Genomic DNA, 72089 nt, shown 5'->3' on the forward strand with positions numbered 1-72089 from the left:
GCAATGAGTGGAGCAGAAGTGATACCGGTTTCATAATCAGACAGACCAGGGATGAAATCCTGGCCTTATACGGAGACCGCTGGAACTCATTTTCTTCATCTGTACGTTAGGAATAATAATGCCTGCCTTGAAGGGTTCCTTGCTGTGAGATTTAACTGAGTGGCTGCATTGTGAAACATCTAGAAGAGAGGTAGGTGGATAGTGAGAGCTTAAGAAATGTTTGTTCTCTCCCAGATTCTAATGGCCCCCAAATCCAACCCAGAGCTGTAGGCTCCTGCAGTTATCACTGTGCTGGTTGTGTCTTGCACAGGAGTGTCTGCCCAAGCGAGCAAATACAACCAAGGTGGGTGCTCTGAGATCGGGCAGCATTGACCTGGAAGAGGGTATTTTTTCCCCTCTCTAATCTATCAGGGTTGTCCTGTGCTAGACTCAAGGTTAAAAGATTTCTTGAAGCAGGTTAGAACTCCGATACCAGAGTTCTAGGCAGAAGAAGGTCAGTAACAGGAGTTAAAGAGAGTAAAATCACTCTCTCTCTCACACACACACACACACACACGCACACTCACACACCACACACAAACACATAATGCACAGACACAGCTTCCAGAATGGTATTTCTAAACATGGTTCTAATTATATCCTACCCTACTCCATACATTTTTGGTATATTTTTGACTCTCCACCATTAAGAAAATATAATACTAAAACTAGTAAGTGAAAGTTGAAAGTTTGATAAGGAATAGGATGTTTACTTACTTTCAAAATATTTAAAAGCACTTATTAATTAAATAGGAAAATTATAACTTTACAATAAAAGACAAAACAAAAGGAGAATACTGCCTTGTGTTACCAATAATGGGAAAATTTATGCCATGGGCTTCCCGATGTGATGCACTGAGAAGGATGTTACATCACTTACATCATCCTGACCCATGAAAGTTGTCTAACCCAACGTTAATAACATGCAACTGCAAAAAAACCAACTTGGGGGACGCCCTGCAGGATAGAAGGACTATACTCTTCCCAAATGTCAAGGTCATGAGAGACAAATGGAAGTTGAAGAGCAGTTCCAGACAAAAGGAGACGAAAGAGATGTGAAATCTGTGTGCCGTGTGTGATCCTGCACATTATGGGGGAAGAAATGAAATTTGAATAAGATCTATATCAGATAATAGTATTGTATCACTGTCAAATTTCCTGATTTTGATCATTGTACTAGATGTGTAAAAATCAGTAGCTTTGTTTTTAGGTAAAGGGTAAAGGGGCATAACATCTGCAAATTATTCTCACATGGTTCAGAAAAAAAAAAGAGACTGTGATAAAGAAAAATATGTCAGTCTGGGTGACAGATGTCCTGGAGTTCTCTTTATTCTTCTTACAATTCTTCCATAAATTCGAAATTATTACAAAAGGAAAATTTACAAAATAAAACAAAGTTCAAACCCTGAACCATGACATCCAAGGATTTCTTAGATCTAGCCTCAAACTGTCTTAACAATCTTATGTTCCTCTCGTTCTTCGTCATACAACTCACCTTGCGCTACTTGAGTTTTCCCAAACATAACCTGTATTTTCCACCTTGGTACTTAATGCTCGCTCAGATCTGCCAGCATTAACCTTCATTTTTTTCCTCAACCTTTTGAAATCCTATTGAACTTTTTGACCCCCCCAAAAATTTACCCAATCTGAAGAAGAAACCCTCATTTACCCACTTTAGCCCCTAAATCCAGCCAGTCTCCTGGGTTAATTCATCATTTTGGGTTAGGTCAACCTTCTGAGCTGTGGGCTAGTTGCTGATGCCACCTAGTAAGTAACCACAACCGGAACTCAGAGTATTGGTATAGGCTGCCACCTGGTGGTCTTTAGGGAAAAAATTATTTGAAGAATTCATCTGTGAGTACAGAGGTTTGCGGGAAGGGAAACGTCAGGACACACAGATTCTGCTTAAAGTCTCATTTAATTCATCTGTGGGTTATCAAATCCACTCTACAGAAGTGGATTTTGAAGGCTAGAGTTAATAGACATTCATTGTTTTTCCCAGATTTACTCAACAAATGGTAACTAGTATTATTAGAAACAGAAACTATTATACTGGAAAGAACCTTAAAGATCATTTATTTGTATTTGATCATTTTGTAGTGAAGAATCCTGAAATCCAGGAGAGATTCAGAGCAAAGCCTAAAGTACTGGCTTTTGGACTCCTCACTCTTTTAGCAAATGTAGGTCAAAAGAAACAAGTTCCTCCTGAGCGCAGCAAAAATGATAGTATGGGATTGTAGAACACTTTGGTTTAAATCTCATTCACACCCACCCTCTCATTTACTCCTACCTTCTAAGGTGGGCCTTGCCAGCTGCTAGGTCTGAGCTGGTAAGGGCAGGAGGGGCTCCAGAGGAGGGAACTGCTCCTCCAGGGAAGGAGGAGGGCAGTTGTGACGGGACCAGGTGCCTGCGAAAGATGAGATGTTTCCTGTAAGAGGTCGGTTAGAGCAACTCGCCTTTCAAAACTGGGGAGGTTACGCTCCAGTTTTACTTTCTCTTGTGTGTGAATCACTTCCTTTCAGATTCTTTCTGTGCTTCTCCCTGGTTCGTCTTCTCTTCTTTCTTCTCCTCACTTCTTCCTCTTTCTTTCTCTCTAACCCTAACAGAGAGAACTCTCTTTGGAGCCGAGACTCCTGCCCAGACCAAGGGCTGGGCTGGATGCTACACGATCTCCCTCTCTGCAGCAGTCCCTCTGATCAGAGGTTGACAGTTGTCCCACTTCCTCTGATTAACTGACACAACGCGGATGAAGCATTTTGACATCTTTCCAGCAATCCTGGTGTGTTGTTCTACCTCCATCACTGGTGCTGCCCCCCACCCTCCCGTGCCTGCCTGTCCACTCTGCCCACCGGGTCTCTGGTTCACTGTGTCTGGGGAGAGCAGTCTTGCTTTGGAGGAATGGCCTCAGGGCTTTGGAGCTTCCCTTCTGTAGAGATGAGCAAAGGACGTAGGCTTAGAAAAGAGTCCCCCGCTTCCTCCAATCTGTTTAACTCTTGCACCGTCTTCACTGGAACCCAAGTTCTTGTGTTCTGCCTCTAAACCCTAACTCCACACTCAAACCCTACATATTTTCCCTTATACTAAATCTACAGCAGCCTCCAAATTCTACCTGCTGTTGTGGCTTTTCATGCCTATCCTTTTAAGGTTTTAGAGTGCTGGACCTAAAGACCCCAGCTTAAAACGCTTCCCAAATCCGTGAGGTCACTCGCCTGCTGGCACTTGCTCCATAGTTTCTCGAAGGTTCAACCCACTTTAAATGCTCTTTCACCCAAACATTTTGATTGCATTTCAGTCATCCCCCTTGTTCTTTTCCTACCACCAGTTTTACCATTGCTATAAGTGTTGACTTTGTACCAGGTTCCTGGTAGAGAGAGGAACCCTCCTAGAAGCCCTCTTTTCTTCTGGGTAGGGAGACCAAGCTGAAAATTATTCCACATTTCTCATTCCTGAAGTCCACAGGGCCCCCAAAGTCCTCTGACTCCCATCCTGTGAAATCCCCAGATCCCTTCTCCTCCACTCACATCCGTGGACCCCAGGCTCTGTCCTCCTCAAAGGGGTTATAAAACACTGAGCTCACTACGTGAATCACACTTGAGACCCCAGTGAGACCTTTAAATTAAACAACGTGCTTCTAAATTAAACAGGCTTGATCAGATGAAAGCTAGGACATAGGCTTACCAGATAGTCAAACAATCTGTGTTCAAATCATCTGAGTATGACAAAAGACAGGAACGTCATTATTTAATCTAGAGAAGGCAGAACTGAAATGGATGTAGTGGAGGACAACTTCCCCATAAGTAATTTTCTTGGGATGTTCCTCCAAAAATACAAAACAAAACAAAAAGACTAAGACATTTGGGAAATAGAAACTCCTAAGAGAGTCACAATTCATATCAGCTTATTAAAAGCTTCGAGAAGTTGTACCTTAAAGAATCAGGTTTTTCTTTTGTTAACCATGTATTTTCCCAAATTATTTGATCACATAAGAGAGTAAGCCCTCTAGGAGATAGCATTTCACATTGTCTCTCTTTGTATCCCCCTGGATCTAGCTTATCTCTGGAACTTAGAAGGTACCCAATTAAATACAATTTAAATAGAATTATCATTTCAGATCTCTACAGGAACACCTTCTGCAGAGGGCTGTGACATATTGCTCTTTAGTTCTGCTGGACTTCCAACTAGGGAAGAGATAGCAAAACAGAACTAAGAACTTTCCTGCAATTAAGTTGAGTGATTCAGGGGAACGGGTGCGATAGAAAAGTTAGCAAATCCCATTTCTTGGAATCCTGTACTCACAGAGCACAGAAGCAGAGAAAAGGACAAGATGATCTTGGAGGACATTTTCTGGTGTGGAGACAGTTCAGAAAACTTTCAACTCCTTGACGAGTTGAACCCTCACCTTCTCCCCTAGGGTTCCATCCACGCCCACTCCCCAATTTTGAGCCTTTGGCACAGGAAGGAGACAAACTCACTCAAACTCCCACATTGGTAATTTGAAGAGACAGACTCAGTAGAAAATGGCTGTTTGCAAACCCGAGGGTGTGAAAAAGGGAAAGCTGAGAACTGAGATGGAAGCATGTCGCTTGCATCTGGGTCTGGGCAGGGAGGCCCAGCTGCTCGGCCCAGAGCAGCGGCTGTGAACAGCAGCTTCTCCATCCTGGGACAGCCTCGCCAGGCAGCTGTCCTGGCTCTGCCCCAGGTCTGGCTGGCAGCCTGCCAACTAGCTCTCCGTTCTATAGCTTCAGAACTCATGCCCAGCCCCAGCTCATCTGTTTGATGACACCTCAGTGCCTACTTATCAGTGTTATCAGGTTACATGTCTGGAGGATAATATGCAAAAGCAATTTTTACTTAGCTTTGCAAAGGCCAACAGGTTTGTTTTTTTTTTCCCTAACGCATTCTCTCTTATCTTCCTAGTGATTTCTTACCAAAGATCCGTCACTTAATATTTTCCTTTTCTGTAATAAACCACACATGGGTACTTGAAAGAAGAGAAAAACAGTGTATGTACATATTATAGGTTTCTAGACCCAAGAGAATCTTAGAAAATATTCCTCTATTTGTCAGAAGAGGAAACTGATAGCCAGGGAAGATAAGTAATTGTCATATAGCTAGTGTTAAAGCCAGATGGCTTTTTTACTCCCAGTTCAGTGTTTTTACTAAATTTCATAAAGCACGGAGGGAGGCCACCCTAAGATGACAATCTGGCCATGTGATAAAGTGTTGAACTGATGAATCGCATGGGCAGCAGAGAGCTAACTCAACATCTCAGATGGTTTAAGGGTTTTTATTTTTAACCAAGAAAAAAAAAAAAGAACAAAATCTCCTAAAAACCTCCTGAAATCCTGAACTGCATCTAGCAGAAAAAGGACAGTTGGTCAAAGTTTCAGGAAGCCTGTGGAATATATGCTCAGAGAACTTTACAGTGTCAGCTGAGGCTCTTAATGTTATTAAAGGACAGAGGAAGAGTAACTAAGAGAGAAATAGTCTACAACTGAGGAAGAAGACAAACAGAAGAATATTCTGGCCTTCTTTATCCTCCTGGGAATCATATAGCCTTCATCCTCATCTTTTTTTTTTTTTTATAAATTTATTTATTTATTTAGGCTGTGTTGGGTCTTCATTTCTGTGTGAGGGCTTTCTCTAGTTGCGGCGAGTGGGGGCCACTCTTCATCGCGGTGCGCGGGCCTCTCATTGTCGCGGCCTCTCGTGTTGCAGAACACAAGCTCCAGACGCGCAGGCTCAGTAGCTGTGGCTCACGGGCCCAGTTGCTCCGCGGCATGTGGGATCTTCCCAGACCAGGGCTTGAACCCGTGTCCCCTACATTGGTAGGCAGATTCTCAACCACTGCGCCACCAGGGAAGCCCCATCCTCATCTTTCAGCAACAGCTTATAAAGAAGCAAACATTTCTTTAACAAACAGAATCTCTAGAAATTTCCTTGTGAAATGGCTTCTTTAATCAGTAAGGTCACTTTGATGGATACAGGGATATAGCATTTCAATTGATAGATAAATTGAAAACGTTGTATTCAAGAGCCTTAAGAAAATAGCGGCAATTTGTTGAGCATTTGCCATGAGTTCAGCCCTGGACTATATACTCGCCATTCCTTTTTTCCTATAGCTTTGCAACCAGTCCTTTAAGGTTATCTTCATTTTGCAGATAGGAAGTTGAGGCCTGGAGGTGTTAATTCATGTGTCCAGGACCACAGAGTCACCTAGCACCAGGGTGTGACTCCAGAACTAATCTCCTAACCGTGAAACCACCCATGTTTATCAGAATGTTGGCTTTATGGCTGGGACAGTCATTCCTGTTGCTGAACAGTCCTGCGGCTTCGGAGACGTTCAGCATCTTTGGTCCTCAGGCACTATATACCAGGAGCAGCTTCCTATCACGCTAAAAATTAAAATGCGCTGTAGAGGTGGTACTTTCCCTGTCCCCAGCATGTTGAAAATAACTGTCAAGGAAGTTAATGAATTTCAGAAACTTAAGGTTAAAAATAATTTTAAGAGTTCCATTAGCTAGTTTTTGTAGTTAATTTGTACAGAAAAAAATAATGTTAAGGAGACCAAGGGAGTGCTAGCATTGGCTTTTTTATTTGTTGATTTTGAGTTGATTCTCAGAAAAGAGACCAAGGGAGTGCTAGCATTGGCTTTTTTATCTGTTGATTTTGAGTTGATTCTCAGAAAAGCATATGTTTAAACGCACCTACTATGTACTGGGAAAATATGTTAGACATTTTTATCCCTACATATAAATGAACGTATTGTGTGTGTCTCTGTGTATTAGAGAGAGAGAGACATCAAGAATTATTATTTTAATACTACTTATCTTTGAAGAAAGTAATGTTTAGAGAACAATTTGCTGAGCAGAAATTTTATTTAGGCTTCTCCACGATACTATATATTGTGAGTATCCAATGAAGGTGTCCTGTTGGCAATTGGAAATGGAATTTGGGAACATGGTAAAAAGAGATCCAGCTGTAGTTATAGCCATAAATTTTTTGGGAAAAAAAGAATGAATATGCGAAAGTCAGTCACAGTTACTTAGCACATCAGAGGTGTGTCTTGTACAATAAATATTATGATAAATATTTATAAGTAAATGACACAGGGAAGGAAACAGAATTAGGACCAGGAAAGAAAGATAGGAAATAACTTGAATGGTGCAACAACAAAGAAGAAAAAATATTAGGAAATATTGGAGAGATAAGGAGAGGTATTGTCAAGGATGCTGAATGCTGGTCAGAGGTGAAAGTGATAGAGGAATGGGAAAAAATTCTAGAGTCTAGTAAGTCTTCTTGGAACTGAAAGCCAATAAATTGAAGACATCTCCAGGATGTGACAGATTTTGGAAAACCTTCGGAAAGCAATCATTTATTTACAAAAAGAAATACTTTGAATTAGTTTGAGCATGAAAACAAAATATTAAGAAGTCAAGGGCTTCCCTGGTGGCGCAGTGGTTGAGAATCTGCCTGCCAATGCAGAGGACATGGGTTCGAGCCCTGGTCTGGGAAGATCCCACATGCCGCGGAGCGACTAGGCCTGTGAGCCACACTACTGAGCTGCGCGTCTGGAGCCTGTGCTCCGCAACAAGAGAGGCCGCGACAGTGAGAGGCCCATGCACCATGATGAGATGAAGAGTGGCCCCCGCTCGCCGCAACTAGAGAAAGCCCTCGCACAGCAACGAAGACCCAACACAGCCAAAAATAAATAAATAAAATTTTAAAAAGAAAAGAAAAGAAAAGAAACTTGCTTAAAAAAAAAAAAAAGAAGTCAACACAGAGAAACAGTTACTTACAATGGTGCAGTATTTGAAAACAAGCTTCTGGGGAATTTACCAGAGTGTGAAAGAGTTACAAAAACAGATCCACTCTGGCTTAGAGCCCTCTCAAGGGTGTGATGGGGCTGTAAGCATCTTCTCTGAGATAAACGTGAGATACTTTTCGGGAGAGAGCCTTACCATTTTTAGACACCTCTCCTCCTGGAGACAGAAGCTTTATGTGAGGCAGTGGGGTTATTTGAGGCAGTTATATGGTTAGAAGACTTTCCTATACACATATCCTTAAATGAGCTGTACCTTCCCCTTAACAGGAAAAGATCTCCTGTTGTCTTGCAAAGACCACAGCAGCTCTGTGATGGGACGGGCTCCCTAGTGGTGAGCTCTGGGGACCGCAGATATTTTCTTCTACAGTCAGTCTGCAGAGCTAAAGAGCAGAGGATGTGGCCAGGATAGGAGGAGGGGACTGTACATATGTGAGTGTACGTGTGTGTGTGTTTTCTCATTTCCGCTTCCCCTTTCAAGCTGGCAACAGCATTTTAATGAAGACAGAGAGAAAGATACAATATGCAATATGATACCTTCTCCCTTTCCTCACCTCCATCCCAGCCGGGAAGGGCTGTGCCCAGCTCTGAGAACTGCTTTGCCTCAAACTCAGCTCTTTACCAGCGAACAGGTGAGTACAACTTCCACCTCAATTTTAAGACTGTACTGATTTAGGATGGTGCTGGGAGATAGGAGGAAACAAGTCAGAGAAAAATCAGGCTGCGAAAAAAATGGAAATGTCAGGAGAAAAGCTCCCACATCCCTGACTTCAACCTTAAAAAATACATCACTGCGCCTCTTGGAACAAGGTCTCTTTATTTTTTTTTTCCTTCCTATTATCAGAGAGGTACTCTTGCTAGGGTCACAGAACATGGGTTCCTTCGACGGCCTGAATTAATATTTAGGAATTTTTCATCTTTCTCATCTGAGAAGTTCCTCTCTGTGTCTTGCTGTCCTCACTTTTGCTGCATTTCAATCTGATTCTCACCTGGAAAAGTTCTCAAGGAGAAAAGTTTGTTAGCTTCATCTGGGTCCCATTCTAGCATCCCTAACTCTGACTCTCGGGAATACCTAGCCAGAATGAATTTTGCTTTTTGTGGGTATGACCACTTTCTTCAAAAGCTGTAGAAGAAAGTTGTTGAGGAGATAGCTATAGCAACATATACTAGGGTGAAAGGGGAGGGAGAATTTATACAACTGGACGACACCGGGCCAAATTTACTGGAAGGCTCAAGATCAATAACCCCCTGTCAGGTTTAGTGTTCAAGCCGTACATCTCAGAGATGGATCGACAAATATATTGACCACTTAATGACCTGTGTAATCCTGAGGAGGGATGGGGTCTGCTCCTCCAACACACCTGGTCTCAGTGGTAGCCAGGCTGAGCATGTCACCACCTGCATGAGTTTGGGGGAAGGTAGAGGAGTGGAAAGATCCTCTACGCTGGGGTTTTCCCGTGCCCTCCTTGCTACTGAACCCACCAGTGGGTGGAGGAGCAGAGGTGTGTCCCCAGTGTAGAACAAGGACACGATGAAAGAGCCCCCCAGAATGGATAAGACCCCAAGTGTTTGGAAGAGATCCCCAGTGACTCTGTCTACCACAAATAGCCCTAAATAGAGAGGCAAGGGAACTTTCTAGACAGTACACAGCAGCGCCCAGGATAGGAGGTTGGAGGTTGCAGACTTTCGACCTGTATGTCCAATCTTGAGTTATTAGGCTTGAGTGATTAGAGCTAAAGATCTGGTCTAATTTTCATGTAACTTGAAACATTATTAGGAATAAAGTAAGATAGGTTTATTATCTATCTCTACTGAGACTATCAGAGATAACAAGCTAAAGCTATCACAAGAGAGATAGAAAGAGATCTTATAAATGATTTTTTCTTCATGTGCATCCTAAGGAAACTCTTTACAACCATACTAAAGACACTTTCTCATAACTCCTTTGCTCTACTGAAACTTAGATGGAGTCCTGTGATTAAGCATAAGGTAGTAGCCATGGAGACCCAATACCATCATTTGGTTAATGATTCATATTCTGTTAGAAAATGGAGAGGAAGTTTGGTCCCAGCCCAGGTCATGATTCACACAGTAAGAGGAAATGATCAGACATCTATCTCCACTTGATAACTGCCAACTGTTCTGTTTACAGCCTAAAGGACAAGACAAAGGTGGGTATTCCAGTACCCACAGTACTGTGTGCCCGGCCCACACACGGGCCTACTACAAAAAGGCTTAAACACAGACTTTGGGAAGAAGAAAAGAGGGTGTAGATATTGTGAAAGAAAAAGAGGGAAGAATAAACATGAGTATCGGAGGGACAGAGCTTCATTACCAAGGAAATGAGACTGAAGAATTAAAGATAGGAATTCACAGAACTAACTCAAGATCGAGAAGTCTGCTTATTCTCACTCCTGTTTCTAGACTGAACTACCTGTAAACCAGTCCAGGCAAACTGATGTCTCTTATTCTTGATGCCTTGATGATGAAAGAATCTAGTGTCTCCCAATATGGACAGCACGTGATCCCTTTTTTCCAAACGTACAACTTTAATATTTCCTGTAGGAGTTTACAAGGCCCCCATAAAACTCATCCACATCATGGAGGTAGAAGTAAGTAAGAAAGAGGAGAGAAAAAGAGGCTGTAGATGGTCTTTTTTCGGGATTTATTCAGCTAAACTTATTTGTGGGAGGGAGGAGATGAAAGGAGAGAGGAAACGAGTTACGAAAGTGAGTGGGCATTTTCTTGGTATTATTTATCAAATAGCATCCCTCTTTTCTCCTCAAATCAATTGAACTGCTCCCTTAGACCACAAGAAGTCTCAGGATGCAAAAATGCTGCACTCAGGGTAATTTTTGTTCTGATGTTCTTCCAAATGGCAGTGACATGGGAGAGGGTTAGAGATTAGCAAGACATTGCCTATCTGTGAAGGAGTGTGAGAGCCTGTTGCAGGGGTTGGGGGTATGGAGAATGGGGGGCAGTCAACCTGGCTTGAGGTGGAGTTTGTCCTTGTTGAAAACCGAGAAATTGGCTGTCCTGGGATTTCCCACAACCCCTTGCAAGAGTGGTGATGTCTATCTTGTCTGTGACTGCAGAAAAGATGCATAAGTTGCGGAAGGTCTTACAGGCCCCATCATGGAAACTCCGTTTCCTTTTTCTCTCCTCCCACGCTTGTTTTCACTCTCAGTCCCAGTTCACAGGCACTGCTGGGGTATAGGCACAGTACAGCCAGAAGAGAAGAGAGGTCTGTTTGATACACATCCCGGGAGGAGGCCCAGCGTGCTCAAGAGAAACCTAAGGCTAGGTCTTGGAAACCAAGAGTAAGGAGGAAGGCTGTGTGATATAAAGGAAGAAAGCACACACCTGGGACTCAGAACTTGTGTGTGTCCTGTTGATAACAGTTAATATTCTATGTGACTTAAGATAAGCCTCTCTCTCTCTTTCTGTCTCTCTGTCTCTCTCTCTGTGTCAGTTTCCTTCACTGCAAAATGAGTGATCAGGATTAGATGATCTCTCTGATCGCTTTAGGCATTAAGTAAGAACAGAGGGCCTATTTACCGCTTAGTTTTTATCTCTTCTCGACAGCATCATCCTTCTTTCACCGTCTGGACTTGACGCACACTTCGTACCCTGCTCTGCCCACTCCTTCTCCTTCCTTCTTTCCTTATTCCTGAAAATGTTCCAACTTTAGTGAATGGCTTAGACTGAGGGGAAATTAATAACAATAATAACTATATTTATTAAGCACCTCCTTTATACATCAGGGACTTAGTATGCATTATCTGAGTTTTGATTTTGAAACCCCAATAACCCAACAAGTTTGGTACACTATCTGTTTTACATATGAAGAAACTCGGGTTTAGAGGGGATAAGGATGTCACTGAGGACACATGCGCAGTAAGTAGGCAGAACTGTGGTTTCAGACAAGCTTTACTCTGATTGCACAGCCCCACACTCCTTCTACAGTTTTCCTCCTCAAGAGTTGGCCATCCTTCCTAGACCCCTTCAGAGTATCCCCTTGGTGAGACATCTGTAACTAGAGCTCATATTTTAGATTGGTAGGCCCATATGGTTGCTAAGATATTAAAATACGCTCATATCAAATTATGATAAATATTCATCACTCCAAGACCACTGAGTGCCCATCACTAACCCAGCTACCCCAGCTCTTCCCACAAGACTCCCCAGATGGCACCAAAAACTCAGTGCCAAGCTAGCCACACACTTGAAGGACCCAGTCACAGGACTGGGACTGGTATGACCTCTGAGTTGCCTGTGCCGCTCCATAACCATTGCTAAATGTTCTGAATGCCACAACAGTCTACAAGTAATGTGAACTTCCAGGCAGACTCTCTCCTCTGAGCTAGAACCTAGCTGGGCCCTCCCTGGCTGCTAAACCACTCTAAGCTTGAGGAAGGCAAAACTGCCTCATAACCATCTAGTTGGAGTCAAGAAGGAAAACTACACTAATAACCAAACAAAGCACCTCTTCCTTTACTAAGATTGTCACAAAGTCAAGCATAAATTACTTTTGGTTTATCTGCCTCTTCTATACTAGACTATAAAATGGAGAGTTCATCTAGCATGTGAAATAGAGAATCTACTAACATAGTTTCTTCTTCCTTTATCCTAAATTACATTTATCAGTGACATCTGCATGGTGATCTTAGGTTATTCTCTTACTCCATTATTAGTGGAAAGATGATACAACTAGAGTCAGACTAATGTGAGTTTACATCTCAGCACCATAAGATCCTAAATATATGACCTTGGACTAGTCACATATCTCTCTGAGCTTCAGATAACAATAATTAGCTCCAAGGAGATTGTTGGGATTAAGTGAAGTAGTTTGTGGGACAGTTTTTTTTTTTTTTTTAGATATACTTGGCAATGGGACAGTTTTATGGATAAATATAAGGAACTCTATACATCTCAGTTATTATGAGTACCTATTGCTTTGAATTGCCCATGTTTATATAAAGTGAATCTCTGACTACATTCCTTAGAAAAGAGCCTGGAAGTGAGTGATGTTCTCAGTGTAGTAATAATCACATACCCATAAAGGTTTTCTCTGCTAGTAAAGTTACTGCTTCTGCTGATGATTTTAGTTGGAAGATATTCCTTTCAAAGCTCTGAAACAACTCCCTAGTCTTTTTTTTTTTAAACTAAATTTATTTTGTTTACTTATTTTTGGCTGCTTTGGGTCGTGGTTGCTGCGTGCGGGCTTTCTCTAGTTGCAGTGAGCGGGGGCTGGGGGCTACTCTTCTTTACGGTGCGCGGGCTTCTCATTGCGGTGGCTTCTCTTGTTACGGAGCACGGGCTCTAGGCGCTCGGGCTTCAGTAGTTGTGGCTCACAGGCTCAGTAGTTGTGGCTCGCGGGCTCTAGAGCGCAGGCTCCATAGTTGTGGCGCATGGGTTTAGTTGCTCCGTGGCATGCGGGATATGCCCTGACCAGGGATCAAACGTGTGTACCTTGCATTGGCAGGCGGATTCTTAACCACCACGCCATCAGGGAAGTCCCCAGCTCCCTAGTCTTAAACCATTAATGGTGATTCCTCTTGTCTAACTTCAATCATGGCTGCTGCAATTTCTGCTTTGAACTGTAACATCCTCAGAAAAAGAGAATTCTCTCCTACTGTACTTGGTTGTAGTCAGATTCCAGAGCACTCAACAGATTGTGGAGAAATATTTTGGGAGTAAATCCCTAGAAAAATGTAGGAAAGAAGAAAAGACAGAGGACTGAAAATGATAGCAGAGGGGGAAAGGAGGCTTTGGGGTGGTTCAGGCAAGTAGAAACAGAACCAGCGTGGCATTCGTGTTGTTGTTTTTTTGGGGGTGGGGAGGTGCTTAGTGGGAATGTCAGAGAAAATATATCAGCAGGCATCAGACTTTCATCCCCACAGAAGATAGACTAAATGTAATATTATAATCTAAACCAGCATCAAGAAAAATGGTACTCAGATTCCAGAAGGAACTTTTGACCAGGCAATAAAAACCTACAATGAAAAATTCTGGAAAATATTTTTTTTAGGACAAGAGAAGTTGATAGTTTCAGCTTATAAGTTCAGTCAGATTTGTGTGGCCCTATGTTCTATCAATAAAGGGGTGGCGTGACTATGCCCCAGGCCTTTTTCCTCTTCATTAGAAGGTATCCAAAATACATACATTAGCATTTGAGACCATGTGGAAAGTCGGGAACCCCTGGCCTATGATACACACTAGAGGGGGTTAATATTTCAGCAGCAGCGTGACTCTTGGTCCTCTGCAGGTACAGTATCTACTGAGCCCCTTCTGTTGCAATGTACCATGCACTGCCCTGAGGTAGGATTTAGGGGACAGGTTACAAGCAATGGTGGATAACGGCCAGAAAGGTAAGCCACTTACGACTTGTTGAATGTGGTCTAGGCGCACGTGGTGGGTGCTAGTGGTGGGCAAGAGAACGGAGATGACTTGAGGAGCTCTTCAAAATGTAGAATGTGTTTGGGTAGAGAGGAAGGTGGCTGAAACTGGGTAAGCTAAAGCAAAGAAGCAGAAAAGTTCAAGAAGTGCTGGGGGTCCTTGAGCTCTCCTGACTGAATCACACTCCTTGGGCTCCTTCTCAGCCTCCCTCATCCAGGCTCACCACCTTCCTGGGTCACTGAAGGTTTTAAGTCCAAGAACCTCATAAGTCAGTGTTAATTTGAAAGGGAATTTGTTAAGTGGCAAGTAACTCCAGAGGCCACTGGGCCGTTTCCTAATTCTTACAGGAGAAACTACACAAATGCATCTTTTGTACAGGTATTATTCCTACAAATATTTCAGACTCAATTGCAATAAATTCATAAACAATGGTATTAGAGGCGAACTTTTACAACATTGAGTCCCACCAATTCATTTTCTAGAGGTTGAAGTCAATGCCCAAATAGAAAACCTAATGGACTTGCCAGAAGTCAGTTAATTGGACAGAAAGTCTAGAAGAACGCCCAAGACTCCTGACTCGCATCAGTGCTCTTTTCACGGCACCAAACTCCATTGTACATCCAGGTGCGTGTTCTTTGTATGACTCGTTTGGAGGAAATCTCTCCATGCCCTCTGTCTGTCACAAGGACCCTCCATGCTCTCAAAGGTGCCATCCTGACAGCTGTGTGCATCCGTCCTTCAGTTCTTTCTGACACTCTCACTGCCGACGTGCTTGTCTGATAATCACGTGCCGCTTCCTCCGGATTTCCACAGAGAACACCCGGTGTCTCATCTCCAAGCAGCACAGCGTCCCTCTGTTACCGCTAACCAGACAATTCTACTTCTCCCGGCCTCCAAATACTGCTGTACTTACCGTGTTCCCCCATAATGCCCTGTGAACAGGTCTCTATAACCCCCGTGTGGCAGAGATTGGGGAAGATCAGTTAGGTTCTGTTTTAGGCCTCAGGGACACAGCAGTGAACAACCCAGACAGAAATCCTGTCCTTGTGGAGCTTCTATTTTAATCAGAAGAATAAACAATAAATTGCATTAACAAATAAAACATAAAGTATGTTAGTGATAAGAACAATGAAGAAGAAGGTCAAGCAGGGAAGGAGCTCAGTGGAAGCGCCTGTCATCTGGAGGCTGTGGAAGCCAGGCCTGGCTTCACGGAGAAATTGGTTAAGAGTTGGGCTTTCAGGTTAAGGGTGCCAAAGGCTGAGAGGGAAGAAGAGGGAGGGGAAAAACATGTGGAAAGCCTAGGGTTGAACGGGGGATAAGCATTTTCAGGGGGCGGAGGGGAAATGAGCCTGTGTGAGTCTGGCGTATTTTCAAAGATTCAGGAGGAGTGGGGGACAGATTCACATCACAGAGGATGCTGAAGCCAAAGTAGAGGCCTCCATCACTCATCTCAATTAGTGAGATTCTGACACTGTGCTAGGCTGTAACATCCTCATTGAGAAACTGAGCCCAGAGAAAGGGATTGAATTCGCCAGGGCTATACCATTAGTAAGTGGCAGAATAAAGTGTGGGAGTTGAAGGTTCCTTCCTTCTTTCCTTCTTTTTCTCCTTCCTCCCCTCCTTTCTTTCCTCCTTCCTTCCCTTCTTCCTGCCTTCTTCTCTCCCTCCCTCCCTCCCTCCCTTCCTTCCTGAATTCCTTTTAAATTCCCCTGATCACCAAATTAGTTCTTCTTGTGACCTGAAGATTTCTTGTGATTTAGGTGAGATTCATTTGCTCTGGAAATTAAAGACAATAGGCAAGTTAGCCTTTGATATTTTCTTCTCCGGACTGACTGACACCAACATATTAAATATTTTGGATGGAGGTGCAGTACTAGGTAAATGCACACTAACGAGGCTTTTTAGACTCTTTCCCTAAATTCTTCATAGTGGCAGTTTCGTCCTCCTGTTATCACCTCATAACAGCTCTGGCCAAAGGACAACAAATTCTCTCTGCTACCCCTCTTTGTGGCTTCACTATACACCACAGACCTCATTCAGTTGTTTAATTTCCCCTTAAAGGCACAGGCAGTGGAGAAAGGGCCGGGTGTCCAGGGTTAATAAAGTTTCATAGTGCCAACTGCTGTCTCTCCCTGGGGGAGAGACATGCCTTAGGCTGGACCTGCAGTAAAAGAATTTAGATCAGACAGCAGTAATTATGTACTATTTTTCTCTGGATATGTTTTGTCTGTAACAAGCAGAAACGTCCAAAAGAATTTTATTGCCCTAGGAATGCATTTTATGTTCAGGACTTTCTTTTCAAAAATAGGTATTTTAGTGCCTACATTGTTGAATGCTTCACTGATGATTTTGTTTTTAAGTGTCTGAGAAGCAGAAGTCTCTGGAAACTGGCACTCTTCTTATTTATTTCCCCCTTTTATTCTTCCTTACTCCAGCAGTTAAAGGTGTAGCCATGAGGATGAAGCGTTTATGGCAGCTCCAGTGACAAGGGCTGGTCCCACCTCCACCTGTTCACTGTGGGGACTGTGAGGGCAGCTGGTGGGGAAGAGGCAGGAGGACAGAGTATAAGCCAATGACTGTACATTAGCCTCAAGTCTTCTTAAGCTCTATTTGGACAATCGAATGATTCATCCTCTCTGTCTTCCTCTTTGAATCAGTGGCTCGTGCCATCAGAATATATCTCTTGGAAGAATACAGAGGTGTTGATTAGGCAGTGTTAAATGAAGTATTAGCACACTGATGAACTGGACAATTAACTCAGAGCCATGGAGAAACCCAAGCTGACGAATTAGAAAGTGATGATCCTGAAAGTGGTAACTGCTAATTGCTTCAGGCAATGTCTCCTTGTTGTTTTTATTATGGGGTTCTCCCCACCCTCATCCCTACTGCCCCCAGAGAAATCCTACGCTAAATAGGAAAAAAAACAAGCCCAGAATGACTGTAGTTAGACTGACATCCTGGTTGTGAGACCTTAGAAAATCCGTTTAACCTTTGAGATCTGAGACTTCATGTATCTTTATGAGGATCAAATAAAGTGAAATTTACACATTGCAAATTTAAAGATATTTTAATTACAATGGAAGATTCTGGGAGACAAAATTCTTAAGAACTAAAGAAAATGTTTTCTAATACAGCATTTCACCTATCATGAGAAGTAGCAACTCTCAAGTCAGAAGCGCTTTCTCAGTGTCCCTTAAATCATATGATATTTCCAGTTTCCAAACTTGGAAGACCTGGTGTTTAGATTGCTCAGCGCATTCCTTTCGTTGGAATATGGAGGAGGAACCAGACATCTCCTCCCTCCTCCGGAACGGGCAGAGGGTTACGCTCCTTTCTGCAGAGCTGGGAAGATGTGGGGACAGCCCTGGGAGTGGTGATTACTGACCAGAGGATGAGGCAGCAGCACTGTGTTCCAACTCACAGGACAGCATCCCTGTGGCGGGAGGCCCTGAAGTCTGAACCAGCGCCATGGAGGGCTCTGTGCTGAGCCCCACATCCTGGGAGAGGCGACGGGCCTGGCTCCGACAGAGCCGGCACTGGCAGACCCAGGTCCTGGAAGAGGAGGCTGCCGCAGCCCTGCAGGGTGTCCCAGATCCCGAGCCTTCTGGCCTGGATGATGTTTTCCAGGAAGGTAAGAGGCCATTAGACATCAAACAGACTTGCACGTTCTCTTGTGATATGGAAAACGTGCCAGATGCCCAGGTCTGCAGTGCGGGCAGCGGGTCCTGGGTTTAGGCTAGCCCCCCCCCCCCACCACCACAAGGCTTATTTTGACTGGGTTAAATGAGTTTAAGGGAAGATGAGTATAGTAATATGAGGCATGAATTATGTGAGAAAGAAACAGCATAAGATTAGGAAAAAGGAAGAGGCACACTTTTGCCTCGTCCTGAGCAGCTATCTGTGAGGATCCGAGGCCAGGGTTCTCTATGAATGTTTGGAGTGTTTCTGTGTCTGTGTAACAAGGTTACACGCAATCTGGGTGCCTGGACTCTGGCTGCAACTCAGCTGTGTGACGTGACCTTTGGCAAGTCACTCACCGCTCTAGGACATGCTTGTCTAATTGAAGTATTAGTACCTGAAATAGTAATAGTACCTTTTCCACATGCCTCTCAGAGCTTCTTTTAGGTTCCAATGACGCTGCAGACATAAGAGTAAAAAGTAAAAAATAAATTTAAAAATAAATCTTATGTAAGTGAACCTACCCTCGCTTATTTGGTAGGAAACAAAAAGCACAAACGCAAAATTGTGCTTTTTATTTTCTTTTTTTCTTTTCCTTTTTTTTTGAAGAGAAGGATCTATTCCTGTTCCCAAACCTTGGGGTATTTTCCAAGTTTCTGGGAGAAAGGGGGCACAGAGGCAGAGAGAGAAGAAATATCCGTTATTTATTAATTTATTTTTTTCGGTACGCGGGCCTCTCACTGTTGTGGCCTCTCCCGTTGCGGAGCACAGGCTCCGGACGCGCAGGCTCAGCGGCCATGGCTCACGGGCCCAGCCGCTCTGCGGCATGTGGGATCTTCCCGGACCGGGGCACGAACCTCTGTCCCCTGCATCGGCAGGCGGACTCTCAACCACTGCGCCACCAGGGAAGCCCTATCCACTATTTTTATACACGGGTATATTCCTCTTTTATCTTAAAGAAAAGTTTTATGGGAACAAAAAGGAGTCATGAGGTGGCTTATATAATGATGTTTGTGGAATGGGGTGAATTTCAGGGAGGAAATCTGATTTCCTTCAGTTTCCACGGTGATCTGATGTCTGGCTTTTCTAGGGAATCCAATCAACAAGATTGAAGACTGGCTGCAGGATTGTGGGTAAGTGCTGGCGAGGCAGCTGGACTGAGCGTGGTTGATGGTTGGGTGTGTTAACAGGCTCTGACTCTTGAGAACTCAGAGCGCAGGGACATGAATTTTAATTGGGCGTAATGATTAGAAGTGAGGTTGAAATAAGGGAGAGGGGATTGTAAAGATTTGGGGTGGGTGTGGGGATTGGGGCTCTGAATCAAGTGCATCTCTGGGCTGAGACTAAGTTAGGGTGAGGATCTGGAAGTACAGGCTGGACCTGGTCTAAAACTAAGAAGGATGGAAATGGGTAGCCACAGGGGAGAGCTGGGCTAAATTCCAGATTCCTGCTCCATTGCTTTTCCCTTCAGACTGGAGTTTTACACTGTGTAACAAAAGAGGACTTAGAAACCTAATTGTTCTTATGGTCAGAGTATTTCTTCATTATGAATCATTATGTTGTTTATTTCTACTGAAGAACACACGAAGAGGGGCTAAGGGTTTACCCCAGTCATTCAAAGCAGTGACGAATTGGAGCAGGTACTTCAAGGCAAAATGTAGTACCTCTTTCCTGAGAAACACTTTAAAATTTGAAACCCTACACGCCCTCTGCCTGTACCATTTTAGGTTCAGTCTACCCAGACCCGGAGGGAAAGCTTCTGTGACCTATTTAAGTGTGATCATTTGTGTGATAATGAATTCTCAGAACTTATAACTCCCTCCTACTCTTTATTTCCTCTTCAGAAATGTTTCAAGCTGTATATAGCCTTTCATCTAAACTTGTTTATTAACATATGAATAAACCCATCCTGGCTTATTTGGTAGGAAATAAATAACACTGTATAATCCAAGGTTGTTTATTTTAACTCTGCCCTGGGAGGTAAGGCAAGGAAGAATTTATTTTGTGTTTTTGTTGTGTACAAAACATGTTGTCTTTATTGTCATAATCTGGTTCAGAATTTCAAAGTTTATTAAGGGTAATCAAAATATAGGGAAGTGAATGGATGGTGGTAGTGTTTGCAGGTTTGGGTGTGTGAGAACTGTCCTAGGATTTAAAATGCTTCTCCAGATACGTACAGGAGAACCAGTGGGCTCAGTTACTGTCTTTATCCCATTAACTATTCTTCAGTCTTATCAATTCAAGTCAATAATTAATTACCGACCGTGCGTTTGCTAACTGTCTGATTGTCTAAATGGCCTAGAGGGGTGCCAAGTAGTTTAAAATATGTTCCTTGACCACAAACATACTACATTCTAGTTGAAAAGAATAAATTCCCAGAAATACAAGATTGTAAATTCCAGAAATCACCTTTCCCTACCTATATTCTACCAGGATAAACCCTGAACCAAAATTTATGATGAAAATGTAGTCTGGTGAGTGGAAAGGCTCCAAGATTTGAGCCTAATTCTTGTGCTAAGCATCTGTATAACCAGCTGTAAGCAAACAACTGAAATTCTATCTCAGACTCCTCTTCTGTAAAGTGGAGAGCTAGAATAATAAAGTTCCAAAAGATTCTTGTGAGATTTAAATGATCTATGTGTACAAGTGCTTTATACTTTGTAGTAGTATGTGAGTGGTGAGTGTCAGGGAGGAAAGAATTTTCCTCTACCCGTCTTTCTAGGTCCTTCTTTAATTCTTTAATCTGAGAATTAAATTGACATGAGACAGATTAACAGGAGAAAATCAAACAAAAGTTTAAACATGTATACATGGGAGACACCCCGGAGAACTGAGTAACTCACCAAAATGGTGAAACCCTCCCCTTAAATACCATCCTCAGCTAAAGACAAAAGATGATATTGGGGATAGTGGTTTGGGACTTCAAAGGGGAGGAAGGCAATTGACACGGAGATGAAAAAGCAAATGTTTGGTAAACAAACATTTACTGGACTATGTAAAGACAATGGGATACTAAGCAGACTCTGATTTCCAACACACCTAGTTCATATTCTCTAGTGAGATCTCTATTCCTGTAACAGTCCCTCTATCCAAATTCTTTAGGCAGCTAAGGCAGAAGGTCAAAGTTTCTTCCTGAGTCTTTTGAGCCTTGGTTGTCTTCAGCTTGAAATAATCCACATGCCAAAGAGACATTTCAGGGTGGCAAATTTTGCTCCCCTACATGAAGTTTATAAAGATGAGTTTTATGCTACTTTAAAATTTCACAAAATAAGTCCATCTATCTATTTACCTGGCATCTATCTGTATCCTTTTATTTATCGGAAAAGTGTGTCCAGATAGGATGCATATCAACCTTAGGACAGTGATTACCTCTAGGAAGGAAGAAAGTTAGGAAGGAATGGGAGTAAAACTTCTCCTGAAAATATCTAACTATCTGAGGGCCAGTTCTGTCAGTTTTCCCAGAGCGCAAAAGTGCCTTCTCCTGATCTTTGCCCTGAAATTCCTTCAAGGTGTATTGTAGGTCAGCGATTGCAGTGGCTAATGACTTGATTCTTGTAGAACTGGATGGTGGGCAACATTCTTCATTTTACAATCCCTTCCCTTTCAGTCTTCATTTCGACCAAGCTTTGAGAGGCATTTCATGACCAGTTTGTCCCATGGCACTAGGAATGCTTATTCCCAGGTCAGGTGAGGACTTCTTTGATAGGCCACTCAATGTACTATTACTGGACTAGGCCTTGTTAACAGTAGCCGAAAGCCTCTGGACCACCTGTCTTACGGGTCTGTTATGGTCCAGGAAATTGTTTCCTCTTGCTGTTTCTTCCTATATCTAGACTTACACTATCACTGATCTTATAGAACTACATATTTGATCAATCTTTTCAAGTCACCTAATCATCATTAATTTGATCTGAAGCTCAGTTACACATATGGTAATGCAAGAAAAAATAATCTTTTAAAATAAGATTACAAGTAACGTAGCTAGTAACATTAATAGGTCATAAGTAAGTATTGAAGCTAAGAAATTCTATTAGGTGCTGCCCTGTATCTCCCCAGGTCATCTGACCAGTCTGTTCTGCACCAGTCCCTATCTTTAAGGGAAATGACATATTGGAATTGTACATAAAGTTCACCAAAGATGTCTGCACGTACAAGGCGAGAGGTGGGTCATCACGACCCCATACGTAGGATTGAGAAAGAAATATCATCTAGGGCGTTACATGGCTGGTGCCAGAAGAAGAAAAATTGATCTCTACGGTCGAGCAGATATTTCTGCCATTGCAGAGGTCTGGTTAATGCATAATGCAGGTGCACAGTGCACACCAGAGGGGAGGAAGGAGGCCAAAATGGGCAGAAAAAAATTTTTTGTCTTGCCTTAAAATGAATTTTTATTCCATCAGTCTTTGCAGGCAAAATCTATGGAAATTTCTGGAAGAAGCTAAAAATAGCTACATGCTTCTTCTCACAGTCCAATCCTCCTCCCTACTCTTTGTTTATGAATTGGGTATACAGGAAGAGCAGTAGCTTGGCTCTTCTATGTCAGACTTGAAATGATGCTAAGGGACCTTTCAGCACAAATGCGGAGAGGAGCAGCTATGGATCTAGTCTCTAGTCATTGATTTTATGTCCTAAGCGATAACTCATGAAAGGCCTGGGACTTGGATGAGGGACATGAAATTTCAAACCACCATGCTCAGAGGAGCTGAGCATGGATCAACAGATCCAGGCCTATGTCCATACTTCTGTGGTGTATTCCACATACACACAGAAAAGCATACCATCACAAGGGTCAGCCTGAGCTGGTCCTCATCTAGAGACTATGGACATGCCTGGTAGGGCACAGCTAGAAAACAGAAATGAAAGATGCACACCCAACAAATATTGTGTTACTAAATTTTGCTTTGGGCAAATAAGGAATTTTATCAGTGGTATTTTTAATGTAAATTTTATTGAAGTATAGCATACATATCAGTAGCATTTTTCTTTTTAATATAAATTGTCGTGCAACTCAATGGATGTAAATTTCAGCTATGCTAGATGAATAAATTCTAGCGACCTGCTGTATAACATAGTGCCTATAGCTAACAATGTGGTATTGTGCACTTCAAAATTTGTTAAGAGGGTAAATCTCATATTAAGTGTTCTTACTTCCAAAAAAAAAAAAAATCAAAGGGAAATAAGGATACTCTGGGAGTTGTTGGATGTGTCTGTTAGTTCGATGGGTGATGGATGGTATCACCAGTGTTTACCTATGTCCAAGCTCATCAAATTGCACACATTAAATATGTGCAGCTCCTTGTGTATCAATTATACCTAAATAAAGCTGTATGTAAATATAAATATACATATGGATACATATAAATATAAAATAATAGCAATATAAATTGTGTTGAAGTATAAAGTGTTTACTGAAAAATAAACGAGTCTTAAATACACGGTTCAATGAATTTTCTCAAAGGGAATGTAGTGATGAAATCTGAAATAGAACATCACCAGCACTCCAGAAGCTCCTTCTGTCCCCTTCTGTTCACTGCCCTGCTTCCAAGGGTAACCAGTACCCTGACTTGTAGCATCAAAGATAAATTTTGGACTTTTTAAACTTTATATAAATAGAACCATAAAATATGCACTGTTTTATGTGTCTTTTTTTTGTTCAGCATTATGTTTGTGATGTTCATCCACGTGTTTGCATCCAGCAATAGCTCATTCTTTTCCATTGTTGTGTAGCATTGTCTATTGATCGTGCAATTTATCCGTTTTACAATAACTAGAGATTTGGAGGTCTGCCAGTTCTGAGTTATTATAAACATTGTTTCTTTTGGTGAACGTATACAGGCATTTCCATTGATTGCGTACCTAGAAGTGTAACAGTAGTGTGTTTTATTGTAGTTATAGTAATTGTAGGCTTTAGTAGTTGCATTACTGTGTAGCTACAGCACAAGCATTAAATGCAACAGTAGATCTCAGCATTCTAGTAGTTGACTATATTGTTATCATAATGTCTTTTAATAGTAATAGGAAATATTAATTTATACTAATATTTGTAATGTTATATATACACTGACACGTTTGTAGTATTATAATATATATCTTTATGTAATTATATATTAGGAAGAGAAGTATGTATTTGTAGTTCTAGTTGTGTTTATTAGTTACCCATTCTTAATTACCTTGAGTATCATTCCACATTTTATAGCATATATTGACGTACAGTTTTTCTCATGAGGACATGTAAAAATCCAGATTTTAGACAATATTGTTGATTTTTTCACTATTGAAAGGAAAGTACCAGCAAAAGATGTCTATATATGTAGGGATTTGTTTTGTAAAATTAAACACAGCTCGTTCTACAGACGTTGAGTCTGTAAGCCCATTTTCATTAATAAACATTTCGTGAACTGATACTCCAATAGCCTGAGAGGTGCCTAGATCTCTGGAGACTGATAAAGGAGAAGGCTCGTTTAAGACCAGCTCCAATGGATGCTCTCCAGGCAGTTTCCCTGTTAACTCACTTGAACAACTCTTCTCTATTCCAGCCTCCATTTGAGATTACATTCAAAGCATCATGTGCAACTTCCATTTTTAAAACTTTCAGGAAAGCCAACTATAAAACTCACAACATGTCGGTGTTTGAAGTGAACTTAGATAATGATAATATCTAGGCATTTAAATCCCCTTACTTAATATTTGGGAACATAGCAGCAGCCAGGAGCCAGGACTGGAGTCCAGGTGCTCCAGTCCCTGTTCAAAGCTTTTTCACAGACAACTTCAGTCACCCGTTTGAGACAGCGAATTTCTTCCTCATTTAAGTTGTTTCTCACTACCATGTATGCTGAATTCCAATTGTTCTTCCTGTGGAGACAGTAAATGTTTGACAAGCCCATATCTCAAAATGTAGAAATGTAATCTCTAACCAAGATGCGGTTCCTGCTGCTTCCGGAAAGACGTGATATTCAGCGACAATGGGGTTCAAAGAAAAGGAAGGAGGTGTAGGTAGATAAGATGACCTCCTAAGAGTTTTTTCTTAGTTTCAATATTTGTATTTCTGATGGAAAGTTTATGGCACCCAGACCCCTGCTTCTGTAAATATATTTCTCCAGTTTTGCTTCCGTATCTTTCCTATTTCTTAGCTACTGAAGAATCATTGCTAAACTGACTTGGGACACTGTTATCAGCACAATGGCAGCACAATCTAAAATACAGCACCTTGGCAGTTTATGAAGTTTTATGTGTGTATATATATGTGTGTGTGTGTGTGTGTGTGTGTGTGTGTGTGTGTGTGTGTGTGTGTGTATCATACTGATAATTTCCTTGGGATGTAAAATTATTTTATGTAAGAAATTGTGTTGTGTGTCTCTGTGTTGGCAAGATCTCTAACAACTCTCAAATCCATTATCTAACAAATCTCAAATCCATTATTCCTGCTTTAACTAATTCTATTTATTATTAATTAGGATGAAAATGAATAAATGTGATGAACAAAAAATAAAATAAAATAAAATAAAATACAGCACCTTCTGACTACCTCTATGGATTTGTCAGTCAAATCATCACTCTCCATTTTCTTCAACATAAAAGCAATTTAAATACTACTGACTCTCATTGGAAAATTATGTGAACTTGTGGGAAATATTTGAAGAAAAGCCCTTTCGAAAATGTAGTGATTTAAACCTATGAGATTCTTTTTGGTTTTTAGATACTTTGAAGAAGGGTTTTTTGAGGAAGCAGGACAGCCGATCCACAACGGTAAGCAGAGGCTCTGTTCTTTCTCCTCTGGTTCCTCTACCTTAGACAGTGACACGGCTGTGTGTGTGTGTGTGTGTGTGTGTGTGTGTGCACGTGTGCATGCGTGCGTAAGATGCTATCTTTTCACTGCCTACAGAACACCTATTAGTGGTCATAAGACAGTCCAGGAGGCCCAGAGGATAGAGCAAGTGTTGGGTCAGAGCCCACAGGCTGACTAGTCCTCAAAGGTTAGCTCCTGTTAGTGGCTGCTCAGCGAACAACCACTGCTATGGAAAACGAGCTTTATAAAATATGTGTGGATGTAGAGAACAAACATATGGACACCAAGGGGGAAAAGTGACGGGGGTGTGGTGGTGGGATGAATTGGGAGATTGGGATTGACATATATACACTACTATGTATTAAATGGATAACGAATAAGAACTTGCTGTATAAAAGAATAAATAAAATAAAATTCAAAATAAAATAAAATGTGTGTCTATGTATGTACGTGTATGTGTGAGTGCATACCCCCATGTGCCTGTTCTTTGGCAGAGGACTGTGTGCGTGACTGTGTGATATAGGGGACAGGTTAATTATAGGTGAGTTTTTACGTGATTTTTTAAATCAAAATATGAATGTGACTTCTGAGTTAGTATCTGTGTGGCTGGGGTAGTTTTTCAAACATGTGGATGTATGATGTAATTGTGTGGTTGTAGATGTGTATACTAATGTGTGATTGTGCGTGTGTGTGTGAGTCCAAGCCTGATTTTCTGCAGCCTTTGCCTTATTATCTGACAGGGTGCCCCAGCCATGGAACCAGCTTTGAAGATGACTTGACCCTCGGAGCAGAAGGTAAGTGGCGCAGCTCTCTGAGGCTGGAATTGAGGAAGAGGCTATCTACTGGATGAATTAAGGATAGAATGGAAGGGGAGAACTGCAGAAAGAAGCAGCCCATCCCTGGAGTCTTATCTGCAGGGAAAGAGCCATCTCCTATGATCTAATGGAAAACTCAGAAAGTGTCACATGCCCAGAAATACTTCCTCACCAGCCTATCAAGACATCTACTGGTCCATCATTGGAGCTTTCCTTTGGCCCCTGAATATATAAAGTCACCATAAAAGTGGCTGCCCAGACATCTTTGAGATGGTTTTCTGTATAGGAAGCCCCAGGCAGTCTGAGTACTGGGTGTAAGAGAGAGACTCCATTGGAGGAAAATAAGGGCTGGGATAAAGGATGGAGGTACCGCAACCTACCAGTGTCCTCTGGGACCCGTAGAGACTCACGTGGTGAGGCAGGAACACTAGCCTGGGTGCCTGAATGACTCTGTCCTCCTCAGGACAGAGAAACTCTTGTCTGGACACCAGGCATGGTTCAGAAGTTCAGAGGCTCGGGGCCAGTTTTTCTCTGCTATATTTGTCCAGGTCTGTGTTTGATAATCTTCAGATACTTATATAAAGAACAGAGTTCATGGGATTCAGGGGCCTATAGTAGTGGCAGAGGGGAGCAGAGGGGGCTGAGTTTTAAACTCAGAGGGACAGCCTAGGTGATTTGCATTTTCCCTTCTAACTTTTTCTTTGCCTTTCTGTTCCTTGTCCAGCCACACTGTTGGCCGCCAACAGCAAACTCTTCTCCAGGTAAGTGTTCGGTTGAGCCAGGCTGAACGATGTCTCCTTCAGGACCTACTGAACTGGGGTGGGTGTCAGAGTCCAAGAAATTAAAAACAAAGAGCTGCAGATTCACAATAGAGGGTGAGATTTCCAACTCGGAATGAGACCATAGATTGAGTTTTTACAGTAGATGGTTCAAAGGTACCCAGCATGGAGTGACAGTGCCCAGCAGGGCCTGTCTAGGAACCAGGGTGCAGACTGCTCACAAGATTAGTATGACTTCAGCGTTGATCCCTGCAGGAGCTTCCTGGAGACAGCCCGGCCTGGGCAGCTACTGGATCTTGGCTGCAGTTTGGCTTCCAGTAGCATGACTGGTGGGACCAACAAGACTAGTTCAAGGTAGGTGCCAAGTTTGGCAGGGGTGTAAGGGCGGGGAAGATGAGAGGTAGAAGAGAATGGAACTAAGAACCGTTGCCAGTTTTTTTTCTGGGATATACTGCTAGAGCTTTTATGTAGTCACATACTTGACAAGCATAACAATATTTGCTTCAAGAATAGCAGGGATGCAGAGAGGAATCTGCTGCTCAGAGCTGGATGCTGTGTGTAAAATACAGGTGTCTCCTCCCCTGAACCTTGTACCCCAGGAGGTGTAGTATCGGTACCATCACAGTTCCTGGACTTATAAGTACTCAGTAAACAATCAATAAATGTATTAATTGATTGATTGATTGGTTGATTGAGGCAATAAAACATTGATTCATTCAGATAATTTTGTACCCCCAAATGCAGGCCAGGCAATGACTGTGTGGAATTTGAAGATGAAGCAGACAAAGAGTTTGCCCGCAGGAGCCCACCAAGCCTATAGGGTGAACAAAATACGCACACAAATAACTTTAAAACAAGATGGAAAGTGATGAAAACTAGTGTGCTATAATCAAAATTGTTTGGAATTTGGAGTCCGAGTTTGAACTTGAGACCTTATTAGCTCTTAACTACCTTTAGTGATTTGTCTTTATTGAACCTTAGCCCTGGCAACACCCCAGTTCAGTTAACACAGAATCTCTGGAGATGAGACTCAAATATCTGCATGAAAAGTCTTCTCGAAGTATATTTGATTTACAATGCTTCCGGTGTACAGAAAAGTGATTCAGATATATATATACACATATATATGTGTGTGTGTATATATATATATATATATATATATATTCTTTTTCAGATTCTTTCCCATTATAGGTTATTGCAAGATATTGAGTCTAGTTCCCTGTGCTGCATAGTAGGTCCTTATTGTTTACTGTTTTATATATCGTAGTGTATATGTGTTAATTGCAAACTCCTAATTTATCTCTCCCCATCCTCTGCTATCGCCTTTGGTAACCTTAAGTTTGTTTTCTATGTCTGTGAGTCTATTTCTGTTTTGTAAATAAGTTCATTGGAATCATTTTTTTAGATTCTACATATAAGTGATATCATGTGATAGTTATCTGTCTCTGTCTGACTTACTTCACTTAGTATGATCATTTCTAGATTTATCCATGTTGCTGTAAATGGCATTAGTTCATTCTTTTTTATGGCTGAGCAATATTCCATTGTGTGTATATATATATATATATATATACCACATCTTCTTTATCCATTCATCTGTTGATGGACATTTAAGTTGCTTCCATGTCTTGGCTGTTGTAAATAGTGCTGCTATGAACAATGGAGTGAATGTATCTTTCAAGTTAGAGTTTTCATCTTTTCTGGATATGTGTCCAGGAGTAGGATTGCTGGATCATATGGTAACTCTGTTTTTGTTTTTTTTGAGGAATCTCCATACTGTTCTGCATAGTGACTTCCCAATTTACATTCCCACCAACAGTGTAGGAGGGTTCCCTTTGTTCCACACCCTCTCCAGCATTTATTATTTGTACACATTTTTTTTTAAATTTATTTTTGGCTGTGTTGGGTCTTTGTTGCTGCACGTGGGCTTTCTCTAGTTGCGGCGAGCGGGGCTACTCTTCATTGCAGTGCGCAAGCTTCTCATTGCAGTGGCTTCTCTTGTTGTGGAGCACAGGCTCTAGGCGCGTGGGCTTCAGTAGTTGCAGCATGTGGGCTCAGTAGTTGTGGCTCTTGGGCTCTAGAGTGCAGGCTCGGTAGTTTTGGCGCACGGTCTTAGTTGCTCCACGGCATGTGGGATCTTCCCCTACCAGGGATCAAACACATGTACCCTGCATTGGCAGGCGGATTCTTAACCACTGTGCCACCAGGGAAGCCCTGTAGACTTTTTCGTTTTTTTTTTTTTTTTTTTTTTTTTGTGGTATGCGGGCTTCTCGCTGTTGTGGCCTCTCCCGTTGCGGAGCACAGGCTCCGGACGCGCAGGCTCAGCGGCCACGGCTCACGGGCCCAGCCGCTCCGCGGCACGTGGGATCCTCCCGGACCGGGACACGAACCCGTGTCCCCTGCATCGGCAGGCGGACTCGGCAACCACTGCGCCACCAGGGAAGCCCGCCCTGTAGACTTTTTGATGATGGCCATTCTGACTGGTGTGAGGTGATACCTCATTGTAGTTTTTTTTTTTTTTTTTTGCGGTACGCAAAAAAAAAGGTACTGCTGTGGCCTCTCCTGTTGAGGAGCACAGGCTCCGGACGCGCAGGCTTTGCGGCCATGGCTCACGGGCCCAGCTGCTCCGCGGCATGTGGGATCATCCCGGACCGGGGCACGAACCCGTGTCCCCTGCATTGGCAGGCGGACTCTCAACCACTGCGCCACCAGGGAAGCCCCTCATTGTAGTTTTGATTTCCAATTCTCTGATAATTAGCAATGTTGAGCATCTTTTCATGTGCCTACTGGCCATCTGTATGTTTTCTTTGGGAAAATGTCTATTGAGGTCTTCTGCCCATTTTTTAATTACGTTCTTTGTTCTTTGATATTGAGATGTATGAGCTATTTATGCATTTTGGATATCAACCCATTATCAGTCATATCATTTGAAAATATTTTCTCCCATTTAGTAAGTTGTCTTTTCATTCTATCAGTGATTTCCTTTACTGTGCAAAAGGCTTTAAGTTTAATTAAGTGCCATTTGTCCATTTGAGCTTTTGTTTCCTTTGCCTTATGAGAGAGATCCAAGAAAATATTGCTACAATTTATGTCAAAGAGTGTTCTGCTTGTGTTTTCTTCTAGGAGTTTTATGACTTCTGTTCTTATGGAACAGTGTTCACCCATTTTGAGTTTATTTTTTTATACAGAGTGAGAAAATTTTCTAATTCTTTTACATGTAGCTCTTCAATTTCCCAGCACCACTTATTAAAGAGACAGTCTTTTCCCCATTGGATACTCTTGCTTCCCCATTGTATACTCATGCACTATAAGTGCATGGTTTTTTTTTCTGGGCTCTCTATTCTGTTCCATTGATCTATATATCTGCTTTTGTGCCCTACCAAACTGCTCTGATGACTATAGCTTTATAACCGGGTCTGAAGTGGACACAAGTCACCTCTCCCCCCCGAGGTGTGCTGGCAGCTGTCACCTTAGTGGAAGCTGTGGCTGGAGATGGAAGGGCTAGAGCCAGAGCCTGGCGTGAGCCAGGGCTTCTCCTGTGCTCAGTGGCTCACAGCACCCTATCCGGGGCAAGACTGTGTCCTAAGTTGTTGGAGCAGAATTCCTGAGGGTCAGGTCTGAGCTGGTTCCATTCCCTCTGAGTGTGTGCTCTCCTGCATCCCAGCATTGGTACCTTCGCCCCAGAGGGGAGCAGAGCTGGAGCAAGAAGGGCTGGGGCAGGTGCCCATTGCAAGCAAGGGCCCGTTGGGGAGCGGTCCTGGCACACGAGTCGGAGTTCCAGACCGCTCTCCATCTGCCTCTGCTGGGAGCGCCAGTAATGGCTGCCATTGCCCGGTTCAGATGTAGCGCCAGGTCCAAGCCAGCTCCATCGCCCACAGCTACACACTCTTCTCAGTAATGGCAGCCTTCACCCTAGTGGAGAGCTGCACCATGGAGCAAGAGGGACTAGAGTGGGTGCCCCGTGTGGGTCACAGGAAGATGGCCAAAGTCAAGGCACTTTCAATCTGCTTCCTCCTCCTTGTCTCAGGGAGTCAGCGAGCGAGTGCGCTCTCTTCGCGAGCAGAGTCTAGGGTTCCTGCAGCCCTCCTGTTAGTCCCACTGGTTTTCAAGCCAGCTAATGGGACTCCTCTGCCCAGCATCAGACCCTAGGGCTGGGGTGCCCAATTTGTGGTTTGAACCGCCCACTCCCCAGGGAGGATCTCAGAGCCCATGTAATTTCCCCTCTTCCTCTGTGTCCCCTTGCAGGGATGCAGGTCCTGACCTGACTGTTTCTCTACTCTTCCTACCCAATTCCATGTAGATCTTGCTTTACAGCCTTGGCTGTGTAAGAGTGTATCAGTCTCCAATGTGTTTTCAGCGAGAGTTGCTCCTCATGGAGATGTATTTTCGATCTGTTCGTTGGGGTGGGTGAACTCAGCGTCTTCCTTCTCTGCCACCTTGATCTACCCCCTTCTCGGTGATCTAGTCGTATGCCTACAATTCAGATAAGGAAACTTAGGATCATGAAGATAAAATTGGCAGTTAGGGGCTTCCCTGGTGGCGCAGTGGTTGAGAGTCCGCCTGCCGATGCAGGGGACACGGGTTCGTGCCCCGATCCGGGAGGATCCCACATGCCGCGGAGCGGCTGGGCCCGTGAGCCATGGCGCATCCGGAGCCTGTGCTCCGCAACGGGAGAGGCCACAGCAGTGAGAGGCCCGCGTACCACAAAAAAAAAAAAAAAAAAAAAAGAAATTGGCAGTTAGGAGGAATGCAAGAGAATAGATCCAGGTATTCGAATTATCCAGCTATTACTTGAATAAGATGGTCTCGATTTAGATCAAAAAGCCCAGCATCCTTTCTGAAGAGAGTAACAGTGATTAGTCAAAGCCTCCAATAATTCACAGCTCCCCTGCCCACATGGTTGTTTGGAGCACATAGTTGGTGAGCTCTAGTGTCACCCAGCTTGGTGCTACCAGGCTTTGGATGTAGACATATGTTGGTGCCATACCGAGAGAGAGACAGAGATGGAGAGAAAGTGTTTGGTCTGTAATGCAGGACTTCTGTCCTGAAATTGTGCTGTAAAGGGGCCTGCTTCTCAAAATCAGGTTTTGAGCATACCTGTATAGATAAAATTTTATCCTCAGGGTGAGAATAAAATGAGTTTTATGTTCCTTACCCACTCATTGCCTGGGTGCTCCACACAGCCATTGGCACAAGCTGGGTAGCAAGTTACAAAGCGCTTGGCAAAAGCCAGCTGTGTCACAGTATGTGCAAGTGGGAAGTGACAGGTTAATAACACAACTGCAAGGTTTCTTTGCATCTAGACTGCTTTTGATTTTTCAGGTCCCTCTCATAGGAAATTTTCATTCATCTGTAATCACTGTAGTCATGACAGGATCTCGTTCAGTTTTTAAACCAGGGCGAGATTGTAACTCCCATGTTTCAGACAGAGAGTTTAGATTCAGAGCAGTGAAAGCTTTTCTCCGTCACAGTGGTAGATGGAGAAATGGCCAGAAAGGTATCTCAGTCTCCTGACACTTTTATTAGATAACTCTGGATTACCCTGTGTCTCAAAGCTTTGCTTGTTTACCCAAACCCCCTCTTTGCAGCATCTCAGAGATTCTGGACAAGGTGCAAGAAGATGCAGAAGATGTCCTTTTCAGTCTGGGCTTTGGCCAGGAGGACCACAAAGACACTTCTCGAATTCCTGCCCGATTTTTCACCACTCCGTCTCAGGCCAAAGGCATTGATTTCCAGCTCTTCCTGAAGTCCCAGGTGCGGAGGATTGAGATGGAAGACCCGTGCCTCATGCTGGCCAGTGAGTGTTACCACAGATACATGCTCAACTTCTCTCCCAGCCTGCAGTCATTCACAACAGGGATCAGTGGCTCTAAATACTACTTTCTCTTGGTCAGCTTCACTCGACCCTTTGTCTCTTGTGTCTGTTTCTTCCTATGCTGTCTTCAGTGAAGATAGAGAACTTGACTTCTCTTCTCTCTCTTGAAGAAATTGTCTTCAAGAGACCTCATATCACTATTACTTTCTTTAGATCTTCTCTCTTTTAGCTGAATCAAATAGGAACAATGTCTTTAAATCTTGTCCCCATTTTCTGTTTCTCAGTTGGAATTATTGAATGTTCCCCGTTTATAGCCACTACATTAAAATCATTTCCATTTAGGGCAGTGGTTCTGTTAATTATGTTAAATTGTGCAGGAGTTAATAAAACATTCATAGTCATAGGCTTTTCTTCCAGAGAAGGAAGGGCTCAGGAATATTTATGTTAAGTAAGCACGCCGATGATTCTTATATATAATACCTAGACCACGTCTAGGGAAACAATGATTTAAGTTGTCCCAATTCCATACTAAGGAAGGATATGAGAGGGCTTCTCTACCTGGATGAGGGATAAAAGTCTCTATTTTATTCTATATGTTACAATATATTTGAAATTATATTGTTTTACAGCCCCCCAACATAGTGTTTCTGACAGTGCTGTTTCAGATTCTTTGCAACAGATTCAACTTAAAAACTTGGTAAAACTACGCTTCTGAGCTCCACCTACTGGAACAAGGATTTTGAGTTGGAGTATTTGCACAAGCACTTTAGATGATTCTTACGCACACTAAAGATTGAGGATGATTTATTGAATTTATTTTATGTGCCAAGTACATAATTAGTTGTTAAATTCTGGAAGAACAGCAGCTAGGCAAGAGAAACATGATTCTTGCCTTTAGGACACTTACAGTTTAAGGGATATATGGTTTATCACAGTGCTTTTCCAACATGGGTGTATGTATGAATTACTGAAGGATATTGTAAATGTGTGGGATACAGTCTGAGAGTCTGTATTTGCAATAAATTCCCTAGTAATGCCAATGCTACTGGACTACTGGCCACACTTTGAGAAGCAAAGTCTAGCAGAAATGATATAGTTCATCTAAATTTCTCTACCCCTGTCCATTGCCTAGTAATTGCTATCCCTCAAATTTGCTGCTATCAAAGAAGACTTCTATAACCCTAAAGTTTTCTTAGTAAGAAAATAATGTTAGTTTTGCCCTTTTTAGTCATGTTTGTCATCTAAGGCAAACACAGTGATAGAGACCATTGTATACTGACAGCAGAAAGGATATGCTAAATCAAGATACAGAAAAGTTTTTCATCCCATATAGAATTAATTTTTGGACTATTTGGGATAGGGAGTCAAAAAGTCAAGAAGGTCAAGAAAGAGAATCCTGGGTGTCAGAAATCTAAATGGGAGAAACGCTGGTAGGGAAAATGGCACCTTCTTTCTGAATTTTGGGTTTTAGGAAGGCTATTGAAGGGAAAGATTCAAGAAGTAATTTGCTGATGACCCCTAGACTCACCATCTTCAACCCTTGCACTCAGGCAGGTTTAAGCAAGTGCAAACACTGGCCGTCACCGCCGATGCCTTCTTCTGTCTCTACTCCTACGTATCTAAGACCCCTGTCCAAAAGTTCACACCATCCCACATGTTCTGGAATTGCAACGCAACTGATGTGCCATCCATCAAGATTCTGGCCCCAGAACCTGAACCTCACTCACCCAGAGAGCGCCTCCGGAAAGCCATCTCCAAAATGTGCCTGTACACGTGCCCACGAGATAGGCTGTCACCACCCGACCACACCCCCAAAAGGAACAGTTTAGACCAGGTGGTGTGGGAAGTGATGGACAGAGTGCGAGGAGAGAAGTTGGTCCTCCAGCAAGACTCTGGGTTTGGACCAGTCCCACAGGGAGATCCTGTGCCCCCCATCAGGGGTACAAAGCTGCCCACTTCTTCCTGTCCATGTGCCCTCTGCTTTAAAGAGGAAACACAGCAGGGGATGTCCACATTGCAAGAACCATCAGAAACCCTGGATTCTAACCCCTGTTGCACACATTCTCTGCCCAGAGCAGATCTGCAGTGGAGCACAGACCCTGCACAGGTAAAGAGACAGCTGTGGGGTCTACAAGCCACCAGTAAGGAAGCCCATTCAGCCAAGGATGAGACCTTCTGGAAAAGAAAGAGCAGAGCAAGAAAGAGTCTGTTTCAGAAGAATCCCATGGGCAGGAAGGTTAAATCACTGGACCTGTCCACCATCCAACAGAAATGGAAACAGGGCCAAGAGAGAACAGAACTGCACCAATCTCTAACCCAGCAGCTGCAGGACACTTTGGACTTGGAGGTGAGTGGGTTGAAAGTGAGGGAGAGGCTGGCAGAGAAAGGCTGTGGATTCCTTCCCTTGGGTAAAGGAAATCCAGGCTCCTTTTCCTTGCCAGATATATCAATTCTTATTTATTTATTTATTTGTTTTATTTTTTCAATTCTTGAATTATATTCAGAAACCTTTGGGAATGGGTTAATATACAAGGAGGGAGAAAAAGAAATGAACCTGGTTTCTTAAGAGTGCCCAGGTTTCTAGCACTATTTTTCTAATTCCTTATCTAATCTGATCTTCACTGAAGTTTCTCATCAAGCACACCTGCCCCTGTCATTTGTGGGATCCACACAAGTGTACAGATAGAGGTTACACACTAGGCTAAACACGATTAAATAAAATCTTCTCTTCTACCTTGACAAGCATGTAACCGCAAAGTCCTAGAAGTTCAGGTTCAAATCTAGAATTCTCACTCTTAGGACTTCAGTGCTAGAACATGGCAGGGTGGGCAGAGACCCTCCCCATCCTGTCCCCTTCTCTTCCCATGGCCAGATCTGCCCTGCACCATAAGGGATTTTGCACATACATATGTGAACACCCCAGCCTGCATATACAAATGCCACAAACCCCCTACCCACACATATAACCACCATTAGTCATCACTCAGGCCTGGGAGTGCATACACTAGGAGAAAGGCTGGTCTTTGAGAGAACAGACACGAGGCAAAGCCAATGCATTTCCCTGAAACAGACTTGGGGCCATTTGAATAGCATCTGGGGGTATTCTGGGTATCCAGAGCATGGTCTAGAAGGGGTAGTACAAGATCAAAGTGGACACACCCTCTAGGTCCACCAACTCTTCATCCCATGAGCTCTCTAAAACTTGGAATTCTTCTTGCCTGGGTCTATGGACAGTACTGCCATCAAGTGCTAGAGTCTCGAGGAAAAACCCTCAGATCCTTGCCACAAAGAGAAGCCATGATGATTTGCAGTGTCATTTGCATGTATGTCACCTCTCATTGAATGTAGAGCTGATCCTGCCTTCCTCACTACCAGGCTCCTACCACAAGAGAAGAGGCCAGGTCTCTCAAGTACATTCAGCCTCTTCCCCTTACAGCTATCTGCCATTCTGCACTTTTCTCCAACACTGGCACTGACTGAGTTCTGCCGGGATCTTGGTTACAGGTGCAAAGCAACAGTGAGGAGGAAGAGAGCCACTGGCCCAGCAGATCCAGAAGCCACCACCTCTACCAGACTTTTGCTGGCAAAGACTCAGGAAGTAAGTGAAGTGGAGCTCTCTCTCTCTCTCTCTCTCTCGTGTGTGTGTGTGTGTGTTTCTCAAACCTCACTGCACATTGTAAGCACATGGGGAGATTTTTAAAAATACTCACAGTGAAGTGTCCCACATCCTGCCTTCTGATTTAATTGGTATGGCGTGGAGCCCAGGGACTGAATTTTTTTGTTTTAAAGCTCCTAGTGTAATTCTATTATGGCTGGATAAATACTTTTCTAGATCAGTGGTTCTCAAACTTCAGCATCAAAATCACCTGGAGGGCTTGTGACACTACAAATGGCTGGGTCCCAACTCCCAGAGTTTCTGATTGAATAGATCTGGACAGGGCCTAGGAATTTGCATTTCTAACAAATTCTCAAGTGTTGTCAATGCTGTTGGTCTGGTGATCACAGTCTGAGAACTGTTGCTCGGGGGGAAAATTCTGTATAACCTTAATATTCAAAATGTAGTCTGCAGATCAGCAGTATTAGCATCATTTGGGATTTTGTTAGAAATGTGGAATCCCAGCCCTTCCCCACCCCCGACCTAATGGATCAAATTTTATTAAGATTCTTAGGTGATTTACTTGCACATTGAAGTTTGAGAAGCATTGTAGTTTGCAACAGGTGAAGACCAACCAGATGAAGACCAACCATGGAGATTTATACCCCAGCACCTGCTTTTAGCTACTTTCTAATCAGCCCAAATCATAGGACTTAGGCAAGAGTCCTCAATGTATCTCACATGTATGTTCATTTAGGCTCTGAGTTCCATTCTGCAGCTAGGGTCTGATGTACATAGCTCTCCTTCTCTCCTCAAAGAAGGACAATGAATCTCACGTAGGTAGTTATTGCAGCTAAAATGTCTTTCCTCTAGATATGAATTTCGAGTATTAACTCTTTCAGAGCTTTCCTTTATTTTTTGAAAAATTTGACTAAAGATTTATTATTTAAACTAAGCAGAAATTAATCTCCTGGTACTTCAACTGCCTATCCGCTAGGACCACAGAGAATATGGCATCAGATATACTGATTTTCCCAAGATAGGAAGAATTGAAATATTTCTTGAATTAAGTAAATGAATCATCTTGCTTAGGGATCCCTCCATTTTGAACGTCTTAGTACTATTTACTGCACTTCCTAGTCCAATAGCTTTTTGTTTAACCCCAAAATTTCATTGTTACTGGTCCAGAGTCACAAAGGTCTTTATGATTCTAACTCCTTTAATTCTAATTATCTGTGGGTTTAGGGTCCTAATCGCTCTACGTTCTCTCTTACCCATAACTTTCATCTCCAGATATGTAGCTTGTATGTATCAGTCACTCACAAAAGAGGTAAATGTCAGAAGACAGCAATCTACTATATGTAGTTGAAAAAATTTAAGATATGGAGTCAAATGACCTACCTCCTACTAGCTCAATAATCTTGCCAAGCTCACTTAACTTTGTTTGCTCCCATGAAACCTTACAGAGAGTTTGTGTAGGTAATGCACCATGCTGGAATAACCGTTACGACGTTGCTGTTGCTGCTGCTACTGATTTTAGAAAAGGTAATCATGGGCAAAATATTTAGATCAGTGAATCCCAATCTTACAGGCTTTTTAAAAAATTGCTATTTCCTGGACTCCACCTAATAGAATTAAATACAAATCTCTTAGGTTTGGACTTGGGCATTATTGTTTATTCTTCTTTAAAAGTTTCCTAGTGTTAGCAGTTACCTATTTTTGCATAATAAACCACCCCAAATGTAGTGACTTAAAGGAAAACTTATTTATTATTTCTTGCTGTTTAGTGGGTTTACTGGGGGGGATTCTTCTGCTCGGTTCATCTGGGTTCACTTATGCAAGCTGTTTTTGGCTAGTTGACTGGGCTGGACTAGAAGGTCTAAATGGGCTCACCCTATTGGCGCTAGCCTTGGTGCTGAATCTCTCTGCTGACTGTCAGGCAGGCAGGCAGGCACTCTCTCCATGTGGTGAGTCATTCTTCAGCAGTCTAACTTGTCTTTCTTACGTGGATGTTCAGCAAAAACTGAAGTTGCAATGGCTCTTTTTAAGGATACGTTTTAAGTTGTACAGTGCCCCCTCTACCACATGTTATTGCTGAAATCAAAGCACAAAGCCAACCTAGATTCAAAAGGAAGGAAAACAGACTTTACTTTTTAAATAGGAGTGGCAAAGTCACGCTATGAAAAGGCAATGTGGAATGGGAGGGTTGCTGTGGCCATATTTATAAACAGTCTCTCACAGACAGTGATTCTGACACCCCATGAGGGTTAAGAAAGACTAGTTTAATTAAAGGGCTTTATCCTCACATATTAAAGTTGCCCTGAGGGTAAGCTGTCATTCTAAAGCTCATTGAAACTCAGCCACAGCATACAAAATTTGAAAAGAAAATTAACTGCTAAACTTATCAAATTCGAATAGAAAATGTGGAGTATATGCACCACAGCTAGGTTTCCCTGCCAAAAATTTTAATTTATTCTAAAATAGCAAAACAAAGCTTTGCTCAAGTGTTACTTGTCCAGCAGATGTCAGCCTCGCACAAGAAAATGCCGATTTGTCCAGCAAAGCAGGCTGTGTAGGATCTATATGATTATACCTTTCTGGACAGTTCATGCAATACCCAAAACGTCAGTTCTTCTCACAAACGTCCCATCTTTGACTAAAGGTCAGTATACAGAAAGATTGGAATTGAGTTGCCAGGGAGGAAGTTTCTAGGAATTAAACATTTCAAATAAGTAACTAGATGTAACTAGACTCCATTTTCTGCTAGGTGATGGGATTTCATTACAGCAGGAGTTACTGTGTTTAGAGATGCTATATTTCACTTATTCTAAGATGTACATTTTTCTGCACTTGAATATCTCTGAAATAGAATGAGTCTAACAGTTGGCAGTGTCAACCAATATACTTGTGTGTGTGTGTGTGTATATATATATATATATATAAAATACATATATTTGTCTTCTTAATGGAATACAAAATTAATTATGTCTTACAATGTTTTATCAGATTCAATGAAACACAGTAACTTTAGAAATTCAATGCACTTAGCCTCTCAGGTAAATGAGGAGGTGATTTTATAGATTTTCCTTTTATGATTCCCCTAGAAAGATGAGAGATCTCTTCTTCACTGACACAGACTTCAGCTGAGGCAGGGGGTCACAGTGGTTCCCAAATCATTCCAATGTTCTATGAGTTTCTTTATTAATCTTCTCACAAAGCTATAAGCTATCTCTCTCAATCCACTCCTCTGTCATCCTTTAAGAGATCACATGGAGTGGGAAGTAGCTATGAAAACAGCTCAGCACTGGCAAGATTAAAGACTGCATAAGAAACACGGATAGGGAAATTCACTCACCGCCATCAAAGGCAGAACTAGGTGGGACAGTTCCTCAGATCTACTGCCCCTTCCAGGATCTGTAATTATCTCCCAGGATCTCTGTATCTAGTCCCAGGTGTTAATCTACTACTTGTTGTCAAGCATAGGAGAGGTGCAAGCATGGATAGAAAGTGGTAGCAGCACCCAGCCAGCAGCTGTGTCTAATGGTGTGGTCCTCATATTTCACAAAGACACTCACTTGAAGAGGCAAATAGGGGTTGGAACCCAGCTCTACTGAGCTTACCTTCCATAATCTCAAGGGTCGTCTTCTTCTAAGAGAGAGTTTATTTTTTTCCCCTAATTTATCTATATAAGATGAGCACCTTTCTGTAATTAGCACAAGGGCACATTTTCTGTTAAAAGAGGATCTTGTTCCCAGCTATCAGCTTTCATCCCTCCCACTCCATCTTTTAGTCTCTTCCAGAGAAGTCTTAATCTTCCTCCAAGTTCCTGGCAAAGAATGACACTCATCCCTCATAATTTGCACCTTGCTCAAGAATTTCAACTTCATGGCCCTTTTATTGGTGCCCTGTTGCTGAAATTTAAATCATTTGACCTTTACCACATTTATGAGAAGCACTGCTAAGGAGAATATTTTTATTTTTATTTTGTTGTTGTTGTTTCTTTTACCAGATCTGAGGTAGTACAGCATAATATATATCCTGTTTGTGAAGTGATCATATCTAGAAGTGAGAGGTTTCATTTTATTATCAACACTGCTAGCAGCAGTGGGAGAAGAGTCAGGAAGGATTAGGTGGGGAGGCTGGTGCAGAGCACAGGATAAAGAAGAAAACTAGTCTGAGATAATCCCAAATGGTGGGTAACTCAACACACTATCTGTTTGTACTTGGTGGAAACTCTGTGAGCCAGGTAGCTACAGACTTGCTCCTTGATGAAAGATTTTGCCATATGATAATATTAACAATAACAAATATATATAGTGCTTATTACATGTCCTACACTATCCTTAGCACTTTGTGGGAATTAAATCATTTAATCCTGTGATATAGGTTGCTTTATTGTTCCCCATTTTATAGGTGATGACCCTGGGCACAGTTATTTTTATACCAAAATAAATTCTCAAGAGGAACTATCAGATAGGAAGTGTAGAGAGAGACAAGAAAAGGGAGAGGAAAGAGAGAGAGGACTATGAGAATGTGATAATTATTTTTCTGCCTCATTTACATTTCTTCCCAAGGTTGTTTTGTGTCTGTGGGGTAAATATAATTAAAAACAAAACCTTCTGCCACCCCAGAATCCCTCTCCGGAAAGGTATAAGAGAAAGAAAAAAGTTACGTTTTTGAATAAACATTACACCAGAATATGATGTGCATCACAGGCAAAGGGTGTGCTAAAGAGATTGCAGAGACAGAAAGGGGTCTTACCCTCTTATATATCCAAGAAGATACAACCCATTACATACATGTTGTCAAAATAAACAATAACTAGTCCTCAAGTAAGAGGACTTGACAGCACCATTTTTCACACATAGTTCATCCTAGATTCACCTGGTAACTGAGGTGGCCAACCATATTAGCTTATTGCCTTTAGCCAAAGGAATAATAAATACCTCTCATGTTTTTATGGCAATTCGTGGTTTTGCAGTTGGAGCCAGGCATCTAAGTTAGACTGGAGACTGGGAGATGGGGGTTCTATGATCCTTGATACATTTCAAAGCAATGGCTTCCATATCCTTGAGAGAGACATTTCTGGTTTGTAAAGGTTTCAAGGGGCTTATTTAGCCTTTAAAAAAGATTTACATACATTTCAAAGAAACAAAGAATTTACAAGTTTCCTAAAGAGACATGTTTTAACCTGCCAGGTGAGTGACCTGCCCCTGCGCACTACACCCCCATGGCCCTACCAAAGTGGCCAGGTGAGCACAGCCCACACTGGGAATGCTCCTTGAGTCAACCTAGTTCTGATGGCCAGTAGGATTGCCTTTCTGGGCTCCACAGGTCTGAAACAATTAGAGAGATAGTTCTTGGCAGGCTACCACCCGCAGGGCACTGCACAGACAGCAGACTGAAACAACCCCCAGTCTTCCCATGCAAAAGGCCTATTTACTTGTCCTGGAGCATCAGCCTGAAAAGTAGAGTTCAAGTTAACCACACATCTAGATGCTACAGAAGTGTTCTCAGGGAACATTAGCCAGTACTCTCACTTGACTTCACTACAGCTCACCAGTACCTCCCAGAAAGGTGCTTATACACTCAACTGGAGCCCAGAATTTTGCAACATTCTCAAAGGGACACCTCCGGGTTCTTGGTCTTGATGCCAGCAGAGTCTACAATTTCAGTCCTACAGGACCGTATATATTTGCATATCTTAAAAGCTGCTGCCTGAAGGTCTAACTTTCAATCAGCCCCAAACTGAGATCCCTCCTCTAGGACACTCAGAGGTCCTGGCACATCCTCAACAACTGGGACCTACCCAGAATAAATCAGGCTGCTTAGACAAACACAAATGTTTGACAGACAACAAGCTAGGGAAAGGTTAAATGATAAGGTTCATCTCCTACACAAGGCCATTCCTTCAAGACTGGGAGACGTAGCTATTTCACATAGAAACAACACAGAGAGTCAAGCAAAAATGAGGAGTCAAAGAATATGTTTCAAATGAAAGAACAAGATAAAAACCCAGGGAAAAGAAACAAAAACACCTCAATGAAATAGAGACAAGTAATTTACCTGATAAAGTGTTCAAAGTAATGGTCATTAAAGTGCTCACCAAACACAGGAGAAGAATGGATAAACACAGTGAGAACTTTAAACAAAGTTATAGATAATAAAAGAAAGTAGAAAACAAACATCACAGGTTTGAAGAATACAATAACTGAACTGAAATGTACACTGGCAGTGTTCAACAGCACACTAGATGAAGCAGAAGAAAGAATCAGTGATCTGGAAGACATGGCAGTGGAACTCACCCAACAGACCAGCAGAAAGAACAAAGAAATTTAAAAAGTGAAGATAGCTTAAAGGACCTATGAGGCAACATCAAGAGGAATAACATTTGAATTGTAGGGGTACCAGAAGGGGAAGAGAGAAAGGGGCAGAAAACATATTTGAAGAAATAATGGCTGAAAATGTCCCTAACTTGGTGATGGAAACAGACTAGATGTCTGGATCTGTCTAGATCCAAGAAGCCCAGAGTGTTCCACACAAGATGGACCCAAAGAGAGCCACACCAAGATTATAATTAAAATGTCAAAAGTTAAAGATAAAGAGAGAATCTTAAAAATAGCAAGAGAAAAACAACTTGTTATGCAGAAGCTAACCTCCATAAGACTATCAGCTGATTTCTTAGCAAAAACTGCAGGCTGGGAGTGGCCTGATATATTCAAAGTGCTGAAAGAAATAAACTTCCAACCAATTAATACTCTACCCAGCAAGGTAATCATTTAGAATTGAAAAGAAGATAAAGAACTTTCCAGGCAAACAAAAGCTAAAGGAGTTCATCACCACTAAACCAGTCTTGCAGTAAATGTTAAAGAACCTTCATTAAGCTGAAAAAAGGGGGCATTAATTACTAACAAGAGAACATATGAAAGTGAAAATCTCACTGATAAAGGTAAATATATATTAAAGGTAGTGGATTAATAACTTATAAATCCAGTATGAAGGTTAAAATACAAAAGCAGTAAAAATAACTAGAACTAAAATAATCAGGTAAGAGGTACACAAAATAAAAAGATGTAAAATGTGACATCAAAAACACAAAATGTGAAACAACAAGGTCCTACTATATAGCAGAGGGAACTATATCCAATCTCCTGGGACAAACCATAATGGAAAAGAATATTTTAAAAGAATGTATAATGTGTAAAACTGAGTCACTTTGCTGTACAGCAGAGATTTGTACAACATTGCAAATCCACTATACTTCAATTAAAAAACAAAAATAAATAAAAATAAAACCCACAAAATTTGGATGGGGGCGTTAAAATATAGAGTTTTAGAATGCATTCGAACTTAACTTGCTATCAACTTAAATATATCAAAACTGTCAACAAAGTGGGCATAGAGGGAACATGACTTAGCATAATAAAGGCCATATATGACAAGCCCACAGCCAGCATCATACTCAATGGCGAAAAGCTGAAAGCTTTTCCTCTAAGATGAGGAGCAAGGAAGGGGTGACCACACTCACCACTTTTATTCAACATAGTACTGGAAGTCCTAGCCAGAGCAATTAGTCAAGAAAAAGAAATAAAAGGCATCCAAATTGGAAAGAAAGAAGTAAAATTGTCACTATTTGCAGATGACATGATTTTATATATGGAAAACCCTAAAGCCTCCTCCAAAAAACTGTGAGAACTAATAAACAAATTTAGTAAAGGTGCAGGATACAAAATTGATATACAAAAGTCTGTTGCATTTTTAAACACTAACAATGAGCTATCAGAAAGAGAAATTAAGAAGACAATCCCATTTATAATTGCATCATAAAGTAAATTAAAATACCTAGAATAAATTTAACCTAGGAGGTGAAAGACCTCTACACTGAAAACTATAAGACATTAATGAAAGAATGGAAGAAAACACAAATAAATGGAAAGATATTTTATGCTCATGGAGTAGAAGAATTAATATTATTAAAACTTCCTTACTACCCAAAGCAATATACAGATTCAGTACAATCTCTTTCAAAATACCAAGGGTATTTTTCACATAAATCAAATACACAATCATAAAATTTATATGGAATCACAAAAGATCCTGAACAGCTAAAGCAATCTTGAGAAAGAAAAACAAAGCTGGAGGCATCACACTCCCTGATTTCAAACTATACTACAAAACTATAGTAATAAAAACAATATGGTATTGGCATAAAAACAGATTGATGCAACAGATAAGAGAGCCCAGAAATAAACCCACCCATGTATGGTTAACCAATTTATAACAAAGGAGGCAAGAAGATACAGTGAAGAAAGAAGAGTCTCTTCAATAAATTATGTTGAGAAAACTAGACAACCACATGCAGAAGTATGAAACTGGACCACTATCTTACACCATACATAAAAATAAACTCAAAATAGATTAAAGACTTGAATGTAAAACCAGAAATCATAAAAATCCTAGGAAAAAAAAAAACATAGGCAGTAGGCTCCTTAACATTGATCTTAGCAATATTTTTTTTTTGGCTCTGACTCCAGAAACAATGGAAACAAAGCAAAAGTAAATACATAGGACTATATCAAACTGAAAAGCTTCTGCACAGTGAAGGAAACCATCAACAAAATAAAAAGGCAACCAACTGAATGGGAGAAGATATTTTCAAATCATATACCCAATAAGCGGTTAATATCCAAAGTATGTAAGAACTCATATAACTCAATTAATAAGAAAAACAAACAATCTATTTAAAAAATAGGCAGGATCTGAATAGACGTTTTTCCAAGGAAGACATACAGATCAGGTCAATAGGCACATGGAAAGATGCTCAACATCACTAATGCAAGTCAAAACCACAATGTGATCGCACCTCACACCTGTCAAAATGGTAAAAAAGAAAACAAATATCAAGTGTTGGCAAGGATGTGGAAAAAAGAGAACCCTCATGAACTGCTGATGGGAGTGTAAATTGATGCAGCTGCTATGGAACACAGTATGGCGGTTCTTCAAAAAATTAAAATTAGAACTACCAGTAAATGCTTTTCTGAGTGTGTAGCCAAATAAAATGAAAACACTAATTTGAAAAGATACATGCACCCTTGTGTTCATGGCAGCACTATTTACAATAGCCAAGATATGGAAACAACGTGTGTCCATCAATGGATAAATGGATAAAGAAGAGGTGGTATATGTATACAGTGGAATACTACTCAGCCATTAAAAAAAAAAGAAATCTTACCATTTTCAACAACATACATGGACCTCAAGAGTATAAAGACGCAGACCTACTAGAGAATGGACTTGAGGACACGGGAAGGGGGAAGGGTAAGCTGGGACAAAGTGAGAGAGTGGTATTGACATATATACACTACCAAATGTAAAATAGATAGCTAGTGGGAAGAAGTCACATAGCACAGGGAGATCAGCTTAGTGCTTTGTGACCACCTAGAAGGGTAGGCTAGGGAGAGTGGGAGGGAGGGAGACGCAAGAGGGAAGAGATATGGGGATATATGTATATGTCACTTTGTTATAGAGCAGAAAATAACACACCATTGTAAAGCAATTATACTCCAATAAAAACGTCTTTAAAAAAGTATTATGCTAAAGGAAATCAGTCTGACAGAGAAGCCAAATACCATATGATTGCACTTCTATGTGGAATCTAAAAACAAAACAAACAAACAAAACAAAACTCATTATACAGAGAACAGATGGGGGTTACCAGAGTTTAGAGGAAAGGAAAAAGGACAGGTGTGAATACAGTTACATTGGTTGTCTGGAGCGGAGGTCAAGAAATATATGCTTACTGGTTTCTCTCTTTTTCCTGTTGGGTCATCATTAAAAGCATGAGGCAAGAAATTTGAGGAGGATCATAAAGATTTGAGATCACCACTATGGAGAAAGGACAAGAATAATATTTATTAATAGAAATATGTATTAATAGTCGAATTGGTGAATAGCATTAGGGCTCAGCTCAAGGTGCAGAACATGGATTGGGAATAGTTTTGTCATTTTCTCCAGCAGTGCTCAGCAGTCTATGCAAAAGAATAAGAATAAAAGCGTAGGTATACTTTTATAAGTCTAAACATTAAGAAGTGAACTTTTTCAGGAATCTCATTTCATGGTGAGAAGAGCAGAAAGCCTAAGTCACATGACTCTTTGATCCCATTGCTGCTGCTAATAATAATAACTTTAAATATTACTTATAGTAGTGAGAAACATTTCCCCAGGTAGGGTATAAAAGTTTCTACCAATCCAGTACACAAAGTTGTCTCAAAGATGCATGATGTGGGCTTCCCTGGTGGCGCAGTGGTTGAGAGCCCGCCTGCCGATGCAGGGGACACGGGTTCGTGCCCCAGTCCGGGAAGATCCCACATGCCGCGGAGTGGCTGGGCCCGTGAGCCATGGCTGCTGAGCCTGCGCATCCGGAGCCTGTGGTCCGCAACGGGAGAGGCCACAACAGTGAGAGGCCCGCGTACCGCAAAAAAAAAAAAAAAAAAAGATGCATGATGTGACAAACAACCCAATCAAAAATGAGCCGAAGACCTAAATAGACATTTCTCCAAAGAAGACATACAAGTGGCCAACAGGTGCATGAAAAGATGCTCAATTTCACTAATTATCAGAGAAATGCAAATGAAAACTACAATGAGGTATCACCTTACACCAGTCGGAATGACCACCATTAAAAAACCCACAAACCATAAATGCTGGAGAGGATGTGGAGAAAAGGGAACCCTCCTACACTTGGTGGGAATGTAAATTGGTGCGGGCACTATGGAGAACAGTATGGAGGTTCTTTTAAAAACTAAAAATAATGTTACCATATGATCCAGCAATCCCACTCCTGGGCATATATACAGTGAAAACTCTAATTCAAAAAGATACATGCACAGCAGTGTTCATAGCAGCACTATTTACGATAGCCAAGACATGAAAGCAACCTAAATGTCCACAGACAGATGAATGGATAAAGAAGATATGGTATATATACACAATGAAATAATACTCGGCCATAAAAAAGAATGAAATAATGCAATTTGCAGCAATATGGATGGACCTAGAGATTATCATACTAAGTGAAGTAAGTCAGACAAAGACAAATATCATATGATATCACTTATATGTGGAATCTAAAAAATGATACCAATGAACTTATTCACAAAATAGAAACAAACTCACAGACATAGAAAGCGAACTTATGGTTACCAAAGGGGATAGTGGGAGAGATAAATTAGGAGTTTGGGATTAACAGATACACACTACTATATATAAAACAGCTAAACAACAAGGTCTTATTGTATGGCACAGGGAATTGTATTCAATATCTTGTAATAACCTATGATGAAAAAGCATGTATGTATAACTGAATCACTTTGCTGTACACCTGAAACTAACACAACATTGTAAATCAACTATACTTCAATTTTTAAAAAAATGCATGATGTGTTTCTTTTAAATTCCCATTGCAGGCTTTTACCACCACCACAGCACGTGCTCTGACGGCAGCAGCTTCATAGAAGAGCCTAACTCCCACCTCCTCTTGCAGGAGGCTGTATGGCCTCCAGTATCCAGCTCCTGCTCTCTGGCCCTACAAACTCCTAATCTCAGTAGGAGAAAAGCAGCATGGTACACCGGGCAGAAGACCAGAGTAAGAGACTTGGAATCTCCATCCTGATGCTATCATGAACAGCATGCACAGAGACAGACCTTAGGCAGTCACTTCATTTCTCTTTGGTTTTTCTACTCTGTGGGTATTAGAATACATGATCTACATGATAGGGACAGTGGTAACCTGGACAAATACTTAATTTTCTCTCAAGCTTTGACACTGCCTAGGACAGTTAGAAGATTTAAGGATGATCAAATTTGAGGAACAAGGGTTGCTACTGGAATACTCTCAAAGGGCTCAAGCTAAATGAGGAAGCACAAATCCCACTTTCAGGCCCTGAAACCTTGGTGCAGCCTACAGTAGGATTCCCTCTGAGCCTCTGTTCATCCCTCTGTGCTCCCAATTAAATCCCAGGAAGTCGTCCACCATACAGGGTCCTGTTTTTCTTCTTGAGGCCTCATCCAAGGAGATACTCTTGGAGCCTCCCCACTAAAACCCTTTTCTCCCTGTATCCTAAATTTTGGATCTTCATAGGAAAAGAGATGAGCGGGATTCAGAATCCCTCCTCTTGGCCATTGCAAAAAATTCACAGTATTTTCTGCTGGCAGAAAACAATACAAATAAAAATATGTTTTTAAACTTTGGCTTTTTTTTTTTTTTTTTTTTTTTGGTACGTGGGCCTCTCACTGCTGTGGCCTCTCCTGCTGTGGAGCACAGGCTCCGGACGTGCAGGCTCAGCGGCCATGGCTCACGGGCCCAGCCGCTCCGCGGCACGTGGGATCTTCCCGGACCGGGGCACGAACCCGCGTCCCCTGCATCAGCAGGCGGACTCTCAACCACTGCGCCACCAGGGAAGCCCAACCTTGGCATTTTTAAAAAAGAATAAGCAGTTGTGGTTTGTGTCAGAAGGAAAATGTTTTGTCAATAAACAGAGCTTGAACACTGACAGGACTCTACCAGGCTATATGTGGTATATTTTAGATATATTCCTTCTCGAAAAAAATTTTAGTAGGGTGGGAGAGGTCACACACACGCGCGCGCGCACGCTTACAGTAATGTATTACTTGGTTACCTAATACACTGCAAGATAGTGTATGGTAGACAATTAGAATATTGCCTACCATACCAGTAAACAAAGGATGTCACAGTCATCAGTGACTGCAGCCCTTCAATGTGAGTCGGTGAGCCCTGAGGAAACTCAGGATATGAAAACACAGGATACTGGCCCCAGATAGCTGAGGTGCATATCAAAGGAATGATTTCAGTGAGCCCATATTCCTGCATCTTCTCATACATAGAAAAGCACGAAATTCCTTAACTTGACATATCTGGTTTTCTTTAATTAACAGTAATCTTTTGATGTTCCCGACTACCTGCGCTTTGTTGCAAAACTCCTGTGTATCCTAGCTCCCCTCCCTGGCCTCCTCAGAGCGGTACTCTGAGGATTACTTGAGATTCTGCCTCCCAGGCTTGAAGTCCTAAAAATTCCCGCCAAATAAAACATAACTCTCAGGGCTTCCCTGGTGGCACAGTGGTGAAGGATCCGCCTGCCAATGCAGGAGACATGGGTTCGAGCCCTGGTCCCGGAAGATTTCCACATGCCGCGGAGCAACTAAGCCTGTGCGCCACAACTACTGAGGCTGTGTGCCACAACTACTGAAGCCCGTGTGCCTAGAGCCCATGCTCCACAACAAGAGAAGCCACCGCAATGAGAAGCCCGCGCGCTGCAACAAAGAGTAGCCCCCGCTCACTGCAACTAAAGAAAAGCCCAGGGGCAGCAACGTAGACCCAATGTAGCCAAAAGTAAATAAATAAATTTATTTTTTAAAAAAACAGCTCTCAATTTTTAGGTTGTGAATAATGTTTTAGTCGACCATAGCAAAGATCAGGAGAAAGGGATTAGACAGAAAGGATAACCATGAGTGTTAAAGAAAAAAAAATCATACCAGATATTATGAGCAAACAGAACTCTATTTTATTTTGATACTATTGCCAGTCATAGAGCATAGACCAGTCTGGTTGCCTAGCTAGGTGGAAACAAAGGGCTGGAGAGTTTTTAAGGGCTGTAGTGCAGGCTTCTTAGACCATCTCTGTTTGCTAATTGTCCTTACCCAAAGGAAAAGTAAACTTTCTGGTATCTTCTTGACAGGAGGTAGTTTTGCAACTTGGAACTAGCCCTCCTCCCCCCACCCCTAAGTTAGGCTCCTACCCTCCCACAGAAACTGGGGAAACTTATCCATTCTTTTTTGGATTCTTTTGCCATATAGGCCATTACAGAGTATTGACTAGAGTTCCCTATGCTATACAGTAGGTCCTTATTAGTTATCTATTCTATATATAGTAGTGTGTATATGTCAATCCCAATCTCCCAATTTATCCCTCCCCATCCTTTCTCCTCCACTGGTAAGCATAAGTTTGTTTTCTACATCTGTGACTCTATTTCTGTTTTGTATCATTTTTTAAGATTCTACATATAAGCAATATCATATGATATTTATCTTTCTCTGTCTGACTTACTTCACTCAGTATGACAATATCTAGGTCCATCCATGTTGCTGCAAATGGCATTATTTCGTTCTTTTTTATGACTGAGCAATATTCCATTTGTGTGTGTGTGTGTGTGTGTGTGTGTGTGTGTATACACACACACAATGGAATATATATATATATATATATATATACCACATCTTCTTTATCCATCCCTCTGTTGATGGACATTTAGGTTGCTTCCATGTCCTGGCTATTGTAAATAGTGCTGCAGTGAACACTGGGATGCATGTGTCTTTTCGAATTATGGTTTTCTACAGATATATGCCCAGGAGTGGGACTGCCGGATCATATGGTAGTTCTATTTTTAGTTTTTTAAGGAACCTCCATACTGTTCTTCATAGTGGCTTTACCAATTTACATTCCCACCAACAGTGTAGGAGGGTTCCCTTTTCTCCACACCCTCTCCAGCATTTGTTATTTGTAGACTTTTTGATGATGGCCATTCTGACTGGTGTGAGGTGATACCTCATTATGGTTTTGATTTGCATTTCTCTAATAATTAGCAGTGATGAGCATCTTTTCATGTGCTTATTGGCCATCTATATGTCTTCTTTGGAGAACTGTCTATTTAGATCTTCTGCCCATTTTTTGATTGGGTTGTTTGTTTTTTGACATTGAGCTACGTGAGTTGTTGGTATATTTTGGAGATTAATCTCTAACACCCTTTCAATGCTGATTTCTCTCTGCCACAACTACTCCCACCTCACCCCCATTGCCCTCACTGCCATCCTGGGTCACCTAGGAAACCCTGTGAAAGGAGAGGAGCCAATCTGGGATGTAGGACACCCACAAGAAGCAGGCTGCTCATACTTGCAGCCCCACAAGGCAAAGTGACAAGTGTCCATATACAAATTGCAGTTTCTAAGTGAATTCTAAGTATAGGCTGGGGAAAGACAGGCTCATTACAGGGAGCTGGTTCAAAGGAAAGTAATGTGGGTGGAAAAGGCTTTAGGAGATGGCTTTTCCGGACTACGTGAAGGCCTCTGGAGGCTGCTGGGTGGAAGAGTGGGGAGAGGGACCACTGGAATGGGGATAGAGGGACCAGAGGTCCTTAGCTGGTTTGCAGAGGGTATAAGCTTTCAGAGTTGCCAAAATCTGAGGATTGGGTAGGTATTTCAAGTTATCCCTTCCCAGGTATCTGGCTCTACTTAGATTCACAGCTCCAGAGTGCAACTTGGGGCCCCAAATATGAAAGCCTATACCCTCATCACTCACTAGCCAGCTGTACGATTTAGGCGTGGTGTTTAACCTCCTTAAGTTCTCAACTGTAAAGTAAAGTTACTGAGGACTGTCCTGTCTAGTATACTGGATGGGAATAAGCAAAGTAATGGTATAAAAGTGCTTTTAGCACAGCAATGTTTATTCTAGGAAGGATTCTAATGAGACAGAAAGCCCTGACTCACAGCATCAGAATGTCAGTAAAGTGAGGGGTAGGTTTAGAATCTAGACACTCACTAACTGTGTTACTTTATTCATGGCTATTGCAATATGGAGAGAGGCCAGAACTAAGCCTGAAATTCAACTCTGCTGAAGCAGGAGTGATAGTTTTTAAGGGTGAGAGTGAGATAATGGAAAAGCACCAAGGACCTTAGGAGGTGGCCATAGGCCATCTGTATTTGCTAACTGGCTTTATCCAAAGGAAAAACCTCTCTCATATCTTTGTGACAGGAGATAGTTTTTCAACTTAGGGCTAGGCACCTATGATGTTAGGCTCCTACCCTCCCACAGAAACTGGGATATAAAGGTGCTAATTCTCTTTCGATGATTACATTCCAAAGAGATGGCTCCCAGGTCCTTGTAAAAGACAGTCCTGAGTTGTAGAACTGGGAAGAGACTTGGAGATTTCTGTTTCAAAGGGGTAGAGGAATAATTTACAATGGCAAGGGGTTTTTTTTCTTTTCTTTTTCTTTTTTTTTTTTTTGCTGTGGTGGGATTTTATTTTATTATGTTTTTCTTTTTTTTTTACTTTTTATTTATTTATTTTTTAAACATCTTTATTGGAGTATAATTGCTTTACAATGGTGTGTTAGTTTCTGCTTTATAACAAAGTGAATCAGTTTTACATATACATATGTCCCCATATCTCTTCCCTCTTGCGTCTCCCTCCCTCCCACCTTTTTTACTTTTTAAAATTGAAGTATAGTTGATTTACAATGTTGTGTTAGTTTCAGGTGTACAGCATAACGGTTCAGTTATATATATACATTCTTTATATATATTTCAGATTCTTTTCTATTATAGGTTATTACAAAATATAGAATGTAGTTCCCTGTACTATACAGTAGGTCTTTGTTGGTCATCTATTTTATGTATAGTAGTGTGTATAGGTTAATCCCAAACTCCTAATTTATCCCTCACCCCCTTTCCCCTTTTGTAACCATAAGTTTGTTTTCCACATCTGTGAGTCTGTTTTATAAATAAGTTCATTTGTATCATTTTTTAGATTCCACATATAAGTGATATATAATATTTGTCTTTCTCTGTCTAATTACTTCACTTAGTATGATAGTCTCTAGATCCATCCATGTTGCTGCAAGTGGCATTATTTCATTCCTTTTTATGGCTATTATTCCACTGTATACACACACACACACACACACACACACACACACACACACACACACACACACACACACACACACACACACCCCACATCTTCTTTATCCATTCATCTGTCCATGGACATTTAGGTTGCTTTCATGTCTTGGCTATCGTAAATATAGTGCTGATATGAACATTGGGGAGCATGTTTCTTTTTGAATTAGAGTTTTCATCTTTTCCGGATATATGCCCAGGAGTGGGATTGCTGGATCATACGGCAACTTATTTGTAGTTTTTTAAGGAGCCTCCATACTGTTTTCCACAGTGGCTGCACCAATTTCATTCCCACCAACAGTGCAGGAGTGTCCCCTATTCTCCACACCCTCTCCAGCATTTATTGTTTGTAAACTTTCTGATGATGGCCATTCTGACCAGTGTGATTTGATACCTCATTGTAGTTTTGATTTGCATTTCTCTAATAATTAGCAATGTTGAGCATCTTTTCATGTCCCTCTTGGCCATCTGTATGTCTTTGGAGAAATGTCTATTTAGGTCTTCCGCCCATTTTTTGACTGGGTTGTTTGTTTTTTTGATATTGGGCTGCATGAGGTGTTTGTATACTTGGGAGATGAATCCTTTGTCGGTTGCATCGTTTGCAAATATTTTCTCCCAGTCTGTAGGTTATCTTTTTGCTTTGCTTATGGTTTCCTTTGCTGTGGAAAAAAAAAAGTTTGATTAGGTCCAATTTGTTTATTTTTGCTTTTTTTTCTTTTGACTTGGGAGACAGACCTAAGAAAATATTGGTACAATTTATGTCAGAGAATGTTTTGCCTATGTTCTCTTCTAGGAATTTTATGGTCCCATGTCTTATATTTAATTCTTTAAGCCTACAATGGCAAGTTTTAAAAAAAAAGTGCTCTAAGAAAATGGAGATCAGGAGCCTAGAATCAAGAAGAAGCCTGCCTAAAGCTCAGTTAAGTTGAAGGGAACATTAAGGCCATCTTGTTCAATGCTAATTAGAATAATATTTACTCCAGAAGCTTGCTGTGAGCATCAAATGAGTTATTTTCTGGAAGAGCAGAGCAGAGTGCCTGGCACTTACTAATCATGAGAGAAGGGTTTGAAATTATTATTATTATTATTATTATTTTTGCGGTACGCGGGCCTCTCACTGTTGTGGCCCCTCCCGTTGCGGAGCACAGGCTCCGGACGCGCAGGCTCAGCGGCCATGGCTCACGGGCCCAGCCGCTCCACAGCATGTGGGATCTTCGCGGACCGGGGCACGAACCCATGTCCCCTGCATTGACAGGCGGGCTCCCAACCACTGCGCCACCAGGGAAACCCGACAGATCAGGCAATTTTAAAGACTCCCATTAACCAAGCCTCTGAGAACTGGGCAAATTTGAACCCAGCAAATGTCCAAAGTGAGAAGGACAAAAGTACCACACCTTGCTCTTATATAATGTTCATCTCAATTACACATTCAGGTATAAAATCTCTCCAGCCAAAACCCACCAGAAACACAGCTATAGTTCAGGTGGGTTGGGTTTAGTACTCATTGCAGTGGGGAGTACGTAAACCACGGGGAATTTCAGAGAGGTGCCTTAGTCCAAGGGTGTTAGAAAGGACTTATGCAGGGTGTGGGCCTGTATGAGGTGATTTGGGGGAGCGGGGAGGGGTAGGGAAACAGGCCTCTGCTTTGGATTGGTGACCCTAAGGGGGCATGAATAATTCTGTCACTGGGTATCTTAACAAACGGTATCTAGAAGAAGAGACTAGAGTGAGGCTAAAGCTGTAATACATAATGAACTCATTATCGAGGAGAGGGTGATACTTAGTATTTTGTGGTTTGCACAGTGCACTTGTTTTTGTCTGTACTGAAACAAAATTATGAATTTGTCAAAATTATGGAAGTCACTGTGTGCCCTTCTCTGATGTTGGTGTTTTGTGAGATTGTTTGTCTCCAACAAGAGAGCACCATTTCTAAGCTGTGAGTCCAGGTCAAGCCCTAACAATTCCAAAGCCCAGGAGTGTCAGGCCAGTTCCCTGACCTCAGGAGCTGCTTCCCTCACTCTCACCTGCTAAGTCACTGCAAATATGAGAGTAATTATGGGTCAGTTAATAGCAGAGTTTGGTGGCATCAAAGTGAATATTTTTAACTAGTAAATGTTGATTCACAGCAATGGACAAAGCACACAAAAATTCTATGCCATACATCCTATTGCGGGAATTCATACTTTAAGAAGTAAACAGAACGGAAGGAAGGAAGGAAGAAAGGAAGGAAGGAAGGTGGGAGGAAGGAAAACAGTACACTGCATGTCAGGTGATAAAGCCTAATAAATCACAATACAAGAGAGAAGAAGGAAAGTATTGTTGGAATGGAGAGTGAGGTTATAATTTTAGATAAAGTAACCAAAAAAGGCTAATTCATTCCATAACATCAAACTAAAATTAAGTCCAATTAACAACTGAAATGAAATCCATAATGTATCCAAAACTTTTTATTAACTGCCCTTTCCCATCACTTATTTATTTTTATATTTTTTCATTATAAAAATTAAAATAGAAGTGTATGTAAGAGAGTAAAAGTCACCAGACCATCCAACACAATGAGATAACTGTATTAGTTTGGAAATTATATATTTCCTAAACACTTTTATGCACATAGGAACATGTGCTCCTAGTGCCTTTCATTCCACACTATCAGTTACCACTACCAAAAAGCAAATGTTAAATGAATTCCTCCATATTCCCATTATCATATGTGACTTATGCATATCATATGCATATAGAAACTTCTTTCTATACTCAACTTCTCAGAAATCAAAGTCAGCCACTATAGATCTATATCATTCTTTTTATTGGCTTAGTTATATGATAATTTTCTCTAGCATTACCTGTTGATGGGAGTTAATGTCATTTCTAGTGTTTTGCTGCTACCAATCATGAAGCCATTGATAGACTTTTTTATGTACCCTATTTACCAAAAATTTTATATCAATGCTAAAGATCACCAGAGGTTTTTGAATAAAATTATATGCATATTTTTGATAGTATTTTTTATCTTTTATAAAAATCACAAAGTTTTCCAATCTAACACGTGTTTTAATTTTATTCATTATATATATATATATTTTTTTTTTTTTTTTTTTTTTTTGTGGTACACGGGCCTCTCACTGTTGTGGCCTCTCAGTTGTCTACATTATGTTCTGTTTTCCTATTTGTCTATTCTTGCATGGTACCACACTGTCTTAATTATTGTAGCTTTATATTGTCTTTTTTTGTTTGTAGGTCCTTATTGGTTATCTATTTTAAATATAGCAGTGTGTACATGTCAATCCCCAACTCCTGATCTATCCCTCCCCTTCTACTTCCCCCCCAGTAACCAAAAATTTATTCGCTAAGTCTGTAAGTCTGTTTCTGTTTTGTACATAAGTTCCTTTGTATCATTTTTAAAAAAAATATTCCACATATAAGCACTTATATGGGCAAAACAGAAAAGCTTCCAGAAGTTAGAAGAATATATTGAGATGGGACCTTGAGAAGGCAGCAGAAACATAAAAGGATGAGGGCCGGAGAACAATGCCAGAAGGCTATCTAAATCAGATTCTATTTGAATGTAAAGGTGACCCAGTAGGAAAAAGAAGTAAAAATGTTGAAACAACTTTGGTCTCCAATTGTATTTGTTATTAAAACAAAGTGAATTCTCTCTGGACATGAACAACACAGCCTCCCAGACACTACATGGCATAATGGATAGAAGAAAATGGTGTCAAATAGAATAGGTTTTCTATTTCTATAATACTGTCTTATAATTTACTTTCGTTTTTATTTTACAATCCCAATAAATAAAAATTTGTGCTACAAATTGATGTGTAAATTACACAATACCTATTGTAGCTGCTGCATTATTTAAAGGAACGTAAGCCAATGTGAGTCTCCCCCAAAATGGGAAATTAGAGCTCTTGTCTTTCTAGAGGAAAAAAAATCTAATTAATTGAACCAAAGAAATACAGTGAAAGCATAATGTATCATTAAGAAGGTGATAAAGAAAATGGAGACACACAGAAAAACTTCTAGGAGGCTGAAAGAGAAACTAAGGCATATCCTGAAAGGCTTCCATGCTGTTTTCTTTTATAAACTGACTGTAAGCCTCACAAGCCGTTTGTCCTCACGTAACACAGCTTTGATCTGTGTACGTGCAGACTGTCAAGAGTTTGTTCTGCTAATATTTTCTTTGACACCAGTGTTGCCCAATCCTGGCAGCAATGATCTAGGGTAAAGGACAAAATTGTAAGGAAGTGAATAAGAATTTGGTGGACATAATGGTTCCCTAAGGTCACCTGAAGCCTGAGGTCTGGCTTCTAACTCTTCTAAGCCCTGAGTCTCTACTGACTTCCTTGAGCTTGAGAAATAGAAGAGAGAGCTAGGAAACAACTTGTGTCAGCCTCTGTTGTGACTTTGTTAAACCAACATTCAACTAGAGGCTTAGGGTGTCAAATGGTGAGCTGTGGTTCAACAAAAGACCACAGAGGAAATTGAAATAGAGTGGAATCTAAGGAAAAAAAAAATGTCATGAAGAACCTAGGGGTAAGACGGGAATAAAGACACAGACCTACTAGAAAATGGAGTTGAGGATATGGGGAGGGGGAAGGGTAAGCTGTGACAAAGTGAGAGAGTGGCATGGACGTATATACACTACCAAACGTAAAATAGATAGCTAGTGGGAAGCAGCCGCGTAGCACAGGGAGATCAGCTCGGTGCTTTGTGACCAGCTAGATGGGTGGCGTAGGGAGGGTGGGAGGGAGACGCAAGAGGGAGGAGATGTGGGGATATATGTATATGTATAGCTGATTCACTTTGTTATAAAGCAGAAACTAACACACCACTGTAAAGCAATTATACTCCAATAAAGATGTAAAAAAAAAAATGATATAGAGTTTATTACAGGTCCTGGAGGAGGAACACAGCACACCTAACGGGGCCACACAGGGAAGTCAAGGCTGGGTGCAGGCAGGGAGAGGGCGGCAGGACCTGGGCCACACACCTTTATTAGGGTCTGTGGGTGGAGTGCTTTGGGGTGCCTGAGCTAAAGCCCGAATGGTCAATTCAAACCAAGAAGAGCGGGGGTTTGGTAAACTCTCCAGGGGTCTCACCTAAGGGACACCAGAGGAAGGGCCCTGGGAGGCAGTGGAGACTTGCTCACAAGGGCTGCGGGGGAAGTCATCTCAGGAACTTACTTTCGCTTGTGGCTGTTATCTGAGGTGTGCGTTTGCGGGAGGGGTTCATGTCAGTCCAAGGCCCCTGCGGGCTGCCTGGCCACACGTGGAGTTGTTAGCTAAACTCTCACCGGTCCATCCTGTGATGTCTCAGCATCAGGAATAGCAATCACTTGTGTAGCAGATAGGTTAAAAGACATAATTTTTTTCTGAGATCTCGGCAATGTACATTTAACCAAGGCAATAATGATGAAGCCCTTGATGAATAGACTTGCTTCTGTTTGAAATCCAGTTCTTGGCCTTTGCCCCCAGGTGAATGGAGAGATCCCTGAGAACAAATCAGGAAGCTCAGGGAGTGTGGGAATTTGTTGAGATATTTTAGTTATATTATACATGACCTGTATATTTTAAGACGTCTTCTAGAGGTTGGCCTGTGTGTGTCCTGAGTTGTTAATGCACATGCAGCAAGAGGTGCCCTGTAAGGAACAGACTCCAGACTCCACACTTTTCAGCCAATAGGAAATCAATATATCGGATATACTTCCCTGTGCTATACAGTAGGTCCTTGTTGTTACCTATTTCATATATAGTAGTGTGTGTATGTTAATCCCAAACTCCTGATTTATTTCTCCCCCACCCCCTTTCCCTTTTGGTAACCATAGTTTCTTTCCTATGTCTGTGAGTCTGTTCCTGCTTCGTAAATAAGTTCACTTGCATCATTTTTCTTTTAGATTCCATGTATAAGTGATATCATATGGTATTTGTCTTTCCCTTCTGACTTACTTCACTTAGTATGATAATCTCTAGTTGTATCCATGTTGCTGCAAATGGCATTATTTCATTCTCTTTAATGGCTGAGTAATTTCCATTGTACATGTGTACCGCATCTTCTTTATCCATTCCTCTGTCGATGGACATTTAGGTTGCTTCCATGTCTTGGTTATCATAAACAGCACTGCAGTGAACATTGCGGGGTATGTATCCTTTCAAACCATGTTTTTCTCTGGATAAGTGCCCAGGAGTGGGATTGCTGGATCATATATTTAGTTTTTTTAATTTAATTAGTTCCCATTTATATAATCAAGTCTTTGAGATTCTTTATTGTGCCAGGATGGGATCATTCCAGTGAATGAAATTGTCTGGAAAAACAAAGCCAAATATATCCTATGTATGAGCTCGTTTTAACACATATATGCTACAAAGTGGGGCTTAATTTCCCAAACTCTTTCATCATTTTAACAGAATACACTAACACAAACCATACTGATTAAGGATTTTTCAAAGGATGGTGCAAATAAATAGTGTGGATATGCTACAAAAGATCCAGGGTATAATATATTTATTCTAGTCAAGATTTCTATCTGTAATTGGTGAAAACTCTGCTATTGGGAAATGCCAGTTTCATGTTTTTCTTAATTATGCCTAATTCCTCAACTCTTTTTGGTCCATGATGGGCAAAGTTAATAGACAGTTGACATAAAAAGTTGGTTCTAAAACCAACAAATGTCCAATATTTAAAATAATTAGGGAACTGCAGAAAATCAACCAAAAACCACTTTTAATAGAAAAAATGAGCAAAGGATGTGAATAGGCAACTTACAAAAAAAGGAACTCAGAAAGCTAATCAGCAATCGCAGGACGCTTGAATTTACTGACTGGCAAATGCTGATTAAACTCAGCAAGAATATGCACATATCATCCTGCATGTACATTGTATGGCTTTATTTAGTCCTCATCCTATTAAAATACGGATGTCTTTCTTACCATTCTAATAAAAAAAGTTCTTATTAAATATAAAAAATTCAGCAGGAGTTATCACTATACCTCTATTAAACTTGAGAAAAAATTAGAAAGGTTCACCAGCTGTTGGGCAATTGCAAATAAAGTTCCTGTGAATTATCATTTATGAAACCATTTGTGACATATTTCAGTTTTCTTGAATAAACACCCAGAAATAGAATTGCCAGGTTATAGGATAGATATAAGTATTTTCTAAATATTGCCAAACACTTTTCCAAAGTCCTTCTTCTATCCTACACTCCCACCAGCAATGAATGAGAATTCTGGTTCATCCACATCCTTGCCAACATCTGTTGTCATACTTTTTCATTTTAATCACTCTAGTGGATATGTAATGATATCTCATTTTGGTTTTATTTTGTATTTCTTTGATGGCTAATGAACCTGAGCGGTTTTTTACGTGCTTATTTACATCTTTGTTTGTAAATTATATCTTCAGGTGTTTTGCCCATTTCAATTTGCTTGTTTGTCTTTTCATTAATTATCAGATATGTGTTGTTAGTATTTTATCTCAATTGGTGGCTTGTTTATTTTCTCTTGATGGTGGTTTTGATGAGTCAAACTTTTTTATTTTGACGAAGTCCAACTCATCAATTTTTTGTTTTAATATTGATGCATTTTGTATTCCTTCTGAGAAATTTTTGGCTACCATAAACTCATAAAATACCTTTCTGTGTTTTTACTAGTAGCTTTCTCATTTAGCTTTTAGGTTTATATCTATAATCTATCATAAATTTATTTTTTGGAATGGTATTACATAAGGTTTAGATTCTCTTTTGTAATATTGATATTTATCAAGTACCATTTGTTGAAGAGTTTTTATATTTCCTCATTGAATTGTTTGGCTAGCTTTGCAAAAATCCTTTGATCGTATGTGTGTATCTTTGTAGTAAGTCAGGAATGAGCTACAGTATGTGTTCCAGATTTAAAGTTCAAGATTGCTTTCCCACTTCTGGGAAAACTGGAGAGTTACATGTAAAAGAATGGAATTAGAATATTTTCTAACACCATATACAAAAATAAAATCAAAATGGATTAAAGACCTAAATGTAAGACCAGATACTGTAAAACTCTTAGAGGAAAACATAGGCAGAACACTCTTTAACATAAATTGCAGCAATATGTTTTTGGATCTGTCTCCGAGAGCAATGGAAATAAAAACAAAAATAAAAAAGTGCAACCTAATGAAACTTAAAAGCTTTTGCATAGCAGAGAAAACCATAAACAAAATGAAAAGACAACCCTAAGAATGGAAGAAAATATTTGCAAATGATGCTACAGACAAGGGATTAATTTCCAATACATACAAACACTCATACAGCTTAATATCAAAAAAACATACAACTGAATCAAAAAATGGACACACCTAAATAGACATTTCTCCAAAGAAGACATACATATGGCCAACAGGCACATGAAAAGATGCTCAATATTGCTAATTATTAGAGAAATGCAAATCAAAACTAAAATTAGGTATCACCTCACACCAGTCAGAATGGCCATCATTAAAAAGTTTACAAATAGGGGCTTCCCTGGTGGCGCAGTGGTTGAGAGTCCGCCTGCCGATGCAGGGGACACGGGTTTGTGCCCCGGTCCGGGAAGATCCCACATGCTGTGGAGCGGCTGGGCCCGTGAGCCATGGCCGCTGAGCCTGTGTGTCCGGAGCCTGTACTTCACAATGGGAGAGGCACAATAGTGAGAGGTCCACATACTGCAAAAAAAAAAAAAAAATGTTTACAAATAATAACTGCTGGAGAGGGTGTGGAGAAAAAGGAACCCTCCTACACTGTTGGGGGGACTGTAAATTTGTGCAGCCACTATGGAGAAGAGTATGGAGGTTCATTTCAAAACTAAAAATAGAGCTACCATATGATCCTGCAATCACACTCCTGGGCATATATCTGGAGAAAACTGTAATTTGCACCTCTATGTTTATAGCAGCACTATTTATATGGAAGCAACCTAAATGTCCATCAACAGATAAATGGATGAAGAAGATGCGGTATATATACACAATGGATTTTAGCCATAAAAAACAATAAAATAATGCTATTTGTAGCAACATGGATGGACCTAGAGATAATCATACTAAGTGAAGTAAGTCAAAGACATATCATATATCACTTATATGTGGAATCTAAATAAATAATAGAAACTTATTTACAAGACAGAAATAGACTCACAGACATAGAAAACAAACTTATGTTTAACAAAAGGGCTAGTGCAGGCGACGGGAGAGGAGAGATAAATTAGGAATTTGGGATTAACATACACACCACCATATATAAAATAGATAACCAACAACAACCTACTGTATAGCACAGGGAACTACATTCAACATCTTGTAATAACCTATAATGGGAAAGAATATGAAAAAGAAGATATGTATATATCCTAAAGTTGGTATAAGATTAAAATTAAAAAAAATTTTTTTTTTTTGTTTGCGTTGGGTCTTCGTTGCTGCATGCGGGCTTTTCTCTAGTTGTGGTGAGCGGGGGCTACTCTTCGTTGTGGTGCACGGGCTTCTCATTGCGGTGGCTTCCCGTTGCGGATCATGGGCTCTAGGCACGTGGGCTTCAGTAGTTGTGGCACACGGGCTCAGTAGTTATGGTGCACGGGCTTAGTTGCTCCGCAGCATGTGGGATCTTCCCAGACCAGGGCTCAAACCCATGTCCCCTGCATTTGCAGGCAGATTCTTAACCACTGCGCCACCAGGGAAGCCCTAAAACAAACTTTTATATGTGAAATGATTAAATGAAATGTATGGCTGACATAGCCATTTCCAGAAACCTGTGCTCATAAATCTATAGATTCTGGGATTATTTACTATAAGTAACCCTAAATCTGGACACCCAGCTAAGGCCGTTCTACAAATATGGTCTCTGCCTCTTAGTAATGAATATTCGTCTACCTACCCAACATCCAGCTGATAACAGGATTCCACTGGGTCACCTGCATTCCTTTACTTCCTTGATGGTTTGTCTTCAACGAAAGAAGACTGACCAACTTGGTTATATTGATTAAATAATTAAGCAGACAGAAAAAAAACAAAAACAAAAAAACTATCATTTGGGGCAGAAAGAAACTACCTATAACCTGGGTTCTTAAGGTCTTTTGCATGTTTAGCACACATTTTATATCACAGATTATATTATTTACTGCAGATGCTCCATATTTATTACTCTAAGTTTCCAAAGTGCAGCTCTAACTCTGTTCCTTGAGACTTCTCCATTCCTATCTGGATAGTTTTATAAGAGGAAATGTATTTTACTTTTAATGTGGCTTTATTTGCATACTGATACATTTGTTGAGAAGAGTAGATGTGAAGAGAAGGTAGGCAATCAGGTGAGATGAACTGTGGGCACATTCCAGCCCAGCAGGGCCAAAGGCAGAAAAGGCAACGTGTGCCTATGACTGACCAGCTGGGTGACTTCACCAAATATCCCCCACTAGTGAGGCAATTCATGCAAATAAAACTGTAACACACATTAAAAAAAGAGAGAAAGAGAGAGAGATTGTCGACAGTTCCATAGACGTTTACAGAATGTGGCTCCCTTATATACTACCTGCCAGGGGAACAACAGTGCCTAATGTCACTGAATTCATAAGAGTCAAAGGATCTGAGTTTTGAGCTCCTAGAGCCCAGTACATGGGAGAAGATCAACTTTTCTCCAAAAGAATGTGGTGGTCTATGCAACCCAGCATAGGAGCCTACCTCAAGCTGAAAGTTTGACAATGAGAAGAATCCCAAGACTTATAAATCTTTTTCCAAAAATATGCAATGAGACAGCCTTACTGTGAAAAGAAGGAAGATCAAAATTTTAGTCACAGGCAGTCCAATACAGATCCTTGATCATGTGCCAACATATGGCCAGACAGTGAAATAATATAAAGCAATGTTAGTAACAGCCTCCTTAGACTACTTGAACTTAGACTACTTGAATACAAAACAGTTCTTGGCCATATATGCCATGTGTCCAGAACAGCTACACACGATCTCTGTACATCCATTTCCACTTCTTCACAATTTGCTACTTTTAAAAGTTGGTGTAAGATGAAACTTTTATTTAATATGTGAAATATTTAACATGGTGCCCAGAAGTCTTGGATTAAAAAATATTTATAATAAATCGGTATGCTGGTGGGAAGGGGAGAATAGGTAAACCTGCAAGGCAGGCCTAAATCTTGACCTGCAATAAGATTTAAACATTTCCAATACACTCTGAAAGACTGTCAAAATTATATGGTCCATACTTCTTCCTTGACAAGTACCCACTATAAAGTCATTTTCTACTTCTTGGGAAATTCTCCAAAGGAAAAGTGAATTGACTGATTATAGCTACCACAAATAGGTACATGGCCAAAGGCTGAAACTTTTTGGTCTTTACCATAAATTTTTTATTAAAGATGAAGTTAGACAGACCTCATGCTAAAGGAAAAATAAGTCAAGGTAGTAGCCAATAAGTACATACCTTGTGGTCCCACCAATTTCTGTCTACTTGCTATGGAAAACCAAATGAAAGTAGAGAGCAAGGAAAACACAGGGAATTTCTCATACCTTCTCCTGCCCCAACATACATAGTCCAGTGTGAAGTGGAGAACCTAGACAATCTAGAAGGTGGATATTAGCAGATAGAGAAAAGGCAACCTACTGAATGGGAGAAAATATTTGCCAATGATATAACCGATAAAGGGTTAATATCAAAAATACATAAACAATTCATACAACTCGACATCAGAAAAACGCAACCCAATTAAAAACGGGCAGAAGACCTGAATAGACATTTTTCCAAAGAAGGCATACAGATGGCTAACAGGCACATGAAAAGAAAAGATGCTCGACATGGTTAATCATCAGAGAAGTGCAAATTAAAACCACAATGAGATATCACCTCACACCTCTAAGAATGGCTATCATTTAAAAGAACACAAATGACAAATGTTGGCTAGGACATGGAGAAAGGGGAACACTTGTACCTTGTTGATGAGGATGTAAATTGGTGCAGCCACCTTGGAAAACAGTATGGCAGTTTCTCAAAAAACTAAAAATAGAACTACCATGTCATCCAGCAATTTTAGTCCTGGGTATATATCCAAAAAAACGAAAACACTAATTCAAAAAGATACATGCACTCCGATGTTCATAGCAGCATTATTTACAAATGCCAAGTTATGGAAGCAACCTAAGTGTTGATCAACAGATGAATGGATAAAGATGTGAGATACACACACACACACACACACACACACACACACACACACACACACACGTACAAAGGAATACTACTCAGCCATAAAAAAGAACAAAACTTTGCCATTTTCAGCACCATGGACGGACTTGGAGGGCATTACACTAAGTGAAGTAAGTCCAACAGAGAAAGATAAATATTGTATGATATCGCTTATATGTGGAACCTTAAAAACACAACAAATGAGTGAACATAAAAAAAAGCAGGCTCGGGCTTCCCTGGTGGTGCAGTGGTTGAGAGTCCGCCTGCCGATGCAGGGGACGCGGGTTCGTGCCCCAGTCTGGGAGGATCCCACATGCTGCGGAGAGGCTGGACCTGTGAGCCGTGGCCGCTGGGCCTGCGCGTCTGGAGCCTGTGCTCTGCAACGGGAGAGGCCACAACAGTGAAAGGCCCGCGTACCCAAAAAAAAAAAAAAAAAAAAAAAAAAAAGCAGGCTCACACATATAGAGAACAAGCTAGTGATTACCAGTGGTGGGGAGGGGCAATAACAGGATGGGGTAGCGGGATGTACAAGCATAAATGTACAAACTGTTTGGCATAAGATAGGTTCAAGGATGTATTGTACAAGGCAAGGAGCATAGCCAATATTATGTGGTTTGGGCTTTTTAAATTTTTAATTGACATACAGCTGATTTACAGTGTTGTGTTAATTTCTGCTGTACAGCAAAGTGATTCAGTTACACATATACTTACATTCTTTTTTATATTCTTTTCCATTATGGTTTATCAGAGGATGTTGAATGTAGTCTCTGTGCTATACAGTAGGATCTTGTTGTTTATTCATTCTCTATATAAAAGCTTACATCTGCTAACCCCAACCTCCCACTCCAGCCCTTCCCCTATCCCCTACCCCTTGGCAACCACCAGTCTATTCTCTATGTTCATAATTCTGTTTCTGTTTCGTAAATAGGTTCATTTGCATCCTCTTTTAGTTTCCACATATAAGTGACATCATATGGTATTTGTCTTTCTCTTTCTGACTTACTTCACTTAGTATGATAATCTCTAGTTGCATCCATGTTGCTGCAAATGGCATTATTTCATTCTCAGCCATTCTTATGGCTGAGTAGTATTCCACTGTATATATGTACTACATCTTCTTTATCCATTCATCTTTCGATGGACATTTAGGTTGTTTCCATGTCTTAGCCAATATTTTGTAATAACTATAAATGGAAAGTAACCTTTAAAATTTGTATAAATTTTTTTTTTTAATTTTAAAGGAAAAGTTTTCAGAACCATATACCTCACAAAGACTGCCCTTTTTGAAGTTTATTTTTATATCCCTATCAGGAATATTTATTAAATAACTTTTTTATAACCCTATGAGTCTTGTTCGGTTTTCAATCTATAAAGCTTCATACACAACCCAATGAGGTCATATTCCTCCTTGCTCTGAGAAGGCTCCTCTTCAAATTGGAACTTACAGTTTGAACTGTTCTAACCATGGTAATCCACACTAGAATGCACCCTGTGGGCTGTTCTACATGCTAATCCTTCTGTGAACTCCTGTCCTAAAACCCTTCCAACTCCTCTTCTGCCTGAAATCTCATTATTCTAGATTCACTCCTGCATCCTCCTTCTTGGAAGCCTTCCTTGACCCACATTGGTTCAGTGAGCTGCCATCTTATCCTGTTGCATCTTCTGCTTTTCTATTACATTCACTTTTATTATAATCATTCTCTCTCCACATCTAGACTCTGCACTCTTACATCACTCATGTTGCACTATTTTCTTAAAATATAGCACAAAGTCCAGCTAAATACATCGATAAATATAGGGTGGAGAAGAGGAATCAAAAAGGAAGAAAGTAGAAAAGAGAGAGGGAGAAAAGGAGGAAGAAAGGTGAAAAGGATTCATTCAAATGCTACAGTTTCAGGAAAGTAATCGATACCTAAAGGAAGTTCCATGTGATTAATTCTCTTCTTTGTTTCTTGCCTGTCTCTTTGGAAGGCAAGTTCCATGAGAGTAAGAACTTTGTTTACTTTGTCTTGTTCACAGCTGTAGCCCCAGGGCTTAGAACAGTGTCGCAAATGGGATAGGTACTTGAGAGAAATCAAAGACACTGACAATAGTATATTGGCATCATGGAGTTCTGATATCAGCTCTGCTACTATAGGGTAATGTCTGGACACGTCATAGAAAAATCTGGAGCTCAGTTTTATCAACTGAAAGAGTTCAATAAAACCTGCCCTGTGAAACTCAAGGAATTTGTTCTGATGAACAAGTAAGACAATGGGTATAAAACTTCTCTGAAAATATTCTACATTCCAGGGTTTCAGAAGTTATGTTGAGAAATTTGGGACAATATTTTGGGAAGTAACATAGCCGTAGGTACAAAAGCCACACATGAAGTGATCCAAAGAATAGATTCAAAGAAAGAGAAAAGTTAAATGCATAAAAGTGATTATTGCTACATTTCTTAAAATAACCCAAACCTGGAAATAACCCAAATGTCTCACAATAAAATGCATTTAACAAAATGTTGGACTATTTTGTAGCCATTAAAACAAGTTTTAAATAACACTGAAAAGCAAATAACATGAAAAGAGTATTTATAGTAAAACTAAGTGACTATAAATCCAATCTTGTTTAGACACAATGAATACAACTGTATAAAATAAGCATGCATGTTAAAGATAAGAAAAAAGTAAAAATAATTGTGTATCAGGAGGACACTTACTACACACTAACCTGGACTAAAGCTAATTTCAGCAGAAAGGTTACTTAATACAGCTTATCATTTGGATCCTAAAATCACTCAAAGGACTGGAGAAACTGGATGATGTCGAAGTTTCCAGGAACAATGGCAATACCTCTGCCGTAGGGCTGGTCTGGTGAGAAAACCACCCCCATACGCACATCTGCGGCAGAGCACTAAACGCTAAGAATTTCACTAAGTAATAGTGAGTGCTACCTATGAAATATGCTTCCGTGTCAGAATTCAACCCTACAACCACTGCTCTCTTTCTAACCTGGATGCTTCTGCAGGCAATATATGCCAGCAAAATGAAGACTGTTTTCACACATGCTCATCTCCAGATTAAGGTCTTGTAAAAGTTGCTAAGATTAGCAGAGCTAGTTCACACAAAACTGCCTCCTGGTTGTAGGGGAAGCTGGAGACTGCAGTCCAATTTCAGTGTTAGGAGACTATACACAGCGTCCTACTTACTTCTAAAAATTAAAATAAAATAACATAACATAAAATGACATTATAATCTAGATTTTGCAAATAGAGAAATTGAAATATGTCTATTTTATAAATTATAGATTGTTTCAGGTTTCCTATAGAGATAATCAGGTCATCCACAAATAATGGCATTTCTCTTTCTCCCTTTTCAACTATTTGATCTTTTCTTTCCTTTTCTCATTTTAATGTTCAAGCGAGGAACCTGGTACTAGGCTGAAAACAAATAGTGATAGCAGCATTCTCTGAATTATTCCTGATTTTAAGATAAATGCATTTACTAATTCATGGTTAAGTATGATATTTGCTGTAGGTCATTTGTAAATGATCTTAACTTTTTCATGTTAAGAAAGTTCCCATTTACTTATCATGGTACCCTCTGGTGAAGGAAATTAAGAGGTACAAACTTTCAGTTACAAAATAAATAAGCCATGGGGATGTAATACACTTCATAAGGAATACGGTCAATAATATTGTAATAACTTTGTATAGGGACAAGTGATTACTAGACTTATCACAGTGGTCATTTCATAATGTATATAAATGTCAAATCACTATGTAATGCACCTGAAACTAACATACATACAGTTCATTCGTGCATAAGCAACGTCCATCCTTAGAAGGAAATTCACTCCTGATTCTTTCTGGTTCTCCTAAATCCCACAGCACAGCAGAGAGAGCCTAGGGCCATGGGACATGCTATAATCTTTGATTCTATAGATACCCAGCAACCTTTAAATATTCATTTATTACTTATTAACCAAGCTATAATGTCTATGAATCCTTTGGGCTATCATCCAGTTGTTGGTTTTTTTTTAGCATCTTTATTGGAGTATAATTGCTTTACAATGGTGTGTTAGTTTCTGCTTTATAATAAAGTGAATCACCTACACATATATCCCCATATCTCCTCCCTCTTGCGTCTCCCTCCCACCCTCCCTATCTATCATTCAGTTTTAAAACATTCAATCCAAAATATCAGAAAATTCAATGTATTAAACATCAAATATCAAGGTAAATGCACCCCATCTAACAATAAGCAGGACAAATTCTTGGAAAGCTCCCTCATTCTTAGGCAGGGGAAACACAAAAATCATAGAAAATAATAATGAAGTAGTTGTTGATTATTATTATAGTTCAGTAGCAATTATTCAAATTGTGAACCTGGGTTAAACATGCCACGACTCAATACTATAAGCAGATATAAATATTCCCAGTTTCATTTATTTTATACCTTAGTCTCACAGTATCACTTGGGAGCTAGACAGAGCCCCTCTCCATTTCTTCTGACAACTGACACCTCACTTCTTCTATGGGAGAAAAAGTGCTGCTCCAACTGGTCAGATTTCAGGACAAATGTGAAGATATGTTTTTCTGTGAATAAAGGCAATGGGGAAATCTTCACTTTGGCTCTTTCTCCTCTAATATTTGTAGGTATAAACTCTTCATCCCATTTGGGTAGTAACTTCCAAGATTCAGTCTTAGGCAAGGGAAGGAGGGGACCATTCGGGCTTGGAGTCAAAAAAGATACCCTAAAATAAATTTATAGATATTATATCTCATAAAATCATGGTCAAAATTGTATATATTTATATGGATTATGAAGACAAAGATCTACAAACAGCTAGGTTAATTTCAAAAATATACTCTACCAGCGATTAAGCCATACTACAAAACCTTATTTTTAAAAACAGTATGGGTACACTGGGCAACTCAAGCAGAATAAAGAGCTCAAAAAGAAAAAAAAAAAAAAGATACCCACGGGGCCTAGCCCAGTGATCCCTAAACATCTCACTCACAAGCACCCTTAAAATTTTGGGGAACCCTACATACCCTCTCACACATTTTTAAATAGACATTTAGGATTTTTAAAGAAATTATTTAAGTTTAAATAGTTGTAAGTGATATAACTTCCAGCACTTTAAAATACCGACATTTTAAACAAAGCTGTTATTTCACTCTTTTAAAGGTATCCAATGGAATCTAAATGCCATAGCAATTTGACACCCACTATCAAACATTTTTAAGATGAGATGTTTCTAGAGTTAAAAATTTCATGAAATTCCTTTTTCTCCTTAACCTGTATTTATACCCCACTCCTCCACAGAACTTTATCTTAATATATTCTTATGCTTGAAAGTATTTTATGGATTCCTCTATCAAATTCTTCTGCAACACGTATATGTATATTATTTAAATCTTTTCTGTAGCCATAAAATTCCACATGTTGAAAATTTATGTCTGAATTTAGTTATCGTTACAATTTTAATTTACTATCGATCAAAATAGTACATATAAATTCTAAATCTTGACAAATATCAAACATAAAAATATATTGTTGGAAATGCATTCCATAGATGAACTTTTCCCCAATTAGTTCATGTATCCAAGAATGAATATTACTTAATGCTACAGGGTTCAGCATCAATACTATTTCTATTTTTATTTTTATTTGTGAGTACCAATAAAAGTTTTTCAAAAAATCAATTAGTAGAAAAGGATAAACTTTTGTTTTAACAATGTCGCTCAGTTCTTTGAATTCCTTTTAAGTTATGTGTTTAAAACCATAACACAACCATCTATTATCAAAAAAATATCATATGACAAATATTTAGAAACCACTTGATTTGCAAAATGATTGGCTATTCAGTTATACAAGTCTTTCACTTTCTCAGCACTGGCACCGTATTTCAAATATCCCTCTGTTTAATGTTCTAGAGTTTTTACACATAAGGTTAACGCATCTGTTCTGCATGAATGAGAAATATGCTTTTCTTTTTTAAAGTAGGAGAAGGGAAACTGTGAAAGAGGAGATGGGAAAGGGAAGCCAGCATGAGTCCTTGATCACAGGCCAGTTCTCAGGCAAGTACATTTTAGGAAAGAATGTGTGGAAATTGAGAATCTGGAAATGTATTCCCTTGAAGCTATCTGTAACTGTATATCTCTAAGGTATGGTCGTCCAGTTTTAAGGTTACTAGTCTAACCCAATTTACTAGATATCTCTAACTTAGGAAACAAATGCAAGATAATAATTGATCGATCAATCTAATTCAACATCTGCTTAATAACTGACCACTAAGTAGCAGGTGGTAAAAATGTACAACAAAGAGTAAGAAGGATATAGTTTGGGCCCTTCCAGAGTGAGGTACGGTAGTTAAAAAGCAATAGAAGGACAAATAGAGGTAGGAACATTGGGTGATGATGTCAGGG

General features: G+C 40.6%; 1 protein-coding gene across 1 annotated transcript; it reads left to right on the forward strand.

Annotated features, from left to right (window-relative positions):
- Positions 1-17728: 17728 nt before the first annotated feature.
- Positions 17729-48834, forward strand: TESPA1 (thymocyte expressed, positive selection associated 1). The gene is made up of 10 exons (XM_060165095.1): positions 17729-17891; positions 19029-19071; positions 25635-25684; positions 26465-26518; positions 27264-27300; positions 27574-27672; positions 32907-33115; positions 34684-35480; positions 36638-36731; positions 48194-48834. The coding sequence occupies exons 1-10, from the start codon at positions 17729-17731 to the stop codon at positions 48397-48399; spliced, it is 1752 nt and encodes a 583-aa protein (XP_060021078.1). The 3' UTR covers positions 48400-48834.
- Positions 48835-72089: the final 23255 nt, after the last annotated feature.

The sequence above is a fragment of the Lagenorhynchus albirostris genome, chromosome 11, assembly GCF_949774975.1.
Source record: "Lagenorhynchus albirostris chromosome 11, mLagAlb1.1, whole genome shotgun sequence".
NCBI classification, from domain to species: domain Eukaryota; kingdom Metazoa; phylum Chordata; class Mammalia; order Artiodactyla; family Delphinidae; genus Lagenorhynchus; species Lagenorhynchus albirostris.

Excerpts from the sequence above, each read along its gene's own strand:
- TESPA1 (XM_060165095.1), top strand. The coding sequence starts at position 17,729 with ATGGAGGGCTCTGTGCTGAGCCCCACATCCTGGGAGAGGCGACGGGCC. Across the intron at positions 27,301-27,573 it reads AACAGCAAACTCTTCTCCAG|GAGCTTCCTGGAGACAGCCC; the intron begins GTAAGTGTTCGG and ends TGATCCCTGCAG. Across the intron at positions 33,116-34,683 it reads CCCGTGCCTCATGCTGGCCA|GCAGGTTTAAGCAAGTGCAA; the intron begins GTGAGTGTTACC and ends CCTTGCACTCAG.